Source organism: Tursiops truncatus, chromosome 6, assembly GCF_011762595.2.
Source record: "Tursiops truncatus isolate mTurTru1 chromosome 6, mTurTru1.mat.Y, whole genome shotgun sequence".
In the NCBI taxonomy this organism is placed as follows: domain Eukaryota; kingdom Metazoa; phylum Chordata; class Mammalia; order Artiodactyla; family Delphinidae; genus Tursiops; species Tursiops truncatus.
In genome coordinates this window covers 37,898,988-37,971,076 of record NC_047039.1, presented here as the reverse complement: position 1 = coordinate 37,971,076, position 72,089 = coordinate 37,898,988, and the positions used below count along the sequence as shown (strand labels likewise).

Here is a 72,089-nt window from a genome sequence, read left to right as displayed (position 1 = left end):
GCAGAGCGGCTGGGTCCATGAGCCATGGCCGCTCAGCCTGCGCGTCCGGAGCCTGTGCTCCACAATGGGAGAGGCCACAACAGTGAGAGGCCCACGTACCGCAGGAAAAAAAACAACAACAAAAAAACGACAATATGATACTGTCACAAAAACAGAAACATAGATCAATGGAACAATATAGAAAGCCCAGAGATAAACACACGCACCTATGGTCAACTAATCTATGACAAAGGAGGCAAGGATATACAATGGAAAAATGACAGTCTCTTCAATACGTGGTGCTGGGAAAACTGGACAGCTACATGGAAAAGAATGAAGTTAGAACACTCCCTAACACCATACACAAAAATAAACTCAAAGTGGATTAGAGACCTAAATGTAAGACCAGACAGGGTATAACTCTTAGAGGAAGACATAGGAAGAACACTCTTTGACATAAATCCCAGCAAGATCTTTTTTGATCCACCTCCTAGAGTAATGGAAATAAAAACAAAAATAAACAAATGGGACCTAATGAAACTTCAAAGCTTTTATACAGCAAAGGAAACCATAAACAAGACGAAAAGACAACTCTCAGAATGGGAGGAAATATTTGCAAACAAATCAAGGGACAAAGGATTAATCTCCAAAATTTATAAACAGCTCATGCAGCTCAATAAAAAAAAACAAACAACCCAATCCAAAAATGAGCAGAAGACCTAAATAGACATTTCTCCAAAGAAGACATACAGATGGCCAAGAAGCACATGAAAAGCTGCTCAACATCTCTAATTATTAGAGAAACGCAAATCAAAACTACAATGAGGTATCACTTCACACCAGTTAGAATGGGCATCATCAGAAAATCTACCAACAACAAATGCCAGAGAGGGTGTGGAGAAATGGGAACCCTCTCGCACTGTTGGTGGTAATGTAAATTGCTACAGCCACTATGGAGAACAGTATGGAGGTTCCTTAAAGAACTAAAAATAGAATTACCATATGATCCAGCAATTCCACTACTGGGCATATACCCAGAGAAAACCGTAATTCAAAAAGACACAGGCACCCCAATGTTCATTGCAGCACTGTTTAGAATAGCCAGGTCATAGAAGCAACCTAAATGCCCATCCACAGACGAATGGATAAAGATGTGGTACATATATACAATGGAATATTACTCAGCCATAAAATGAATGATATTAGGTCATTTGTTGAGACGTGGATGGATCTAGAGACTATCATACAGAGTGAAGTAAGTCAGAAAGAGAAAAACAAATACCATATATTAACGCATATATGTAGAACCTAGAAAAATGGTACAGATGAACCAGTTTGCAGGGCAGAAATTGAGACACAGATGTAGAGAACAAACGTACAGACACCAAGAGGGGAAAGTGGCAGGGGTGTGGGGGCTGTAGTGCGATAAATTGGGCTATTGGGATTGACATGTATACACTGATGTGTGTAAAATTGATGGCTAATAAGAATCTGCTGTATAAAAAAATAAATACAATTAAATTAAACAATTTTAAAAAAAGACTTTCAACTTTGGTGGACAGTGATGAATAGTAAGTGGAACAGTGAGTATTCATTATGTAAAAGTTCTGGCATTTATAGATTTAAGGCAAAAAATAATTGTAAGGAGTGTAGATTTCACTGGTTTTCGTTAACTTCTCCGGAAACTTTGAAGGAGAAGAATGACACATGTTAACTTTTTTCTCTTACATTACTGTCTATATTTCTCATATTTTTTTCTCTATTTGCTTGAACATGAATATTTTCCTCCAAAATATTTTTAAGAATAATTCTCTCTTTAGCTGTACCAAAAAAGCTATTAAATATATTTTACATAAAGTTATATTTTAGTTCTTAAATTTCCATTTGATTTATCTTTACAGTTTCCATTTTACTCCTGAAATTCTCCATCTATGTTTTGTTCCCTTGATCACATTATTTTAAAATCTGTATCCCAAAACATCATTAGTTTTATTTCCTTTGAGTCTCTAATTACTGTAATTTTCTGGATTTCTGTCCTCCTGTGTGTCTCATGATTTTTTGATTGATTTTTAAATAGTGTATGAAGAATCTTACATATCTTTTTAGGTCATAGAAGGATATCCTTTCCTATTTTGCTAAGAAGTTAGACTAGGTGACAATCATCTTAAGCCTATCAAAAATTGACAATCATTTTAAGCCTATCAAAAATTTATGGTAAGCTTGTTTTCAGTTCTTTTGAGAAATGGTCTATTTCACAGTTACTGGTAGAACATTCCTATTCTAGGTCCTTGTTAAAAATGTAGCATAATTTACCAGCTTCTTGACAGATCCTGCACTTCACTATTTGTTTCCCCATCTGTATGAGAGTTCAGAAATATGTGATCAACCTCTCAGCTTCTAAACAGGACTTTCAAAGTTGGAATTGTTTTATAGGGGAGACAGTGTGTCAAATGCTTTGCTTAGCTATATTATCTTCAGGCACACGCTCTTTCTTTTAAAATTTGATCTGCTGGCTTTCAGGTATCATGAAATAGATTTTTTTCTTAACTGTGTCCATCTGTTCTATTTATTCTTGTAAAAGAGTTAGTTTGATACAACCTAGTTCACCATTGTCAGGAACAGAGCTCCTGAAAAATTTGTTTCTCTGTAAGTATCTGAAATACTCATTTAAAAACTATTTTAGATCTTCTATTATGACGTATCTCACACTAAATATTTTTATATGTAATATACTTACGTATAAATAATACTTGCCTTGTTTTTATTGCAGGTATTTAAGGGCTGGTAGTTTTTCTTACTCATCTTCATGAATAATCCTGTATGTTAGGCTCTCAATACTAGTCGCTATATTGAATAAACTATTTTTTGTTGTTGTTTTCTGTGTTGTTTTTCTTTCTTTCTCCCCCCCCCCCCCGATGCTCTTCAATTAATGTTAATATTGGATCTATCCCAATTTAGCTAAAATTTTTCTTGGTAACAAAAAGAACTTGTTTATGTTTTATTCATCATTTTTCATTTCCATGATTTGCACAGCAGTAGAATCACCTGTTAGTTATTTTATCAAATTATAAAATAGTCTTAGATGGTTGTGGCATTTGCTAATAACATCCTACCTTGATATCTAGTAAATATAATATCCACCTCAATTTACTCACTTGAAAATTATTTTTCTTACATGAAATATTCCGTTCTCGATAGCCTAATGCACCCTAGGAAGTACAAGTTAAGGGTTATTGTTGTGTCTCCAGAGAGGTAAAATTACCACACATTAAGATTCCAGCCAGTGCCTGATGTAATCACCTGAAAATTTACTACCTACTGGGATTTATTATTGAAAAAAATGGATGCAATTCTTAAATATTTTGAAGAATATAAATGTAACAAAGTTAGAATTGATAACTGTACTGTTCTAAAGACAACCAGCTCTGCTTCCTTCCAACAAAGTAACATATCAGGATGACATTCTAAAACAGCATTAAAATAAGGTTAAAAATACCCCACAGAAGATGTGGTATTACATAAATTAAATATTTACAAATAACAATGTTAATTTTATAACTTTCTTTATAAGAAAGATATTTTTGATATAAAGATTCTTTTTATAACAATTTAAAAAATAGTTTTCATGTTTAATAAATTTAGATATTTTAGATATCAATCTAACACGTTTTCTGCCTTAAGACATAAACTATAAGTTTTATACTTATTTCATGTAATTTGAGGTTAGATATATAGGATGTTTTTCTCTTAAAAGATCTGCTTTAAGGGTAACTATTAATTATTTATTTCATTATAGCCACTCCTTGCCTTCAAAGCAAATTGCTTGGATATATTTTTAAATAAACTTTTTTCAACTATAACTTACATATAATATAATGTACCCATTTTACATACACAGAGCAATAAATGTTAAAAATGTATTCATCTGTTTATCACAACTCCAAACTCTCTGTAGACTATCCACTTAGCCCCTTCGTAATCAGTCAACTCTAGCCTACCACTGATCTGATTTATGCCATGATAACTTAGTTATGTCTTCTCTAGAATTTTATAAAAATTAAATCAGGTAATAGTCACACTTTTGTGTCTGCCTTCTTTTCTCAACTTCATGTTTTTGAGGTTAAAAATCTATTTTAAATGTAAAACTATTTTAAATATTACTATACTAAAATATTTTGATAAATATAGTAATTATTTCTTTCTATACTCAAGATATAAATAAATATTTTGATAAATATAGTAATTATTTCTTTCTATACTCAAGATATGAATTATGATATTTAGTTATCTAGAAACCATTTTTTCAAGAATACAATGAAATCAGTGTTCAACATGCTCTCTATTGTTCCAGAAGACACACTGGAACCAGTGGGCAGAAGTTATAGGAAAAAAGATTCTTGTTCAACAGACAAAAGTAATGCCTGTTAATTGAAATTGTCCATCATTTACTGAGATTTACCTACCATTGTGAACTCCCAATTACTACAAATATAAAGTCAAAGATGTCTGATCAGGGTAATCCATAGTTGTCATACTCTCAGAGAAGATGAACTTTAGTCAGTAAAAGAAAACAGAAACACAAACTGAGTATCAATACAGAAAGTAACAAGTATATAAAGAAGAGTAAAGATGGAAACTCTGGGATTTCAAAGGAAAGAGTCCTCTGATATAGAAAACAGGGCCTTGACATACTGGCAGGATTTCATCAAATTGAGACTAAAACTGAAGAAGTATTTTCAGACAGAGAAAACAATATGAACAAAGGTAGAGAGATGGACAAAGTGTTCAAGATGTTAAAATATCACTGTTTGGGGAAGGTGAAAGGAAGTAACTGAAAATTTGGCTAGAAATGTAAATAGATCAAAGGCAGGCCAAGGAAGTTTTCAGATGCTTAGTAACAATATACCTTTAAGCATTAGGGAGATATTGACGGTTTAAAGATACTGGATGGGATGTTTTCTGTTATCTAATAATATTGGTCAATTTCCACAAGGCAACGGTATGCAGATGGAGACAGTTGGAACTCTGGTTTATCTCTGACTTTAGTGGAAAACCTCTAATGGTTCCTCATTATGAAATATGCTGGCCCATAAGCTGCTATAACTGTGTGCACGTGTGTATGCCAGCATGCATGTATGATGCATATGTTAAGGAGATTCTATCAATTTCTTATTTCTTCAAAGTTTTTAACATTTATGTTGGACAATCTTAAATATCTGTAAGGTAACTGAAAAGTATCATATGATATTTTTCCTTAGCTTCAATAATGAAATAGATTATATTAATTTTTTTTATATTGAGCACATTTGCTTTCCTGGAATAAATCTCATTTAGTCATAGTGTGCTATTTTTTACTATGTTCTTGGTCTGTTTTCAAATATTTTATATGAGATTTTGCATCAATATTCATAAGTGAGTTTGCTTGCAGTTTTCTTTTATGGTATAATCTTCTTAAATTTAAGGATCAATATTTACTAGTTTCATAAAACAAATGTGAAAGTTTTCATTCCATTTCTATGTTCTGAAATAGTTTAAATAGCTTTATGATGATCTTATTCTTAAAAATTCTCCTGTGAAATTATCTGAGCCTGGTGCTTTCTGTTGGATATGCTTTTAAAAAACAAGCAAAGAAAAAATTTGATTTCTACAACAGTATTATGTTCATTTAGATTTTTTATCTACTTAGTAGACTCTCCTTTTAGTACAGTATTTGATCAGTGTAGATTTTTCTATCTCTACAGTGGTAAAGCTTGAAGAGTTTAATTTTTTTTTTAAAATGTGTTTTTCAAATAGAATTGTGCAGAGGAAACTTCTGTTATAAATTTCTCTGTTTGATTATGATTCATCCTTGTCATTTTCAATTACTGTTTTTGTAGTTCCTCTTTTTTATTATTTTTGGTTGGACTTGTTAGTGATTCACTTAGTTTGCAGATTTTTTAAATGACAAATTATTTTTTAGATTTATTTTAGTTTTTTCAGATAAATTGCAGGTTACCCAGTTAAATTTCAGGAAAACATTTTTTTTTAAAGTTTGTCCCAAATTTTGCATGAACCATACTCATATTAAAACTTATCTGTTTTTTATCTGAAATTCAAATTTAATTGTGCATTCTACATTTTAATTTGTTAAATCTGGCAATCTTATTTATTTGTCCTAATGGTTTATTTCTGTTTATGTTTTATACATTTTTATCTTTATTAACTCCTTGCTTCTCTTCTCTTTCGGTTTACTATAATGTTATTTTCCTATATTTTTGAGGTAGGTGTTTAATCCGTCTATTTTATTTATTTTTACTGATATGGGTATTTTATAGTAAAATGTTTCCTAAATAAATGCTTTAGCTCTTTTGATATGATGTATTAACATTATCATTACATTCAGGAAGTCTGTCATCTTATTTTTATGTCCCTTTTGACCCAAGATTTGTTTAATTTCTTTAAAAAAATTCCAGGTGGAAGGGACTTTTAATTTTGTTATAAATTTAAAATGTTAATGTATTATGATAAAAATGCTATTTAGATTATTTCTATTTTTAAAATGTATCAAGGATTTCTTTGTGGTCTAATGTATGGCCAACTTTTCTAAATACATTATATGCCCTTGACCAAAATTCTTATCGGAGTTCAGAATTTGATATTTATATTTCCTTATCAGTTATGGCATTTAGGTCAGCTTATGTTTATTGATTCATTTTGCCTATTTAATCTGTCTTTATGAGGAAGGTATATTAAAAATTTCTTATTTATACTATATGTCTATTTCTTTGAATCTGTTATACCTTGTATTATGAAACTTTTTGCTGTATTACTAGGTACATAAATATTAATAATTACTATCAGGGGGTGGTATTTTTGTTCTCCTTAAATCCTTTTATTGGTGTAAAATCTATTTAGTCAAATAGGAAGATTGTGACTTCTACTTATTTATTGTATTTATATTTACCTGTTACGCTTTTGTGTCTTTACCCATCCTTTCACTTTGAACATCTTTTCTGGTTCTGGACTGGTTAAGGACACATATTGATATGTTGGTCTCAATTCTGTATTTTTATGTTTTATTTTTAATATGTATAGTTTTTTACAACATACTTTATTTTCTTTTTTTGGCCTATCTTTTGTCATATAGAAATTTTTTTAAAGTTTGTGTATATTATGTATATTTGTCCAAACATACGAATTATATGTAGACATTATTCTTCTGAATTCTTTAAGTAAATTATAGATATAAGCCCATTTGTCACCTGATCATCTAGTGTATATTTCTACTTAAAAATGAATTTTTAATATAACGACAGTTAAAGTTCCACAATCAAAGAATTAACATTGAAACAATACTGTTACTAACATATAATTTATATTTAAATATTGACAATTGTCACTATAATAGTCTTAGCAAATAAAAGTCAAAGTATATTTATAGTTTTCTACTTTTTTCTAACTAAAAAAGCAAAAGAAAAATATGCAGTATTGCTCATTTGTGCAAGAAATACAGAAACAGTGAATAAAAACATAATGAAATTGGTTACATGCAAGAAGTGAAAAGACATGGCATTGAAAGGATAGCAGGAAAGGAACAGGATGGAAAGGCAATATTTGGAATATAACTTTCTGTATATTCCTAACTTTTAGAATCTTGGTAATTTCCATATAACCAAAAGAGAATGAAAATTACTAAGGTAAGATGGGTGAAACAAAACTGAATATAAGCAAAAAACAAATGAAACTAATTATAGGGAGGGAGAAATTAAGTAAATTTTAAACATAATGTTTGAACTATATATTAAATCCTATGGAACAATTTCAGAAATATTCTATGTGTACTCTGCAACTGAAATAATGAATGAATATATTTTGGATAATGAAAGCCAGGATTCTCACCACTGGAGTAGGGAATTATATATGTGGAAAGGGGGAAGGCAAGAAGAAGCCTCATCATGTTCAATTGGAATTGGATGTATAATTGTGAATTTATTAGTTCAACATAAATATATACATATATATATATAGGCAGAAATCTACACAGATGTGTTTATGTATACACTAAATTCACATATACCTATGTCTACATATCACTGTATAGGTATGTAAATATACACATGCATACATATATATATACACACACATATATTTGATTATGACTATACATGTATATATGAATACGAGTATAAAGAGTATCTGGAAATTATGTTTTAAATTTTCCAAGCCTGAAATTATTTTAAATGAAAAGGCTTAATATATCCTATTCAACTGACATTATTTAACAATATTTCCCAAATCCTTTTTTTTTTTTTCCTTTCTGATGCAGATCCTTAAGCTACACTGAAACATAAAATCCCCTTTTCCTTCCTTCAAAATATTTTGCCTTTTATGGTCTCTTCTGTGATGAATTATTTCCTGTATTTTCTCATATTTTTGTTATTCTTCTTTAAAATGGAACACATTTGATGAGTTCAAGTAAAATGAGTGAGGCTAGAAAAATCACCACTTCTGTCACAATAATTTCCATCTATTTATCACCTGAACTACTATTCGTGTCTCCAGCCACTTTTTGCTATAAAATTTACTCATTAAAGTTGTTCCATGTCATACTGTGACCATTAAAGTATACTTGATGTCATTCAGTGAAGACAATGACTTTAGAGTTCTAATATCTTTCCTTGTCAGTTACCACAAAAGTGACAAGACTAAAGATGCATCCCGAATATTGCATTTTTCTTCCCTATACAGTGCTCTACACTTAATAAATATTTACAATCTCAGTTGTTTGTCACTAACAATGACAAGACTTATCCAACAGTTTCACTTCTTCAAAATGTCAGTAACTGCTCAGTTCTGTACACAAAAGTGTGCAAAATTTTCCACTGCATTTATAGAAGTTTATTATAGATACAGGGGCATGAATGTAATGGTGTGTTGGAGCTGGCTCATACTGGCTCTCAAGAGCTGACTGGGTATAACTCTTCCTAACTCCACACTCAGTGACATCATACTGATAGCTTAAAATCACCATAGTGAGCAAATTGACAATATAGGAACTGGTAAATGGTATCAACCAGCTCCGCTTCCCTTCCCCCCGCCTGCCCAGGGAGCTGTCTGCTAAATAATTATTAGCACTCTATTGTTCTAAAATCTTGTAGGAATATGGAACATTCTACATTGATAAACTTTAAATGGAAACTTGGAAGTCTCCTCTTCCTTCATTCAGCTTCAGTTACACTATTCTTGCTGCTTTTCTTAGGAAAGTAGGTTCTCAAAGCAGGGTTTTTGCACTTGCTGTTTCCTCTGCCTGAAAGTATTTGTCCAGAGAGCTGCACAACGTGTTCCTTTGCTCCCTTCACTTATGCCTGAAAAGCCATCAGTGAAGCTTCTCCGGATCACACTATGTGAAATAATTTCCCTGTGTGCCCGCCTCCAACAATCCCCTCCCCAAACAATATACAGCTTTGTTTTACTCAATAGCAGATATCACAATCTGAAGTACTCCTTATTGATTGCCATTTGATTACTACCTATTTACCACCAAAGCAATGCAATCCCATGACAACAGACGTCCTGCCAACTTTGCTCAAATTTCTATCTCCAAGGTCTAAAAAGTGGCATGTAATTGACACTCAAAATATATGTTGCGTGAATAACAATAATGAAAATAAAACTGTGAATAATATTTTAAAAATATAAATTGTTTATTTTTTATAAGTACTTTAGAAGTATGTATATTCTTAAAAATTGGTGCTTTAATAATGTAAGTTCTGTTTCTTATTTATCTCTCAATCTCATCATACATATGTTTTCTTTAAATATTCCTTTATTATGCCTTTTTTATCCATATTACTAGATATAGGTATTATATAAATAAACTAGCTATTATAAATGTCACATTGAAGAACTGCTTTCTTCATAAACAACTTCAGGTTTTATGGATAAAAAACGTTTTTTGTGTAAAAAGCACATTTTTATGTGTAAAAGAAGTGTTTATACTTCTAACACATGCTGCTTTTACTGAGAAATCATTTAAACTTTTTTGCTAATTAGTGAAATTATATAACAATTTATAGTATAGTGTGTTCATTAATTAATGAATTAATGCTCATTAAGAACATTAATGTTCATTAATTCTTTCAACAAACTCTCATTGATTATATACCTTAAACATAGTTTCCCTGTGCTAGGAACTTGATATTTTTATTTGCATTTTTTATTAATAGCAAGGCTTACAGAACTGAAATTGTGTAAATTTATCATTTTATAATGATCCCTACAATGGTGCTTACTGTCCCAAATTTATAGGTGATAACACCAAACACCTTTTTGACATATGAATCTGTTTTCCTTGGAAACAAGAAACATGTCTAATTGACTTTTATCTTCCCAGAAAATGACATCATAGCTGTTCGATAATAAGTGAGAGTCACCATGAATGAATGAATGGATGAATAAATGAATGAATGAATTTTTAGGACACTTGTATTAGATCAGAAAGTAATTTTTATAAGATACAATGCCTGAACACAAATTAAGGACTTCTGACCACAATCCTATCATTCTTTCTTCACAGATAAATAGGAAACACCCTGATTTTTTTAATTGAAAACAAAATTATGATGACAATTTTTTAGGACAGTTTAAGATTCACAGCAAAATTGAGGTGAAGGTACAGATTTCCCATATACCTCTTGACCCCATGCATGCATACCCTTCCACATTATCAATGTCCCCCACTAGAACAATAAAGTAGTTAGTGTTGACAAACCTACATTGACATATCATAATCACCATGGTCCGTAGTTTACGTTACTGTTCACTTGTAATGTACATATTTTTGCTTTCGACAAATTTATAATGACATGTATACATCATTACAGTATCATACAGAGCATTTCCACTGCCCTAAAAATCATCTGTGTTCTGCCTATTTATCCCACCTCACCCTCCTCCCAACCCCTAGCAATCACTGGCACTGATTATTCTGATCATACAAGGAAGACAACCAAGGATGATCTCTTGATTTACTAAAAAATATTGATGAGGATTCAAAACTACCTTCCAAACAGAAGAAAAAATTGCTAGGTCGGTTCTATAAGTGTCACCCAAACGTCTATATTGAGTATTTTGCGGACTGAGTTTCTAATGTCTATATATAACCTGTGTATTTTAACAATAAATTATGTATTCTAAGGATCCAATCACACTGTAAGATTGGATGTTCTTCTACATGTGAAATGTAGTTAATAAAACATTTTTATATAAAAAAATAAAATCACATCAAAAAATAAAATATATAGGAATGAACCTAAACAAGGAGGTAAAAAACCTAAATGCTGAGAACTATAAAACACTGATAAAGGAAATTGAAGATGATTCAAAGAAATGGAAAGATATCCCACGCTCTTGGATTTGAAGAATTAATGTTGTTAAAATGGCCATACTACCAAAATCAGTCTCAAGATTTAATGAAGGGCTTCCCTGGTGGCGCAGTGGTTGAGAGTCCACCTGCCAATGCAGGGGACACGGGTTCATGCCCCGGTCCAGGAGGATCCCACATGCTGTGGAGCAGCTGGGCCCGTGAGCCATGGCTGCTGAGCCTGCGCGTCTGGAGCCTGTGTGCCGCAATGGGAGAGGCCACAACAGTGAGAGGCCCGCGTACCGCAAAAAAAAAAAAAAAAAAAAAAAAAAATTTAATGGAATCCCTCTCAAATTAACCATGACATTTTTCACAAAACTAGAATGAAATTCTAAAATTTATATGAAACTGCAAAAGACCCATAATTGCCAAAGCAATCCTGAGGTAAAAGAACAAAGCTGGAGGCCAGCCCAGACTTCAGACAATACTACAAACCTACAGTAATCAAACAGCATGGTATTGGCACAAAAATATAGGTCAATGAATAGAATAGAGAGCCCAGAAAAACCCACATGCCTATGGTTAATTAATCAGCAACAAAGGAGGCAAGAATATACAATGGAGAAAAGACAGTCTCTTCAGCAAGTAGTACTGGGAAAACTGGACAGCCTCATGTAAATCCCTCACACTATACAAAAATAAACTCAAAATGGTTTAAAGACTTAGATATAAGACATGACACCATAAAGTTCCTAGAAGAGAACACAGGCAAAACATTCTCCGACATAAATTGTAGCAATATTTTCTTAAATAAGGCAAAAGAAATAAAAGCAAAAATAAATAAATGGGACCTAATGAAACTTAAAAGCTTTTGCACAGCAAAGGAAACCATAAACAAAACAAAAAGATATCTGACAGATTGGGAGAAAATATTTCTAAACGATGTGACCAACGAGGGATTAATTTCCAAAATATACAAACAGCTCATACAACTCAGTATGAAAAAAAAATCATATCAAAAATTGGGCAGAAGACCTAAATAGACATTTCTCCAAAGGTGACATACAGATGGCCAACAAGAACATGAAAAGATGCTCAACACCCCTAATTATTAGAGAAATGCAAGTCAAAACTACAATAAGATACCACCTCACACCGGTGAGAATGGCCATCATAAAAAGGCTGCAAATAATAAACGTTAGAGAGGATGTGGAGAAAAGGGAACCCTCCTACACTGTTGGTGTGAATGTAAATTGTTGCAGCCACTGGAGAAAACAGTATGGAGGTTCCTTAAAAAACTAAAAATAGAATTACCATATGACCCAGCAATCCCACTCTTGGGCATATAGCCTGAAAAGATGAAAGCTCTAATTTGAAAGGATACATGCACCCTAATGTTCATATCAGCACTATTTACAACAGCCAAGACATGGAAGTAGCCTAAGTGTCCATCATCAGATATACGGAGAAAGAAGATGTGGTACATATATACAATAGAATATTACTTGACCATTAAAAAGAATGAAATATTGCCATTTGCAGCAACATGGATAGACCTAGAGAATATCATACTACGTGAAGTAATTCAGAGAAAGACAAATATTATATGATATCACTTATACATGGAATCTAAAAAATAACGCAAATGAACTTATTTACAAAACAGAAACAAACTCACAGACATAGGAAACAAACATGGTTACCAAAGGGGAAAGTTGGGGTGGGGGGATAAATTAGGAGTATATGATTAATAGATACAAGCTACTATATATAAAAATAAACAACAAGGATTTACTGTATAACACATGGAACTATGTTCAATATCTTTTAATAACACGATGGAAAAGAATCTGAAAAAAATATGTGTAACAATCATTTTGCTGTACCTATGAAACTAACACAATATTATAAATCAATTATACTTCAATTAAAAAATAGAAATTTGCCACTTCAAGCCTCAGTTTCTTCACCTGTAAAGTTATTATTTTGGACAGTCCTCTTTCTGAAGATTGTTTTGAGAAATAAATTGCCATAAAATTTGACTGAGTGTAAAACATGCTCCTTGACTTCTTATTAGGCACTTATTAAATTTGGGTTCAGATCCTACCTTCTTTAATACACTGATCACCCTCAGGATTCAAATTTCCAATTGATTTTAGTTTAGTTCTAGTTTTAAAAAAATGCACTACTACAAAAGGCAACATAGTTCAATGTTACTTGTTTATGAGCCTTAAGCAACCCTCCCAAACTGCAGGAGACATACAGAGACAGCCGCAGGAGACATCGCTTTCTATTTAATAATTTAGACTAATATAAATGAAAAGCTTTTAGAAGAACTATTTAAGACACAAATATCTGTATGGTTTTCATGAGAGAAGGCATTACTAATTTGCTCTGGGAAAAGCAGAACATTATTGGACATGATCCTTTTCCCTGTGCAGGTTTTCTCTTGCTTAGCAAAGGTACACAAAGAGAGTTCCAGTTTAATGCTCTGGAAAAGGCTGTCAGTCCCTCCTGAGCTAAGCTCATGCATCTTAATGCAGCATCAGGTTTCCTGTAGACGACCACATTTCAGGCCCTTTGACAAAACCCATATAAAAAAGATGTGATGTTCAAGAAGAGGAGGCGGCTTGAATAATTTAACAGCTACATATAGGCCTATGAAATATTAAAGGAACAATAGTGTACAATGGGGAATTTTATAGAGATTCTAGCTTGACATCAGTCTCCCCCTTACATAGTTGGCTATTTGGCTATACCAATAGTTAATGTGTTATGATAGTGAGACAGTAATTACAATGGAGTTAATAAGTACTTTAATTAAAGCTAAGCCAGCTTACTGGCAGGTATTTTTTAAAGTTTTTAAAAACTCAAATAATTTAAGCTTTCTTTGGAATATTGAGCTGATACTAAAAACCATTTTAAAGAACATTCTATCCCTGCTATTTTTAAATAAATTTGTTATGAACAAGAACTGTTCAGCCAGCTATGCATTTCCTTTAAAAATATGATAGGCTTTAATAATCCCTTTGTAAAATGAAAGGCAAGAAAGCAGGCACAGGGTCTCTGAGGCTGTGCTGACACAATGTGAAGAGTCAATGTTTTTCAATTCACATGGTACCTCCACATACTTCATCCCACTTTATAATCAGGAGCATTTCCATCAGAAACTCAGATTGTACTGCTGATACTCATATAAGGCAGATGGCCCAGACAGGGACTCTCATTTTTCTTAATTGCAAATCTTTGGCTTAGACATCTATAATATGCCTTAAAAGTTTATAATTGTTTCTAAAATATACTTGCCTTTAATTTTCTTCACTTTTTTGGCATAACAATGTGCTTACAAAAACCTGTAATTAGATAAAGGTGTATTTTACCCACGTTAAGTAAAGTAAATGTCTGAGATAGCTTACTTAAAAGAAAGTACCATGCTATTTTGCTATTGCTTCTAAGAGACCTCTGATTTGCGTTTCCTACTACGGTGCACTGAGTTTTTGCTTTGAAGAGACACCTAAAGATGAAGGCAGTGGAGGCCAAGGCACATGTTTCCCAAAGGGATATTTTCTTGCAATAGCTGTGATTGTGGCTTCATTGTTAGATGGATACTTTAAACCAATTTAGCAGAGACAATGTGATCCCACCGAATACTCAGGATGTGCTTTATTTTCTTTCAGCACTTAGGGAGATCCACGGTGTGGCCGGTGTGGCCAGGACTATATATGACTCATTCTGTAGAGGCAGTGGGTCCACAAAACAATGATTCCTATTCTCTGGACATTAATAGTCTCAGAATAGTCGTAAAGCAAACAGCTAACTGGTGAGGTAACTCTGCTATCAATATACTCCCTTCACAATGCTTTACAGTTTTTGAATTGCTTCCGCATATATACTTTCAAAGGAAATCTACTGATACTTAGCATAATCCCATGGGGAAGACTTGGAAAGAAGGGGTGCATTCCAAGCAGAAGCAATTCAGCAAATAGACTGCAAATTCAGAGATACATACGACATGGAACATGCCTTTGGGAGCAGAGCCACAGAGCTGCAAGGGCTAATTCCTCTGAAATTGTTGGTAATTCTATTTTCTTTTAAATAGTGCCCAATCTTTCCAGTTTAACTACCACTAGTCTTACCTCTTTTGTTCTAGACTAGTTAAATGGGACAACTGCTGGATCCTATCTATACATTCCCTGTTAATGGTATAGCAAGAAAATTATCATAACTCATTCCTTGATCTTGGTGAAATAATCAATAATAGAACTATTTCACCGATGCATGTCAGTAGAGTATTTCCACGAGATAAACAATACCAATCTGTCAGATTGGCATTTGAAGTGAAATCCAGGCCCACCTAATTCTCACTTTCATCCTTTGATGTACTAGTTTTCTTGGTCTTAGGTAGCACCCACATAGCTCCAGTATGTGCTTTATCCCTCATTAAATCATGTTCTTATAGCATTCCTTAATAAGATAAACAATTTTTTTAAAATTTCCCACATCCCACAGGGGTTGCTTTGATTTTGTTATATTTTAGTTGCTTACATTCTTCTTTTATTTCTACCCATTCTGTTCCTAGTTCATTGAGGTCAAGAATTTTGCCTTAATCACTGGTATACTATTAATGCTATCTCACATGCAATGAGTAGTACTTAGCCAAATTAACTAAATCCATACCATCTTTTCCATTCAAGTTTATTTTTTAAAATTTATTTGTGTTAATATTTAAAAGCTGTATTATTATACATACTACACATAGACATAACTGCATAATAGTGGACATCTAATATAAATAATAAAAATGATATAATAAATGTCTGCAAAATTTCAAAGCAGATTTATGTCAGTAAAAGCAGATAAAGATTTTCCCCCAAAATGACTAAAAACACATGATGAATACATTTTAACATTGAAAGTTAATCCAGTTAATGAAAATAAGCCAATACGTTTTACAGGAGACTTTATATCTATTTGAGGGGGCAAAAAGGTCTGTGTCTGTGTGCTTGTGTGTCTAAAACAAGCCATCGATTTTACTGTTTTGCTTTCGCCTAATAGATAAAATAAGCTATCATGGTAGAAATGAAGCACAATTATCAATGATCAACACACACTGGAACATCTACTGAGTTACTTACTGTTAATATCAAAGAGTAAGACATGTGGTACCTTATCTTCAGCACTAGGATTGCAATATTAAGAGATGAAAGACACTAGGCAATATTTTCCTCCCTTAGCAAGTGTTTGTTTACCTTTTCTTCAGCGTTCCTCTTTCTTAACCACCTTAAACCCTTTTATAAATAAAGCAGTATTCTACAGATTAAGCTTTTTATAGATTTAAGTGACAGTAGATCTGGATTCTAATCTCAGTTCTGATATCTACTAATATATTTTGACTGCTCCCAGAAGTTTGTTCTGAGAATCACATAAGATAATACAAGTGAAAATGCTTTGAAAATTATAAAGCTTTGAATGCATGTGCCTGATTTCATTATAATGTTGATGACTTACAGCTTATTTACTTCATTAACCTATATTTTTGAATGATCAATTTTATTGGATATCTACAGATTTTCTTGTCTGAAAATGTGGAAATCAGTATTTTTAACTTAAGCTCAGGAGTGTCATTTAAAATCTTTATGACTGGGGGCTTCCCTGGTGGCGCAGTGGTTAAGAATCCACCTGCCAACGCAGGGGACATGGGTTTGAGCCCTGGTCCGGGAAGATCCCACATGCTGCAGAACAACTAAGCCTGTGTGCCACAACTAGTGAGCCTGCACTCTAGAGCCCACAAGCCACAACTACTGAGCCCACGTGCCTAGAGCCTGTGCTCCACAACAAGAGAAGCCACTGCAATGATAAGCCCGCACACCACAAACAATAGTAGCCCCTGCTCGCTGCAACTAGAGAAAGCTCACATGCATCAATGAAGACCCAATGCAGCCATAAATAAATAAATAAATAAATTTAAAATCTTTACAATTGTCATGGCCTGAGCACTAAGCAGTCAGGATAAGGGATGTCTTTTGTAACTCTGGAGTAGATTTCCCTTCAGGTTTGAATCATGAAGGTACATGGAGTAGTGGGTGTTGCTAAGGTAGCTGGATTGGCAAGAGGGGTACGACTAGCAAGTTACATTAACAACAAATAACAACTAATACAACCATATTGCAGCAAACTAATGGTGTAATTCTAATTGTGTTTTCCCAATTTAAAACCCAATTTGATTCTCTATATTATTATTTTAATATTTCTAGTGGTTATGGCCTCACCTTTAAACAATGTACCTAAAGCTCTATTATTTATGAATTATAATTTAACTTATTGAACCTCTAGAAATAGAAGATGAGAAAATTCAGATCACATGTATTATCCAGCAATGTCTCATTAATCCAATTACATTCAATTATTTTAAATTATGTAACCAGATTAAAGCCATGATTCAAGTTGTCTAGTCTATTAGTACTTCTTCCACAATTAAAAACAACAAAAATGTGACTCAGTATATGGAAAATAATTTCAAAATTACAGAAATTCTTTATCTGCATCTTTCAAACACCATAAATTAAACATAACTGCACAGGAAATAGCAGAAGATCTATAAATTTCCTTTTATCTACCATTAATTTTTATCACACTCCACATCTGTTTTAGCACTGCACTCTATAAAACACCCTGGTACTCCTCTTTCATCCATAATTTAATTTTTTTGTTTTTGTTGTGTTTTGTTTTCCTTTTTAAAACACAATTTCTCCTCAAGGCCAAATATATGTACCAGTTTTTTACTTCCCCATAAATTTCTACTTTCTCCATTTTTTTTTTTTTTCCTGTTTGACTTTTGAAATTCATCATTTCCAACTATGAAGAACAGCTAGGCATGGGCCTCAAAGAAGACAAGGTAAGGAATTCAATCACTTTTCAGAAGAGAAAAGAAAACATTTAAAATACCCATTGAATGATGCTACTTATTGAATCACTGATACATTATTTCTACTATAATATAGATGTCTATATATAAATTATAATTTTGCTTACATTTTGTTCAGTGATTGAATATGCAGAGTTAACTTTTGATCTATACGTTAATAGTCAATTCTATCACTTTTTCTAGGAAACACTTCTTTCATAACTTAGTTGACTGAAGTTCATCTTCAAGAGCATTTTTCTCAAGAAATGTACCTGGATGCACACATTGTCATAGTTGTGCATGTTGGGAAATGTAATCTGCGTGGTCTTGATAACAGATTGGCAGCTCAACTGGATACAAATGTATCTGAGTCAAAATGTATTTTCTCTCTTGTTTTTCTTCTTTGATAACTTTCTGGAACTTGCTTTTAAACAGTAAGTTTTCTATTGAGGGGAAAAACCCAAGAGGTTTAGAAACTTAATCCTTCTTGAAAATATGTATGTTTCTTGGCTTTGATGACTATATGAGTCTTACATTAACTTCCAAAATCAAGTATTTGAATGGTTTGTAAGGTTAATATTTTTTTACAAAGTTTCTTTAAAGCTATATGCTTTATATCTGTAGACTCAGATCTTTTATTCAAGGGGAATAATTTTTTTTTAAATTTTGGTATAATGACGTCAGTTCATTCTATTCTCTGGGTATACCAGTTATGCATATAAGGATTGTTATCTTTTATACCTATTTTTTATCCTGAAACCTTTTTCTTCTAATTTAATTTGGCTTTATTTTCCTTGAGCCTGTACTCTATAGGATTTTTATGTTTCAAGATGCTGTTTGTTCCCATCTTGATACTTCTAATGTGTTTATTTTTGTATTTATTCTCTTTATATTTTTTTGAGCTCTGCAATTTAATTTTTCTCTGCTTTTTTGTCTTAACCTTCCTTGTTTGATCTTTTCTCCTTTTTAGAGAGGTTTTATTTAAATTTACTTTTTCATGGTAAAATATTTGTCCCAAACTAGCATCCAAACTCAGAATATTTTTCTTCAGTTTATAAATATTTCTTCCTTTAGAGTACATTGTAAATGGGAGCATTATTTTGGGACCAATTATATGTTGAACAAGGGTGTGGGGGAAAAGATGGAGGCGTTAACAACTTAGATTTCAGTAAGACATCTTAGATACTTTCTTACAAACTATTCACTCTTGTGTGTCAAGAATCCCTTACATAGTGACTTAGCACATTTTGTACCATATGCTCGAGCCAACTGTGCTAGTTACTGCTACATTTTCTCCCTTGCCTTTGTGTATCTAAGAATATGTATATAAAAGATAGTATATTGCTTTTTAATGTCTGGATGTTTTCTTATTTTCCCAAAGGTGCATTTTTCTTTTCTTTTATCCTAAGTGGTATCAGGGAGAATGAGGCAAGAATACCTTAACTCTGACTTCTTTAAAGGAAGTCCATACTAAGTGGTACAGATGTTAACTACCATCCTATTCTGAACATTTATAGTTTGGAAGTAAACATGATGGTTATTTTAAGATAAGAGATATTTCTTCAGATTTAGGCAAAAAATTAAATGAGCAGAGGAGGTATGTAATGATATCATCATTGATAGAGGGGTAGAACTTCGATAAACAGAGAGAATGAAGTGGAATATTCTGGTCCTGCGAGTTAGAAATAAAAAAAAAGTGCTTAGCAAATTCTGAAAAGCTCTACCCTGGGAAAACTGATGTGGTTTTAATATGCAGACTGGTTAATAAGGTACACAGTCTGAAGTCAGTTTGACATGTTAACGTAATTTGTCATAAGTGAACTTAAATATAATACCTTGCATTTTAATGCCATTTACTTTACATAGCTCTTTTGCACATATGTTACATAAATATCTTCTCTTTAGAACAGAAATTGAACCTGTGTATTTTGGTGTTATGCTCAATCAATGTAAATCATCAATGTCCAATTAATGGATCAATGTATCATTAATCATTTATGGTCAATTATTAGTCAATATATTATATTCATCAATGTAAAAGGTTTGCTAAGGTCTGGGCTGTCCAAATACAAACTGCACTGTACATTTGTAAGAGGTTTTGTACAAAGAGCATTATGACGACAGGGAATCTAGAGGGGATTCAACATCAAGCAGGTAATACTGATACATCTTTCCATCTGAAATGATATGGATTACATCTGTAGCCATATTAAAGAAAATCTCTCACTGGGGAAACTGAGGTTCAGGGAAATTAAGTGATTTGTTTAAATCTCAATTGATTAATTGAGATTGTAAACCAAATCAAGCATTGGAGCTATGGTACAAATGACAAGTAAAGCCAGAGTGTCAGGAGATGGACATATCATCAATTACTTTTAAAATTAAATTATAAATTAAAAATACAGAATCACTAACTGGAAAGAGGTTATAAGATAACATGCTAAGCCCATTACTTTGCTTAAAGTATTGCTTTAAAAGGAAGATTAAAGCAGAATAATTGTGATACTTCTGGTGGGAGAGCAAAAATTTAGGAAAAGTGAGAACATAGTATGGAATTGGAGAGGTTCCCAAGGACATCACTTTTTTTTTTTTGATGAATTTTGACATTTTTATACCATTCCACAGGCGTTCCTTTTATATATTTCAGAATTCATGGTTATGGTCAATTGCTACTGCAGGTTCAATTATCACCAGTTACATTTTCATCTATTTCTTTCACTGATCCCTGGAAAGTCTAGTTGTCAAACTGACCTGTTCTGATTCTGCTTGGCCAGCAGGAACTGGCTCATCAAAAGTATTAAACTTCTCTTCTATTTTAAATACCATTTCAAATATGAGTTTTAACCTAAAATACATTGTCTTTTTTAAGACATTGTCTTACAAAAATCCCTGCCCCTCATCCTTTAGTCAATAGTGATTTTCCTGTAACATAACCACATACATTTTCACTATGTAATTTTTAGTGCATGCCCACATCTCTTCATACTTTTATTCATTCTCTTTAAATCCAGTTCCTCTTGTTTCAGCCACCCACACAGATGACATGTCAGAGCTTTGTGTCTAAACTGTAAGCTAGGAAATAAATTTTAAACTTTGCAAATGATTTATGGGTTATAGGGTAGAATGATATATATTGTATGAAGGGTTCAGGGAGGGCCACTTATGCACAGTTAAGGACAAACAGGTGTAATTGCTTTCTCAAACCTTGACCTTTTTTCCTTTAACCTTCTGAAAGTCATTATGTAATATTTCAAAAATCTTATTTTGCTTGAGGGAAAAATTTAAGTCACATAACTAGGTCATAACATTCAAATGACCAAGCTTTTTTTTTCTGTGTGATTTATAATAGTGCATACATTCATAACGTGTAATTTATCAGATACGATGCAAGATTTTATGCCAATTATACAATTTATTCCTTAAATCTTTAATGGAAGAAGAGAAATTGATTGTTGAGAGTAGAACAAGCTGCCAATAATTTCTTCATGACATCTCTATAAGATATCACTCATTTCCATGTTTAAGCTGCCAACCTAATTACATTCTTCTTACCTTTACATAGAGATTAATGTAGAAGCCCAAGGGTAATGTTTCCAGTTTATTCTGCTCTCAATATACCATTTTCATTATTACCACTGTCGTCATTCTCACCAGCACAATACCTTACATAAATTATACTCCTTCACAGTTGGAAAAGTATCGTGACAGCTTTTTTTTCCCCATTTTTTTAATTGAAGTACAATTGATGTACAATATTATGTAAGTTACAGGTGTACACCATAGTGAATCAATTTTTAAAGCTTATATTCCATTTATAGGTACTACAAAATACTGGCAATATTCCCTATGTTGTACAATATATCCTTGTAGCTTATTTTATTTATAAGAATTTGTACCTCTTAATCTCCTAACTGTAACCTGCCCCTCCTCCTTCCCTCTCCCCACTAATAACCACTAATTTGTTCTGTGAGTCTGTTTCCTTTTTGTTATATTCAATAGTTTGTTGTATGCTTTATATTCTACATACAAGTGATATAATGCAGTATTTGTCTTTCTCTGACTTATTTCACATAGCGTAACACTCTCCAAGTCCATCCATGTTGTTGCAAATAGCAAATTTTCATTATTTTTTATGGCTGAGTAGTATTCCATTGTGAATATATACCACATCTTCTTTATCCATTCTTCTGCTGATGGACACCTTAAGTTGTTTCTGTATCTTGGCAATTGTAAATAATGCTGCTATGAACACTGGGATGCATGTGTCTTTTCGAATTAGTGTTTTTCTTTCTTTTGGATATATACTCAGGAGTGGAATTTCTGGGTCATATGGTAGCTCTTTTAGTTTTTTTAGAAGCCGCCATACTGTTTTCCATAATGGCTGCATCCATTTACATTCCTACCAACAGTATACGAGGATTCCCTTTTTCTCCACATCCTCACCAACACTTTTTTTTTTTAAGGACGGCCATTGTGACAGGTGTGAGGCAATAGCTCATTATGGTTTTAATTTGCATTTCTCTCATGATTAATAATACTGAGCATCTTTTCATGTGCCTGTTGGCTATCTGAATGTCTTCTTTGGAAAATGTCTATTCAGATCTTCTGCCCATTTTTAAATTAGGTTGTTTGTTTCTCTGATGTTGAGTTGTATGAGCTATTTGTATATTCTGGATATTAACCCCTTATTGGTCATATCATTGCAAGTATTTTCTCCCATTCAGTAGGTTTTCTTTTCATTTCATCAACAGTTTCCTTTGTTGTGCAAAAGCTTTTAAGTTGAATTAGGTTCTATTATTTTTGCTTTTATTTCCTTTGCTTTAGGAGCCAGATACAAAACAATGTTGCTACAGTTTATGTCAGGGAATGTTCTGCCTATGTTTTCCTCTAAGATTTTTATTCTTCCCTCTGGCTGGAAGCCATCACATCCTTTAAGGGGCCTTCATTGAACATCTGATCAGGAAGCAATACTATCTTTTGAGGTCCTATGGTTACTCATTCTCATATGAACTTTGCCATATACTGGGTTGAGAAGTACTTTAGCTGTAGGCTAAAGTTATGACACATTTTTACATTATATGAATGATTAGATGATGATACAAATGTAGAGGGCAAAGACCATGAGTGATAACTCAATCATCAAAGACTCCTTGAAACATTATAAATATTTGCCAATATCGACTACTATGTACACATAAATAGGTAGCTCAGCAACTTCTTTTAGCATATCTATTGAAGGGTAAATCACGTGTCATATAATTCACTTTTTTAAAGTATAAGGCTCAGTGGTTTCTAGTATGTTTTCTTTTGTAGGACCAAAAGGAACAAAATTCTGCCAACACTCTGAATGAACAAAGAAATGGAAACTTTCTTAGAGCAGTCATAATGAAACATGGCCTGCTAATCCCATGATTTTAGACAGTAAGGACCACTGAAAAATGGAGCTGTAAGGCAATATATTGGTGTTAAGACACAAACCTGTGGTAATTTGTTACAGAAGCACTCCCTTCTGGCCAGCAAGTTTCCACTGAAAAATCTGCTGATAGTTTCATCAGGGTTCCCTCAGATGTAACAAGTTGCATAACTAACCCCAATTATCATTTGATCAACAAACAGATAATTCTAACCAAGTTATTTAAAATGAAATCAAGCGCCCAAGATATTGCAAGTGTTCAGAGATTAGGACTGTGCCATCTTATACTTCAATGTTATAGGCAGCTAGACTGTGGAAATTAAACATGTATAAAGGGGAAGGTAATAGGCTCTGGATTAGTAAAATACCTGACTGTGAGTTGGGAAACACTCCGGTGTGGCATTTGAGTCCTTTGTGATATGAATCAGCCACATGTGGCTAACAGAGATTCTATTTTGATGCCTGACAATATTGCCCTGAGTATGTGGCAGTACTGCTATATTTAGTTGTTAATCTATTTTAATCCATCAATTTGAATATTCATTAACACATGTCAACAAGATAAAATGCAAATAAATAAGAAGACAGTTTGCAAGGGTGTTGATAAATGTATGACACTGGTAAAATAACATAAAATGTATGAAATCAAGCTTAGATCCAATTAAAATCTAAGAGTTTCAATGTTATTTCTCAAGGTATTTCTTTGTTTAGGAGTATGCAAGCCTATTTGTTTAGGTCTCCATTTCCTTCTTAGATTTTGTCTTAATATCTACAGTACATGATGCCTTTAGGAAGAATTTTTTCATTATGGGCTATCATTATGCCAAAAACACTCAGGTTTATGTCTATTTGATAATTTCAATTTGGCAGCAGATGATCTGATTCAGAGTCTGTTTACAGTGAATAACTGAATGTCAGAAATGTTTTAAATTAAATTCTGACAAAGATGAAATGCTTTGTGGAGGAATCTTAATGTTTGTTAAGTTCCTTGTCCTTTTTTTCATGGCCTCTTAATGGCTACAATCTTGTATCTGCTTTTCCAAAGAAAAGTCTGTGTGCTATTTAAGATTCTGTGGGGGGAGCCTTCAGTCACATTAAATCTGTTCCTCTGTGTTCTTTCACCAACTTAAGTATATTGTAAGTGTAAAATAAAAAGAATAGCAATGAAAGAGAGTTTCTGACAGGATGGCATAATTATTTAGTGTCAATATATATTTCATTTCCTGTTAATGGATATATTATAGATAAAAGAAATCAGGCTGGTTATTGATCTCAAATGGATAAATATAAAGAAGATTTTGGTAGAATTTAGGAGCAGTGGTCCTCTAATATACTGAATGGTCAACTGAATTACCAATTGATGATATTGCAGAACAGGTAGGAAATATTCAAGTTTTCTTGTATGCAACTTATGCATATATCCACTTCCTATTTGTAGACTCAATATAGATCCATAGGGAGTTGAAATACAGGTATATTCCAGGTTTGCAGGCACTAATCTTGGTTTAGGGGTAAAATATAAACTTTAGATAATATTGACTTGGATTCAATTTCCAGCTCCACTCTTTATTATTTGTGTGACACTGCAAAAGTTACTAAATAATCAACTTCAGTTTCCTCATTCATAAACTGGGAATTATATTGCCCTCATCTGTTAATTCAATCAACACATATTTACTGTATATACATGATGAGCTAGACATAACCAAGCAATGGAGGGTAGAGTAGAAAACAAACAAAATTTCTGCCTTCATGGACCTTAAATTCTAGTAGGAGACAATAAATGAGAAAATAAAATATATGTAAGATAATTATAAATATAACAAAAATAAGATATAGAGAAATGTTATGAAAGTATGGGGTGAGTATGTATATATATATTGTGTGTGACATGAAGAATTCTAAGATAGTGTATACATGCCTTCTCCTGGTTGTTTAATCAAGCAATATTTATACACATAGTTTGGAGATTTTATATATATATATAATATATAGTTTGCATATATATAGCATTTTATATATAACATCCGGAAACTAAACAGCTATGTTTTATTGGTAAAACAAACACTCAGTGTTGGAGGAATAACTCCAATTTCATATTTCTTGCAAAACTAGAACCAGGTGTTCCATGGCACCAGAAAGGAAGACATTAAAATATCTACATTCAAGTGTGTTCTGTTTAATTATTAAAATACATACAAAGGGATGCCAATCACACAAGAAATGCTACTGAAGGCAGAAGAAATTGTCAAATTCCTGTGATTAAAGATTCTAGGTCTAGTATGTGCTAGGTCTAGTATGTGCTATGATGCTTTTTGTAACCCAAGAGGATTTTCAAGAAGAAAGTTTGACCCTGCCTGCAATTCCTCATCTGCTTCAGTTTCTTTGCTGTTCCCAAGAAGTGTGACCCAGTAAGTATCAATATATCCTTGTTGTGTGGTATAGGTGAAATCTCGAAACATACCTGATGACTGCTTAACATGAAATTGGTATCTTTTCTTCTAAACATCCCCCCCCCCCCCATTTAGTGGCTGACCCAAGTTACTTGCATTGCTTTACAAAAACATCATTGCTGTAGAGAATAAAATAAAATTTCAACAGTTATTCTCGTTGTTATGGATTTTTGATGGGCTGGTCTTAAATTATATAAGTTTTTGGCTTTTTTATTGAATTAACGAAGACTAGTAAATCACCAGACACATATTTATCATCATTAGCAATATCTCCATATTTTCTTCTTACCAGCCCCTGAAAATGTATTTGTGTTGCATGTTCTTAAAAGTCACAACATATAGAAACATATCTAAAAATCCCTAAGTAATTGATATTGTGCATGATTTTTATTAATGCTGCCCCATATTTTTTATTTTTAAAGTAAACATTGGATATTTTTTAAAAGTCACAGGTTAGTAAAAACAATTTTATATATATCAAATGCTCCAAAATAAATAATAGATACTAAGATAAGAAACTATCTCAATCAAAATGAAAATTCTCTAGGACTAGGAGTGGTAATTGCTTTCATTATTGTTTCCTTATATTAGAACTTCTCTATAATAAGCATATACTGTCTTTATTTAAAAAAAAATAAGTTTCATTTTAATTGCAAATTTTACTTCATCATTATTTATCTGGATAGATGTCTTAAATGAGTTAGGTTCAATAATGTGTTATGAGTTTCCCTCCGTTAACTAAATGTCAAGTCTCAGAATCAATATTTCAAACTTTGGCATATAATTTTGTTACATTAAAAAATATATTTTATTAATTATATTGAGTATAGATTCCCAGAGGCAGAACCACCTAGTCAACCACCTGCTTCACCTCCAACAGTAGCTCTCTGCTGTTGATTTCAGCCAGCATCAGCAATGAGAAGGTTTTAAATCCCTGAGCCAGAGACTAAGATCAACACTAATGTCATTTCCACAGTCAACATTGACTACATCCAGGCCTTAGAAATAAACAGGGATACAGAGTGCCTGGGAGGGTCTTGTAGTTTGGAGTACTGATCTGAACATAGGGTCTGTGGGATCTTCCTCAGTGCCTTTTGGATCTAGGGTTTCATTAAGGAATATCCCATTTCAAACCAGACCAAGCCTGACACCCCAGAAGGAACCTTAGCAAGGAAACATTTAGGAGTAGAGGCAGCAACCGGCTAGAGGTGCGATTGGTGGGATTGAAACTCATCTGTCCTCAGGCTCCATGGGGTTAACCTGCCAAGTCATCTTGACTCAAGGGAGTTCTCACATTAGTGTTTCTAAGCCAGACCTGCCCAGGGTGTCTGAGCCTGGCATCCAGGGCCTAAGAGGAACCAGCATGCAAGTAGGAATAGAAGTCTCCTGTTATGGGAATAGGTGCATGGAATTTGATAACACTCTGTGGGGATAGCCTTTAGTATCTGTTGGATCCAAATGATTCTCCAGGAGTGGCCACAACTAAGCAGGATCTGTCCATGGTTCCAGGTCTATGAACTGGTTCTGAAAGATGCAAAGTTGGCTGCCCCAGTGAGGAGTTATGGTGCTTTGCAGCACTTAGCTGACCCCACGCTCATGTGGCTAGGGCTTTACTATTCTTGGGAAAAGCCTCAGAGATCCAAATATCTCCTAGAGATTCTATAGTCATGTCAGGGCTGTGCATCCACCTATCCACCCATTCTCCTGCCACATGTTTCCCAGCTCTAAGGGGTATGTTCCTTCAGAACCTGGACGGGTGAAGTGGGAAACTTAAACAAGGCTGATTAGGATACCCTTGAGTACAGCTTTGACTTAATGTAAAATAAAAGAAAGTACAAGGATTAGAAATGTGCCACTTCTTCTTACGTGTACACTTAACTTTGAATTTATACTTTAAATTTGTTTTTACTGGTTTGGCAGTAAAATTAAATGATGAACCCTCTTCTTCATTTCTCTTTACAGAAAGTCTTTTTTTACCCCCTGTTGTTCTATTTGTCAATTACTACATGAGTAACTTTTTATTTAGTGAATTTCTTTTCTGTTACATGTGTGTATTTGATAGGGAAGAATGAATTTTAGAATCAAGTTTCTAGGTGTCATTTTTTTAAGTTCTTGGAATTTTGATTTTCATTACAGACTAATTTAGAAAGAATGGGTATGTTTACCATGATGAGTGCTCTTTTCCAGACATTTGACATGTCATTCCATTTATTTAGGAAAGTCCACTTTTATGCTTTTTTCAAAAGCTTTTATAGATTTACAGATTTTTAACTATAGCTGTCCTTCAGATTTCTTGTTAAAATATTCAATGAGTATTTATATTTTGCTGCCATCAAACATATTGCTTTTTTTAAACCTCCAAAGCTCTTGTCTTTTTTTATTATTGATGCAATAATTGACATATGTTTTATTAATTTTCAGGGTACAACATAGTGATTAGACGTCTATGTACATTTACATCATCACAATAAGTCCAGTTACCATCTGTCACCATTTAAAGTTATTACAATATTATTGACTACACTCCTATTCTGAATATTATATCCGCATGAATTATTTACTTTATCACTGGAAGTTTATCCCTTTTAATCCCTTTCACCTAGTGACTTAAAAAAAGTGTTCAATTTTTAAATGGGTTATATGTGCCCACTGTAAACATTTTAAAAAGTGCTTCCATTGATATCATGTTACAAATGAGATCTATCCTTTCATTTCTTTCATCTAACTCATTTTGTACATTTGAAGGTAATTTTTGTATATAATTTTAAAATTGCTATATTGTTTCTTTCATTTCTCTAATTCCATTTATTAGACTTTTGAGTAGAATATTCAAGGAGTGTTAATAACACACAACCTAGTTAGTCTTCCTGAGTTTAGTGTTAATTCCTATGTTACTGTACTATGCACGATATTGGCTTATGAGTTAATGTTATGCTTATGTATTCATTATTTTTATTTAAGGTTTTTAAATAATTTTTGAACTTTATTAAATAAATTTTCAAGGAAATGACTGTATGAATTTTATGCTGACCTATTAATATGATGAACTGTATTAATATATTTCTTAATATTATACCATGTTTACATTCTTGAATTAAGCCTGTTTGCTGAACTTTTAGTAATGATTTTTACACCAATATTAACAGGGAGACTGGTTTTAGTATTCTCTCATTGCAATAGGTTTATGAATACATTATTAATGTTTTCTGATTTCAAAAAATAATTCAGAAAAATTTAATTATCATTTTTGTCTAGAAAACTTAAAAAGTACTGGAATTAAATATTACTTAGAAATTTTGTAGAATTTCTCCTACTTGAAAATACCTGTATCTGGTGAATGTTGAGATGTTATCCAGAGCATTTTAAACCAAAGTTTGAAATGGAGATTTATTAATGCTGTTAAAAAATGACTGATTTATTATATCAGCTTGGTTGCCTTTGTTATATTTTTAGTTTTTGAACATTATTTCTCTAAGTATCCTTCTAGTTAACGTGAAACCATTTTATATAATTTATAGTTTCTTAGAGAAACATCCATTTCATCTGGATTCCCAAAAAGTTTGCATATAATTGAGCAAATAATTGACTAACTCTATTTATAAACTAGAAGCTTTTTCCTATTTATTTCATATGTGCATTTTTGTAAATGAAATAACTTGGTCTATCAATTTTATTCCTCTATCTGGTCACCAAGTTTTCTAATTAATAAAAATTTCCATTTAATTGCAGTAATAATTTGATACTCCTGTTGTGTTTTCTTCATTTTCTGTTTTCAAAGGAATTTTGGTTGGAAATTTGAGGAATACTTTTTTAAGGGCTGTCATCCAGAGCATTTTAAATAAGTTTTGAAATGGAGATTTTTTTCATGCTGTTATTAAATGTGATGGATACAATCATATTAGCATTGGTTGCCTATGTTATACTTTAGTCATAAGTCCGAGTCTTTTTAAGCATGCTGTTTATAATAATTATTTTCATCTAAACTCTCAGTGTTAACTCTGATATCTATTTTTATGTGGATTTTAAAGTCGAAGTCACATAATTTTATGGACTTTTAATATGCATATTCTCTTCATATTCATTCTAAATAAATCCTTACTTGCATTCTACCTAGAGCATTTTAAAGTCATTTTCTTCAAAAGGAAGCAGCATTATTCAGTTGCTTGTATCTTAAGAAGGCAAATTTCAGGAAGAAATAAATTTCAGGGACTGATGTTTTTCTTGAAACTGTATATGAGAAATGCTCAGAAATTCATGGCTTGAATATAATAGTTCTGGGTTAGATGATCCAGTATACTATTTTCCTGAAGATACTAATTTTGCATAGATAAATCAGTCATTTTTTATCTATTTTGTTGCATCAATATTTTGGAATATCTATGCCAAAACAAGATGTAAAAATAGCAGCACTGTTATACACGTTTATGAAGGTTTCCATTATTTTAAACTACAATTTTTTACTTTGTTCCTTTGACAATTGAGCGATGTTTAATGTGACATTTTGGCTTATTGTTTTTAAATTCTTGGCCAAAGATAATAAATTGAATTGAGCCCATAGTTTAGATTATAAAACATAGGACAAGTAAGAACTGAACAGAGGAGGAATACACAGATAAATGTTGGCCCAGAATTGATGTGCCTTTCATTTGTATTACAACGTATAAACTGATATGTTAGTTGAGTCTAGAATGATACTCTCTGCATGGTACAATCTCAAACTTCTTCAAGTTGTCAGTAACTTTCTCTGAGAGAGGAATGCAGCAAACTTGTAAGATAGGTCATTTCAAGCAGAGCTGAACTGGTAGGCATTTACCACAGGTGGTTATAATCCCCTCTGTCCTGTCCTGATAGGAAACACAGATTAGCTAGCTTTTAACTTTCCTTTCCTTTTCAGAATCTGTTTTCTAACTTTAAAGAAAACAAAAGAGATACCTGACGATTTAAATGTTCAGTCCCTAAACTGCCCCACAAACAATCCTAGAATAGCTACTTAAGCATTTGCTGTATAAGTGTAAAAATAAGATTTTATTAATATGGATAACATGTATGAATTTTTGTTTCTCATTTCACTAGGATGTTGACTTCCAAGTAAATTTCCATTGCTATAGATTCCAGGTGCCTCACCTATCTATTCTCTGGGGAATGGGCTGTTTCTGCTACCTTAAATTATTCAAGAAGCCTCCTTAATATTAGTGATTGTGTTTGACTACAGAAATTTTGGAGGTTTACAGGTCTTTGAGATTTTCAAGACGAGGTTTATTTATAGGAACGTTTTTTAAACCTTAAATCTTAATCACACTTTCTTGTTTATGCTCTGTTCTTCAAGCAGTTTGTTAATACATGAAGGTTTTCTTGGCCAATACTGACTTTTTTGTTCATAATGGCATAGACATATGCCCATCCAGTAAGAATCCTAGACATGCTCAGAGTATTACTTTCCTGAAATTCTACCACATAGAGCGTGGTTAACTCAATTTCTGGTTAAAGGAGAAATAGTATGAGTTACTGGTGCCTGTCACCAGCACACACATGGCCCATGTGTTAGCTGCTACTAATAGTGACTAACCAGGTGAAACTGTTTTTTTAATCTTGAGGTCAGCAGTCACTAAAACAACCATGAAGTAAAGTGTTATCCCAGAGTATTAGCTTTAGCTTTCCAGTAAATTCGACAGTTTCCCACATTGCTTTACATTTTATTTATGTTTTGCATGAATAAAATGCTATACTCTATTTTACCAGTGTTCTTCTAATCACTAGTATATGACACTCATTAGAAGTTAAAATTTTTATTACAGATTCTAATAATACTCAGAGAAAGCTAGTTAAGTATACTGGTGAATGCTTCCTGATATTTACAGTAAGTATAAAATACATTTCTCTGGAATTCTATAGCATGTATCTAACACTCCAACACGAAACCCAAAACTCCATCTAGTGGTATGATATTTAGATTTCGGTTATGAAAGTTTATTCAAATTGTTTAATATAATTTAATGATGATGATAATACTTTTGGAAGCCCCTTCAACAAAGCATCACTATTTAATCCTACACCCTTAAATACTGACACTTTCTTGCAAATAGCATGGACTTTTAAAAACCGTGAATGTGACCAGCCTTTAAAAGAATATTGTCTATAATTTAAAAATGCTATTAGGGTAAACAGATTGAAGGACAAGAATAGGTGTATACACAACTATGCCTCACAAAATGTAAAAATTAACTTGAGAAAGGTTTTTCACTATGGCATTCCATTACCCTTATTTTTCTCTTAAGTCTGAGAGAAGGCAGTCAAACAGTAGCCTATCATTGGCCCAGATTAAGATTAGCTTTAAACATAATTATTTTCATTCAGAGACACACCTTCTTTACCCTTCCAGCCTCCTAATTTAAGAGTGTGATTAATTCAAATCCATCCAAGTATGTGGTTTTAAAAGGTGACAGTGTTGGAAATGCACACACCTCCAGATACTGCTGGCATAAGCAATATCATACACATGTTAATATACTAATTTACCCCATAAGCTTGAACACTGGATACTATTTTCACAGTGGCTGACAATTACTTTTTAACATCAAACTAAGGGGTAAAGAAAATGCTTTAAACTTGTATTGAGCTATTTGAATTGTTTACTATAATTCTAACATGATGTATAATATCATTATACTGCTTTACAATCAGATAATAAGTGAAAAGTGATCCTTTAAATTGATTTTCTAGAATGCATTCTCTGTATGTGCTGTCAATCCTCATTAAATGAGCAATTTTTATAGTACTGGTTACATGACAAAGATAATACTTCCCACTTGCTAATGACAACTTCCTTCCATCTTAAGTAAGAAAGAAAACATATAAACCAAAATTAGCACACTAAACGAAGCTGCAGGATAATAAAGGACAGCAAAAGAGAAGAAGAGACAAGAACAGTGTGGATGGGAAAACTGCAATTTAATAGTATGCTCTAATACCTGACACATCAAACTGCAAACATGAAAACAAATATTAAAATGTCTTCATTTTAATATGAAATGACAAAGTTAAAGATCCATCTGTACAGAAAACAGCAACTTTAATCATTAAATGGAACTCATAATAGTTCTTGTGAATTCCTGTTTTTTTCTAAATGTTCAATGAAAAAATTACTACTAACAGTAGAGTCATGCTGGGATAAAAGTATGCTAAACTGTTAGTTTCTACACATCAGGGGAAAAAAAAAAAATCAAGGATTTCTTTTTTAATTTTCCTGACAAAGATTTTAGTTCTAAACAAGTACTGGTATTTTATTATCCAACATATTATTTTAATCTGTTCATTTATTTTATGAATTGTTCATTTACTTTGCATATTTGTAGACTATTTTTACATCTAGATCCTTGTATTTCCTTTAGTTTTGGACATGTTTTACAATTGTTAGGATGGCAATTTTAATATTATTGAAAGTTCCTTATTTTTCACTATTTATTTTTTTTAGGTCATATAAAATATATTCTAACTTTGAATCAGTTAAGACTTGATCAATCCCTTCCCTTATGAATTTCATTTTTTATATGAAATTTTTATCTCAAAAATTTATTTATAATCATCAATTCTAGTCAAGTAGTAATTAATTACACTAAAAAATAGTCATTTCGGCAAAAATTAAATTGGGTCAGAACCTTGCTAGACCACTGAATAAACACAGAACATGAATAAACAGAGTCATGAAAATTGCCTAACGTTTTGTGAAACTGTGATATAAACTGCAACTTTCCTAATCAACATCCTAAAACCATCATAATGTGAATTTTGTTATCAGGAAGCTACACTTACCACTATTTTTTATTATTCTGTTTCTAACTCTTATTGGAAAATGTTCTCTCAAGGTCTGAAGGTATTAACAGTTTTGGAAATATATATGGACTATGGATTGAATTGTTCCCTCCAAGTTTATATACTGAAGCTCTAACCCCCAGTATAAAGGTATTTGGAGATGGTGCCTTTGGAAGATAATAAGCTTAGATGAGGTCATGGAGGTGGGGCCCTTATGATGAGATTAGTGCCCTTAGAAGAAGGGACACTAGAGAGCTTGCCTTGTCTCTCTCTATCTCCACCTGCACTGAGGAAAGACCATGTGAGGACATAGCCATCTTCAATCAAAGAAGAGAGTCCTCAGCAGACAATGAACATGATAGCACCTTGATCTTGGCAATCTTTCAGTCTCCAGAACTGTGAGAAATAAATTCCTGTTGTTTAAACCACCCAGTTTATAGTATTTTGTTATAGAAAATTAGCCTGAGCTAATACAAAACACTTTTTATAAAAATTGTGGAAGTACCATTTATACTCTAGCATCTTCTGTAATAAATTTATTCTGGGCCTCATAATTTCTTAAGTAGCAACTCTAGATCTCAAAAGACACTATATAATTTGAAAGATTCTACAGGAACAAATTTTAATTGCCAACTTGTATAGCAACTGGTGTGAGAAAAATTAAATATATATGTATAATAGCTGATCAAAGTTTCAACTCTTTATCTCCACTTGGAAGCCAAGTAGGCTAAAAAAAATCATGTGTGTGTGTGAAAATGTTGTGAGTGTGTAAATGCATGTGTTTAAGTGTGTGTATGTATGCATGTGTATACTTTATAAATTTCAGTTCCACACAACTCTTCAGTTCTTACAGACTTTAACTTGTTTGGGTTATTGATGCAATTATTCCACAGCTATTTTTTTTTAAGTTATTACTTTTTTACTGTTATTTTTTTGCTGCTTTTCTTGTCAAGCACTCCTGGTTGTTTTAACTGATGTTATAATCTCTGATTTATACAACTACTGCACAACTAAATAAATCAAATAAGAAAAAAATAGATCAATATTCTTATGTAACTAGTCAAACAAAATAACTGGGATTATGCTTACTTCTTAATCAAAACATATCTATTATGTATCCACCATTGCACTTGCTACTCTAAAAGATATTACACAATTATAAAGCATAACTGCTAAGTCAAAGGTCTTACAATTTATTTGAAAAAAACAAGGATACATAATAATTCAATTCTAAACTCCAGTCTAACAAAAATTACAGTAGCAACACAGGGAATTGAGAATTATTACATTCCTGGACTACAATCATTAGTAAATGGTTATATGAAAGATTTGAAAATTTGTTATTTGGGGAGAAGAAACATTAATATTTATGCTTTGAAACCTCTGATAACCTTTAGGGAAGGTGTGATAATTAAATATTTAACAATGAGACACAAACACAAAGAGCAGAGGAGGAACACCTTGCTGTGCTAGGCTTTATTTCTTTAGTTACTGCATCACTTAATAGTGTTTTTAATAACAAACTTTGCAATGCTTTGGTTAATCTCAAGCATTGCATTAATTTGAACATGTCCTGATCCAAAACCAATAAAAAATATTAATTTATTGTAACAATGGATATATTTTGATTTATTGTTCATGGTTCTATTTTTATGAAATATTTTTCCATAGTTCCATAGATTAGTTTTTTATGGAAGCATTAAGTCAAATTTTATACATAAGATTTTGCCATTTTATTATCTAAGAAAATTGTATTTTATGTAACAATGAAATATATTAAATAACATTAGAAATTATAGTTAATAAGTGATCAAACAATAGCCACTGTTTAGTGACCATGACAGAATGGTCACAAAATTATTCATCAATTTTATAAATCAGTCATTTTATTAGGCATCACACATATGATATCCTATTTTTCCCTCACACAAATATCAAATTTGAAATTACTATACCCAATGGGAAAATAGGAAAACTGTTTCAAAGTACTTAAGGAACTTGACCTATCCATACGGAAGCACAGTTTATATCCTGTTTTCTCTGACTCCAAAGCCTGCTACACAGCAGAGCAAAAGTACTGGGCTGGCCAAAAAGTTCATTCAGATTTTTCATGTTATGGAAAAACCTGAACGAACTTTTTGGCCAAACCAATAACATATTATAAGTTTAGTGTTTAAAAAAAATCGCTTAAATGTTAATGTTCCCAGGGTTATGTTCTAGATCCATATTTTCTTTGCTGTCTTTTTGGCAAAGTATACGAACAATTTCCTCACTGCTTCAATTACATTTTATATATTCAACCCTGAACACTTGGGTTTTTTTTGTTTTTGTCAAACTCATAAAGCCAACTGATCTCTCAACTGAGAGAAACCTATTACTTGATATATGTTACTGAACTTCTATTCTCCCAAATCTTCTCCTTCAGTGTTGATATATCATTCAACAATTCTACCACCCACCCATTACCCAGGGAGGAAACCATGATATCAACATTTTATTCTTTGTTCACCACTTTCACTGTTAATTCTAACTCCTTTGTATCTTATTAATCTTTTTCATCCTCTTTATGCTTAAAACTTCCAGGGCCTGCCTGCAGCCCTTAGTTGGTCACTCTTTCTAAACCCAAGCCAGAATGTCTGGTACAGTCTTTTTCACATCACTTCCTCCTGATACTGAAGCGCCTGCCTCCCTCTTTTACTTCTTAGAGCCTTTATAAATTACATAGGTCCACCCAGACAATCTAGGATAATCTTCTGATCTCAAATTGCTTAATCACATCTGCAAAGTCCCTTTTTTCCATGTAAGGTAACATGTCCATAGATTCCCAGGATTAAGATGGGACATCTTGAGGGGCCCATTATTTTGCCTACCACATTTATTCTTAAGTTTTCAGATTAAAGGTTAATCTTCCCCAAAACTCCTTATTATGGTTAACTGCCACTCCTATATATTAGCGTAACTTCTTAGTTATTCGTACCATGCAAGAGTAAGTAAGACAATCACTGACCTCATGTGGTTTATAATCTAGTGAATGATAAAGAAGATTAAACAAGCATGTACAAAAGGGTAGGCATTTGGCTCACTATTGTATTCCCAGTGACCATCAAAATTCATTCTATCTAGTAAATTTTAAATATTTTGAGTGAATGAGTGAATAAATAAGTAGAAACTACATTTTCTACTTAAATATATTTAATAATTTCACAAAGCGTCTTCTAATCATTAAATTCATATTTATCTGTAAAGATATTTTTTAACCAATATCTCATCCAGCCTTAAAGTCTTATTTTGTCTTCTCTGGTTTCATTCTTTTTCTCTAGAAAATGTATATATTACCCAAAACACTAATGAGGTTGTATATCTGCCTCATAGAAAACATTTAATTAGGCAGAAATAATCATCCTCTACTACAATCTTTCCATACACTTGTATAGTCTTTCTATATACTTGCAGTGAACAATCTTAAAATGAAATTAAGAAAAACATTCCTTTCACAGTAATATGAAAAGAAAAAAAAAAAACTAGACACACATTTAACAAAGTAAAAACTTTTATAATATAAAAGCCACAAAATATTCACAGAAATTAAACCATATCTAAATAAATGGAAAAACAATCCATGTTCATGACTGAAAGACTTACCTTGTTAAAATAGCAACACTTCCCAAACTTATCTACAAGTTCAACACATTCCCCATTACAATGCCAGCTGACTTCATTATAGAAATGGACATGCTTATTCTAAAATTCATATAAAATTATAAGGGACCCAGAAGAGCCAAAACAACTTTGAAAAATAAAACACAGTATATCAGGGGTCTCCAGCCCCTGCCTCCCATGGGCTGCAGAGCAAGAGATGAGCAGTGGGTGAGTGAGCAAAACTTCATCTGCCGCTTGCTCCCCACTGCTCCCCATCACTGGCGTTATAGACTGAACCATCCCCTGCCCCGCCCCCCAGTCCAAGGAAAAACTGTCTTCCATGAAACTGGTCCCTGGTGACAAAAAGGTTGCGGACCGCTGCAGTATCTGACCTCACACTTCCCAACCTCAAAGCTTACTACAATGCAATGGTAATCAAGACAGGGTACTGATAGAGGAACAGAGATGTAGTTCAATGGAAGAGAACTGAATATCCAAAATCCTCACACACATATGGTCAAATGATTTTCTACAAAGGTGCCCTGACCACCCAAAGAGAAAAGAAGAATCTTTTCAACAGATACGGGGACAACTAAATAGCCACGTGCAAAAAATTAAGGTGGGCCCTTACCTGACACCCTATTTAAAAATTAAATCAAAACTGATCGAAGACCTACGGGCCTCCCTGGTGGCGCAGTGGTTGAGAGTCCGCCTGCCGATGCAGGGGACGCGAGTTCGTGCCCCGGTCCGGGAAGATCCCACATGCCGCGGAGCGGCTGGGCCCGTGAGCCATGGCCGCTGAGCCTGTGCGTCCGGAGCCTGTGCTCCGCAACGGGAGAGGCCGCGGCAGTGAGAAGCCTGCGTACCGCATAAAAAAAAATTGATCGAAGACCTAAATATAAGAGGTAAGGCTAGAAAACTCTTGTAAGAAAACAAAAGGGTAAATCTCTTTTACCTTAGGTTTGGCAAAGGATTCTTAGAAGTGACACAAAAACATGGGCAACAAACAAAAAAACTGGATTAATCAATATTAAAAACATTGCTTCAAAGCACCATCAAGAAACTGAAAACACACAGCATAGGAAAAAAATACTTGCAAATCATTTATCTGATAAGGGACTTGTATCAAGAATATATAAAGAAATTTTACAACTTAATAATAAAACACAGACAACCCAATTAATAGATGAGCAAATGATATGAATAGTTATTTCTTCCAGGAAGATATACAAATAGCCAGTAAGCACATGAAAAGATGCTCAACATCATTAGTTATCATGGAAATGCAAATCCAGAACACAATGAGACACCACTTCTCACACTTCAATGAGATGGTTAGAGTATTATAGGAAGACAACAAGTGTTTGTGAAAAAATAGAGAAATCAGAACATTGGTACACTGCTGGTGGGAATGTAAAATAGTCTAGACACTTTGGAAAACACTCTGGTAGTTTCGCTGATTAAAAGTCAAGTTTTCCTATAACCCAAGAGGAATAAATGCATATGTCCACACAAAAACTTGTACGTGAATGTTTCAACAAAATTATTCATAAAAACAAAAGGTGGAAACAATCCATAAATCAACTGCAGAATGAATAAACAACATATGGTATACCCATACAAAAGAATATTCAGACATAAAAGCAATGAAGTACTGATACATACGAGATGAATGAATCTTGAGAACATATGGTAAATGAACGTAGTCAAAAAATATCACGTATTTTATGATTGCATTCACATACAATGACTAGAACACAAAAATATAGAGAGACTGAAAGAGTAGTAATTGCTTAGGGATCGGTGTAGAGATCAAAGGGTTAACGGGATGATAGTCACAAGGTATGGGCTTTCCTTTTGTGGTGATAAAAATGTTTTATAATTGACTGGGTGTCACTGCACCTATCTGAATACACTAAAAAAAGAAAATTGAATTGCAAGCTTTGAATGGGTCAATTGGAAGGTATGCTCATCACATCTCAATAAAATGTTTTAAAAATAGTCAAGTAGGGCTTCCCTGGTGGCACAGTGGTTGAGAATCTGCCTGCCAATGCAGGGGACACGGGTTCGAGCCCTGGTCTGGGAAGATCCCACATGCCGCGGAGCAACTAGGCCCTTGAGCCACAACTACTGAGCCTGCGTGTCTGGAGCCTGTGCTCGGCAACAAGAGAGGCCGCGATAGTAAGAGGCCCGTGCACCGCGATGAAGAGTGGCCCCTGCTCCCCGCAACTAGAGAAAGCCTTCGCACAGAAACGAAGACCCAACACAGCCAACAATTAATTAATTAAAAAGGGGTATATTTATAAAAACATAGTCAATACCAACTTCATTGCAAAAATAAACAGGTATTTAACATTTTATCTCTCAAATGCTAAACAGAAAAATACATGACAATCACACTATGACAGGTAAATATATTTTTCTAAAACACCTGTCTTGTTTAACTTGCTCAATACCTGTGACATCACTAGCATGTTAAAACAAACAAAAAATGGAGACCATTCTTGAAAATTCTCTGAGCAGATGAAACTAGTTTAGTCCTATAAGCAAAGCTTAATTTAGCTTATTTTGCAAGATTAACTTCACCTGGGTCACGTTTTGTTTATGCATCTGGAAATCTTAAGCAAAACTTTTAAAAATTTCCCCAAATTGATACAAGATAACCACTAACCAATTTCCTATCATTTAAGAAAATTCTAGTTTTATAACCAATCACAGTAAAAAAGTCACTTCCTTCTCACTGTATAAACTGCTTTATAAAAATATACCCCTGGGCTTCATTCCATGTTTGGTTTGAGTGCTCCCATGTACTTAAACTTTACTAATTACTACTTTGGTGATTCATTGGTTTTACTCTTATTTCTGAACTTTCCACAGTACAAATATAGCATCCCTTAGTGATAGTCAAAAGTTCCTTAAAGCTCTCATGCAGACACTTGGAAGTCAATCCCCTTTCCTCTTTTACCAAATGATATATAACTATATCAAACTGCTACACTTAGGTGAATAGAGGGATTCCAATCTGTAGCTCTTTTATCTTTCTTCCTCTGATACTCTTTCTTTTATTCCTATTTGATTTATATATCTCTTTGCTATAGACATCTTATTCTAGTTTCTATATAAATATCTAGTACAAAACATAAACAGGTTGAGAGAGTAAACAGCATGCAAAGTTATTTCAATTGAACCAAGAATAAAGGTCTGCCCCAAGAAGAGGGAAAAAATATGGAACCTACTTGTCACAAGTTGGTTTCTTTGAGAAGTAGACTCTGAAGCAGAAAGCAGAGAGCAGGCGGTTTATTAAGGAGTTCTCCCAGGGTTGTGAGCCTTGAATGAAGAAAGAAGGAAGCTGGATCAGAGGAAGAAGTCAAAGTGCAATGCAGTTTCAATGGAAGGGCCGAGCTACCTCTGCAGGGAGTACTGGGGATGGGGTGACCCATCTGAGTTGTTCCAAGACTGAATGAGAATGCAGGGTATTTTTACACATGTGTTGAGCAATCACTGGATGTGGACCAATCAGAGATGGGGTCATAACCTTTGTGATAATCTTTAGTTGAGGCAATCTTGAAGCAGGATGGTGGTAATCTCTATTAAGCGTTGACAGCTGAGTGCTGGATGCCGGCAACAGTTGCATCAGCTGGGCTAAAAACATCTTTAATTCTGAAGAGGGATAAATGGATTGCAACTCATGACCACCACACTGCTAAAAGAACTATTTATTACCTTAAATAATATGGTAATCTAACTTAATACTTAATAAACTATTTCTAAATGAAATACAATAAAGCATAAGGATACAATAACTCCACATACAGATATTTCTTTTGAAAATGCATCTGTCAATCTTATTATTGCTCATATGAAGGTAGTGCTATTTTTTTCTTTGGCTGCTTTTCAGATTTTATCTTTTGTTTTTTAGCAATTTTCAATTATTTTTCTAGGCATGGTCTTATGTTCATCATATTTGGGGGTGTGTAACTACTCTTAAATCCTTGATATCCTTCTTCCCTTTGCCCTGCTTCACTCCACTCTGCCCTATCTCTTAGTATGTTAATTAGGAAGATTGACACTTTGATCTTTGTCCCAAATGTTTCTTATGCTCTTTTCTCCATTTTTGATCCATTTTCTCTTCAGATTGTACTGAACTATATTATACTTTACTGATTCTCTCTTTTTGTTCATCCAATCTGCTGTTAAAACCACCTACTGAGATAGTAATTGCTCTATTGTATTTTCTTTCTCCCAGGTTATCCAATTTGTTATCTCCTGTTTGAATTCTCCTATGAAAGTCTCATCTTGTTAGGTACAGTTAACTACAGTTGTTTTAATGTTTTTAATAACTCCACAGTCTTGATCATACGTGGGTCTATTTTTGTTGAATTTTTTATGTTGGTTTTAAATAATTTAGTACTGTATTTAGATGTGTCTGGTAGTTTTAGATGTAATAGTAGTCACTGTACATGGAAAATTTTAGAGATGTAACTTTTATCTTCCCACAGAAAGGATTTAATTTTCATCTGACAATTATAATAGGTATAATGGGATTCAGACTTTATAGGGACTTGTCTATTTATGGTTTGTTTTTATTAGTTTTATGGGACTCAGCTGCAAACCTGAACTATTTACTGAGCTACTCATACTAGCCATGGCCTGTACTCCACCTTTTAAAACCCAAATACTGTAAGACAACCAAAGATTCTGCTTAGTTTTCAGGACTCTTAGCTTCACCTTTCTGTTGGCCTTCCTGATCTCTTAGTCCATGCACATAAATATGAAAATGCCTTGAGAGGATAAGTGGTATAGAATATTAAGCTAACCTCCTTGTTGTGTTTTTCTTCAGAACCTGGACCCCTCAGCTTTTTATCTTTGAAACCCTGAACTTCGGTGTCATGTTCTAACCCTATGATTCCATTTTTAAAAGCACTAGGCTTCTACTTTCTTCTTGGCCTGTTTGCTCTCTATTGCTTATAGATAAGCAAAGGGTGGAGGGTGATAGTCAGTGCTTGGTGCAACTTAATAAATCCCCCATTGAAGGAAATCAATATTCAAATTTGAGCTTTCCACGAGACTAGCATGAGGGTTTGTGATCTATGCTGGGCTTCGAAGCAGGAATAAGTGATGTAAAAAGGCAGAGAATAGGGCCTCCCTGGTGGCGCAGTGGTTGAGGGTCCACCTGCCGATGCAGGGAACACGGGTTCGTGCCCCGGGCCATGGCCGCTGGGCCTGTGCGTCCGGAGCCTGTGCGTCCGGAGCCTGTGCTCCGCAGCAGGAGAGGCCGCAGCGGTGAGAGGCCTGCATACCGCAAAACAAACAAACAAACAAACAAACAAAAAAAACAGCCACGATTTACTGATTGCTTGCTATATGCAAGTAAATTTGTGAAGTGTTTTACATTAATCTTCCCATTTAACACTCAACAGAATCCTTTGATGTAGATGCTAGCACCATCTCTATTGTATAACTGAGGAAACAAATGTTTAGAAATATAAAGTGACTTGCCCAATATACTATAGCAAATGAGTGTGGAGCTGGGATTTTAAGCCAAGTAGCCTGACTGCAGAGACCATGTGTTTAAGTACTATGCTTCAGCAGTTCCCCTTAATATATCTTTATTTGTTCATTTGATTGATTTACAATTGTAATATTTTTACAATAAGAAAACAAAATAAGGCTAATCTTATTTTATAATTATAATGAAGACAATAAAATAAATTATTATTATAGAACCTTAAATATATGACCAGTGCATAATGTCATATAATACAAAAAAAAGGTAAAATTCATTAGAAAACTAGAAGAAAATACATAGATAAGATTTGGTGTGATATTTGAGGTGTCCCAAACTGGTAAAATGTATAAATACCTAATTCCTAAAAACCTATGTTTTCTAAGTAAATTTTTCTTCGTATATATTTAGGAAATGCTGTATATTTGTGCATATATATATAGAGAGACACACACATATACTGGTATGTACGTATGTATATGTGTTTATGTGTGAGTGTTTTGGCAGATCTTTTGAATTACCAAAATAATAAAAAGTCCTCATACTATTCATACAAATAGTCAAGAATGTTTTAAAAAAACATTAAAGCAAAACAAAACAAACAAAAAACATAGCCTGAAAATATTTCTTGTGGACTGGTCTTGAAACGAATTATCTACTTTGCTAGAGGAACAAATTGTAATAGGAATTTGTTGGTCAATAAATCAAGACTATGTAATCTTCTATGTAAGAATCAAAAGTGATAATTAATAATATTTGATTAACTGGCCCTACATGATGAAATTAAATATCACTCTGTTCTTTAAAGGTAGCTCCACTCCTTAATGAATTGCTAATGGATGCTATACATGTTTACATTTTTGATCTGTGTTCTAAAGCCATTTTGAGATTATGCTGATGCAATATAATTCTTATTGTATTTCCCCAACATAATGTTTGCCCAGTGTTAAAATGGACATTGTTCTGAGTATAATGTCCAGAACAAGATCTCAATTTTATTATCCTTCTCACATTGTTTTCCTTTCTTTGAACATTTCTGGCATTCACACCCAAAGCTTTATATTATGACAAGCACCAAAGCTATGTCATGTTTGCAGATTGCTTTTTTTTTTTTAAATATGATCATTCTTATTGGCATGACCTATGTTTTTTCTTTGGACTGCTCCATTTATATCCCCATATTTGAAAAAGAAAAATAATCTGCTGCCCAGCAGCATACTAACTCCTCTTCTCAACTCATACGTTAAATGTACTTTTACTTTTGGCCAGAATTCTACCAGTTTTTTAGTTTGGAGTTTTAATAAAAAGAGAAAATGTAAGGAAACATGACTTGGGCACACTGCTGAGTGTGGAAGGAAACATGTATTTTCTATCTCTCTGGAGAATAAGTTCCCGTCTTTCTAGGAAAAGACTGTTTCTGGCCATAGCAGCAAGTAACTACCTGAGTTAGTTTTAAGGCCATCATATTTGATCAATGAAACTTCCTCCAGCAGCACACTTCTTAGAATCAGTCAAGCAGCAACAGCCTTTTTCCACTGCCCAGGCTTCTAAATGTCAGCCAATCAGAACAATCTCCACTTTGTAACATGCTTTCAAGCTGAAGTTCAACTGATCCCTAAACACGACCACTTTGCAAAGTCCATCAATCCTTGAGTCCCACTTTCTTAAACTCTACACAAGATTATCTCTCTGTTTTTCCTCTCTTCCTAGGAAAAGACTGATTGCTAAAACAAAATAATACAACTTTTCTTTCAGGCAATAAATGATCGTCTCTCCCCTTCTGTACTCTTCAATGAAAATATAGCTAAATACTCTCTACTTTTACTGTCAGACTCTGTAAGAAAAGGTTATAAGTTCTTTGAATAAAGAAATCTACTCTTACACCTATATTTCTTTGTATTTCATTTAGCATAATTTACTGTACACTGTGGTCTCTCAGTAAATCAAATCAAGGAGAAATATTTGCGTCACAAGATATTTTAGGTATTTAAAAATGCAGTGGTGCTCAAATTTTAGAATTTAGTGGTGGAAACCTCCTTAAAAGAAAATTTCACACCAAATCTGACTTGTATCCAAAAAGCATAATGTCTTTGGGTGAAGTTATGGAAGAATAAGCTAACCTTTTCCCATATGTTCTATTATGCACTTCACCTCTCTTGGGCTCTAAGGTGCTTCTAAGGTATCAGCTAAGACTTTGCTAAATAGCGTTTAAACCACTGATGTGTTTCTATCCCCTCAATTAACAGATGAGGAAAGTGAGGCCCCAATAACTTCTTCAGAACAAGATTACGTACAAATAAAACATGTTTTCTCTTATGACTCACCAAATTTCCATGTCAAGCAATTCTTTTGATTATGGATTTCTTCTAAAATATATTATTGTTTTCATTCATGTGGATTCACTAATGTATATGAAGTTAGTTATATTTTGCCTTTGTGTTATCATGCACTGTATTACAAAGCTGTAGTAATCAAAAAAGTATGGTAGTGGCATAAAGACATATATACAGATCAATGGAACAGAATAAAGGATACAAAAATATACCCATGTACATATGGTCAACTACTATTTGATGAGGGAGCCAAGAATACTCAATGAAGAAAATAGAGTGCCTTCCATAAATAGGGCTGAGAATATTGGATATTCACATAAAAAAGAATGAAAATAGACCCCTACCTTACAACACTCACAAAAATTACCTGGAAATGGATTACAGACTTAAATGTAAGACTTGAAACCATAAAACTCCTAGACAAAAACACAGGGAAAAGTTACTTGACATTGGTCTTGGTAATGACTTTTAGAATATGATACCTGAAGCATAAGCAACAAAATAAAAAAATAAATAGAACTACATCAAACTAAAAAGCTTCTGCACAGCAAAAGAAACAATCAACAAAATGAAAATGCAGCCTATGGAATGCGAGAAAATATTTACAAATATTTTCACAAATCCAATAAGGAGTTAATATCCAAAATAAAAAAGTAAGTCATACAACTCAATAGCAAACACACACACACACACACACACACACACACACACACACACGCAAATAATCCAATTAAAAATGGGCAAGGGACTGGGATAACCAGTTTTCCAAAGAAGACATACAGATGGCCAACAGGTACAAGAAAAGATGCTCAACATCATTAATCATCAAGGAAATGCAAATCAAAACCATAATGAGATATCACATCACACATGTCAGAATGGCTATCATCAAAAAGACAAGAAATAACAAGTGTTGGCGAGGATGTGGAGTAAAGGGAATAGTAAAGTTCACTATTGGGGGAATGTAAACTGGTACACCTACTATGGAAAACAGCATTGAGATTCCTCAAAAAATTAAAAATAGAACTACAGTATAATCCAGCAATTCCACTTCTAAGTATGGGAGGTGAGAGATGTTAATTTAACTTACTGAGGTCATCATCTCTCTCCCTCTCTCTCTCTTTCTCTCTCTCTCTCTCTATCTATATCTATTTATATATATATATCTCAACTCATTACATTGTATACTTTATACTTATAAAATGTTATATGTCAATTATATTTCACTAAAACTGGAAAAAATGAAATATATTCTAGAATATTTACTTACTCTATTTACTCACGTATTCTCCATAAGCATCTTGTAACTTTTTAAGTCTTCATTCATACTATCTAAAATTAAAATTTATAATAACTATTTATTGCAGTTCCCTGCTGTGTCTTACTCTATTAGGAAAGAGTATATCTCTGACTTTGTTATATATGTTTTCATTATTTTGTAAAAAGAGTGTTTATTTTTCTTACTTTCATTAAGTGATTAAATGAATGAATGATATTTAATTAATGTATTCAGCAAATATATATTGACCATCTCTCATGAACTAGGAAATTTTTTTAATTTTATTGAAGTACAGTTGATTTACAATGCCATGCTAATTTCTGCTGTAAAGTGACAGTTATACATATATATATATATTCTTTTTCATATTCTTTTCCATTAGGGTTGATCACAGCATATTGAATATAGTTCCCTGTACTATACAGTAGGATCTTATTGTTTATCCATCCTATATATAATAGTTTGCATCTGCTAAACCTAAACCCCAAATGTTATAAGCACTTGAAACATTATCAATGAGCCAGTTTTCTGCCCTTGTGAAACATAGATTCTGATGGGATTCAGAAAAAAAAAAGTGAATATGATAAATAAAGTACATGAACTATTACAAAATAAGTATTATAGAAACATTGAAAAATAAAAGCAGCATTTGGAATTGAAAGCACTTTTTGTAAAGGCACAGATTATAATTTAAACTAGAGTGGTGAAGGCAGAGCACCATGAGAGGGTGACATTTCAGCAAAGACCTGAGAGAGATGAAGGAATTAGCAGAAAGATATGGAGATGGGAGAACTTTTTTACGTAGAAAACTTGGCCTGTGCAAAGGCCCTAAGATAGAGTGTACATATATTGTTCAAAGAACAGTTAGGAACCCGTGTGGCTGGGTAGAGTATATAAAAGGGAGAAATATAAGACATGAATTCATAGAGCTGTAAAGAGGCCAGACCATACAGGCCAGTCTTATATGCAGGCCTGTAATCTGAATAAAATGGGGAACTACTGCAGGATGCAGGATTCTAAGCTAAAGAGCAAGCTGATATGCTTAGAACCATTAGGAAATTACGAAACTAGCCAAGAGATTAGATAATTAGGAGTTTTAGGTTAATGTTTACAGTTGTACACACTCCTATATATAAAATAGATAACTAACAAGGACGTACTGTATATCACAGGGAACTATACTCAATATTTTGTAATAACCTATAAGGGAAAAGAATCTGAATATATACATACGTGTATAACATATATATATATATATATACAAATATATATATATGTGTGTAAATCACTTTCTTGTACATCTGAAACTAACATAACATTGTAAATCAACTATACTGCAATTTACAAAAAAAGAGATAATGGTAGCTTGGACCAAGATGGTCAGTAGAATTTGCTTAAGAGTTGGGTGAAGAGGTGGGGGAAGAGACGGGGGGGGGGAGAGAGAGAGAGAGAAAGAGAGAGAGACAGACAGACAGACAGACAGAAAGAGACAGAGAGAGAAAACAAAGATAACCCTGAAGTTTAGGGTTTGATGGAGGTGCTAACAATTGAGATGAGGAAAATCACAGGTGGAGCAAGTTTGAGGGGACAAGATTTGGAGTTCAACTAGACACGCTGAGTTAGAGATATAACCAGACAAATGAGGAGATATGGTTCAACAAACCTGTCTTGATTTCAGGCTGGAGATTACAGAAAATCTATGAACAATCAATATATAAATGGAATTTTTAGTGATCATAAATAAATAAGAGATAGACAGTAGTTACTGAGCTCTAAGGCACTCCAATTTTAAGAGATCTGAGAAATCTGGAACCTTCAAAGGAGACTGAGAAGGAGCTACCAAGTAGGCAAGAAAACCAGGAGAGTGGGTTCCAAAAGCCAAGTGAAGGACTTTTCTTTTCCCATGGAGGAAGGAGTGAGTGTGTGTATCGAATACAGCCTAGATGTCATAGAAGAACATACTCCAGAAATATCCATTAAATTTAATAACTTGAAGGTCATTGATAATTTTGAAATTATCAATGAAAACAGATCTGATGGTAGAGAGAGTAGGAGTATAAAGTATAAAGTAGGAGTATGAAGGCTCTTTCAGGAAGTTAAAGGTGATATGAATGAAAAGTATTAATTTGTCAAGTGAGTTTGAGCAATGCTGTCTTAATATTGAACATGTCTCTTTTGAATAAACTTAAACAGACTTTCTAATATACAAATGTTGTGAATTTCCCTGGAGCTTATAGTAAGCAGTTCTGGCCAAACTTAATAACAGAGGCCTTTTATTTTACAAAACATTTGTAGAATTAGTGTCCTGTACATTTTGAAACTATAATCTTATAGTCACTCATGCCTCTGGATTTTAAGAAAATCACATTAAAAAGAAGGATTGATAATGTAAAACTAGCTTAAATACTCAGTGTTTTCTAATTATGTTTAATTGGCTATGTACTTACATGTTCATTTTTTTTTTAATTTATTTTTGGCTGTGTTGGGTCTTCGTTGCTGTGTGCGGGCTTTCTCTAGTTGCCGTGAGCAGGGGCTACTCTTCGTTGCGGCGCATGTTCGTAGCGGCGCGTGGGCTTCTCATTGCGGTGGCTTCCCTTGTTGCAGAGCACGGGCTCTAGGTGTGCGGGCTTCAGTAGTTGTGGCACGTGGGCTCTAGAGCGCAGGCTCAGTAGTTGTGGTGAATGGGCTTAGGTGCTCTGCGGCATGTGGGATCTTCCCGGACCAGGGCTCGAACCCATGTCCCTTGCATTGGCAGGCAGATTCTTAACCACTTCGCCACCAGGGAAGCCCCACTTACATGTTTTTAAATTGGCTTGCCAAGTCATATCTAGTTCATACCATGATTTAATGTCCCTAAATGAATTATATTTATGTCCCTAAATTCCTGAATTTAAATAATACCTCTAGGTATTCCTAAGCAAGAATATCTAAGCAAAATAGAAACAACCAGATTGAAAGCATCTCTTGGCTCCTCAACTAGGAAGACAGCTAATCAAATGCCTGATAAAATGACATTCTAATGATCTCACACTGTAACTCTAGCAATTCTTCACAAAACCCCTTAAGATTTAATACTATCAAGGTCATGGAATTTTTCTTTCTTCCCTAAAGTAAATACATACAATGTATGACTTGTTATTAGATGTACTAGTTTTAAAACAACAGTTCTATTATTCAAGGCAGGATATCATAATTGTGTTTCTTATAGCAACAGCAGTCACTTTTCTGATGTTGGCAGTGATCTCTGTTCAGTTCATGAACATGACGGAGCATTCACTGTGCATTCTTCTGGGTGTGCAGAAGTGTCAGACTACTTTCAAACCACCTGTCCTCATAGATAACAACAAAACTATGCTCAAGTGAACTTTTGCAGCAAGGCAGCAACCTGTGCTTTCACATCACAGTTGTTACAAAATGAAAGTAAAGGGTATGAATAGGATCTGGCATGTAGATAAAATTGCCCTTTAGGTATATTGAAGAACCCGAGGGATATTATGCTAATAATATGAAATGCAAATTGAGGAAATATAGTCACAAAATTACCATATAGTTTGTAATGCCCTAATATCTCCAATAGAGTCAATTTTTACCAATTAAGGACAACTGGAGGGAAATCAGTATTCATTAATATCATTAATGATATTATTAATCAGTATTCATTAATATCATTAATCAGTATTCATTAATATCATCAATAAAAAGTCCAAATTCATTTATTCATGCATATATACATGTGAATTCATTCTATGCATTTAGATCCTTCTGAGGCATATTAAAAAACATATTACACCATGTAATAATAATAGCCCTTTAATGCAGGCATTATTTAATTTAACATGTAAGGGAATTGAAGGAAAGAGAATATTTAAATTATGTAATACTCAATGTCACATCAATATTTCAGCATTGTTTGCTGATCTTATAGGTTCCTGTCACCTAATTTATTGCTTAAAAAATACAACTCTAATCTTGTCCAATTATTGGAAGATATATGTTTCATGGGTCCCTCCCAAGACAAAGGGGTTAAATGTTAATTTCTAAAAACCAATCTCGATAATTCTAATGACATAACCTAAACTACTAAGATAGAAGGGGGACTCTTGGGACTGTTTTTCTTGCTCTTATAAATAACACAGGATAAAGACCACCTTCTAGGCTTTGCACTTATTTTTGTTAGGACTTGATGCTGGGAGTTACTGTAGCCAAGTAGCAAATAAGATACATGTCAAGAGAATTACACAGAAGTTGATCAGACCCTTGCCTTATTGAGTCACTGTATTAACTTACTGTATAACAGCTTACCTCTGGACTTCTGGTTATTTGAGATAACAAGCATCATTAATATATCACCAGAATTCCTTTTACTTGCCAATGGACACATCTGATATAGCTAGTAAATGTTGGAACAGTAATTTAAAACTACAACTTGTGATTCAAATTAGTGGGTTCTTTCCATTGCAAAGTCTGAAATTATTTTAAAATTTAATATTTATGTTATTGAAATATTCATTGAAAATATTTTTTTCTGATTTTCAGTTCATATAGTACAATCAGAATTTTCATGCTTAAAAAGAGCATTCTTATCAACAATTCCAGCCACCTCTACGTAACTTAAAAAAAACTGATGCCCAAAGGTAATTATTTGAAAATCCACCTCTTCTGTCCCCTATGTCACTAAGTTGAATAAATCTTGGGTTTCTAACAAAATGGCATGAAAAATAACTATGGCTTATCAGGGGGACAATTCTTTTCCCTTTTAGCCTTATCACTCTTAAGTGCTAAATGGCGTAAATAATGCATTATAATATTTTGATGAGGATTTACACACAGAAAATTACTGGCACACATTGGCTACCAAAAATACTAGTTTTTATACATACACTTTTCTATTCATACACTTGTTCAGCAAAGTTATAATTCCAAGAAATGCACTTGAGGAATCAGTACTATGGTTAAATATACTTGCACTGCATGATGTATTATTAGGTTTTTCTTTTAGAGCTAAAGCACATCAACCTATTAAAGCTCTGAGAAGTTCTGGAGTAAAAGAATCTCTATTTATTATCTATTGCTGCACAGCAAATGACCTCAAAATTTAGCATAAAAGACCAGTAAACATGTAATATCTCTCACAGGTCCTCTGGATCAGGAGCTAAACTGCTCTGGGAGCAGTTTAGATGGTTGGTTCTGGCTGAGAGTCTTATGAGATTGTAGTTGGGATGCTGACTAGGGCTTGCAGTTTTCTGAAGGCTTGACTGAAGCTGGAGGATCTGATTCAAGGAAGCTCACTCACTTGCTGGCAATCAGTATGGAGAGGACTCAGTGACTATTCACGTGGACCTCTCCACAGAGATGCTTAACCGTCCTCATGACAGTAACTGCATTCCCCCAAAGCAAGTAATCTAAGAGAGTGAAGCAAGGAGGAAGCTTCAATGCCTTTTACAAACTGATCTAGGAATTTATACATTTTTTCCATATGCTATTCACCAGATGCCAGTCGCTAAGTCCATCCCATACTGATGAGAAGGGATTTAAGCCCTACCTCTCAAAGGGAAGAAGTCCAAAGGATCACGAACATACTGTTAAACCACCAAAGGATCTATCCAACTTTATTTAATCTAGGTTTTTTGAAAGTCATTTGATCTTAGAACTCTAAAGTAACATGGTTTTAAGAATTCTCCTTAGGTTCTCTTGACACAACAGAATTCTATGTGGTTTAATTTGAATAAATAAATGAGAAAAGTTTGTCATGTGAAAATAAACAGTTTGAGTACTTCTGAATATTTAAGCAGCTTGACACTTTGTTTTTAAAAACCTCCTTGAATTACATTTATGTTATTCACTTGCCTCAAATAATTTCTAACCACTGATCGTGATCAATTTGAATTGGCAATCATGATTTTTGAATGATACAAATGGACATAAAAATATTGATTTGGGAGAGACATTTTCTAAATGCAACTTGGCATATATTGTTTATTTTTAAATTTTTAAATGGTGTCGTTAAGGCCTCTATTCTGGATGTGATGCTGTTGTGAGGAAGAGTGAAATAATTTGTTTTCAAGTGAAAGGGTTTTGTTTCCTCATCAGCTACTAGATTGGCAAAAAGGGATATTTATTAATAAAATGCCCTCCTTACTGGAAGACCGAATAACACTCAGAGGAATGGAAGCCCAAAGGGTTTCTTAATCCTGACTGTAATACAGGATTTATAAGCAATGCTATAGAGTCCTCTTGAAGACTTAACATATCTAGCCTAGTTCCTTATAGTAGGCAAGTACATAGGAACTTAAACAAATGCCCTAGTCATGAATAATGAGCTTCAAGCAGCTTGAATACCTCATATATCGCCCCCTAAAATTTAAGTATCAACAAAGTCATAGAGTCACTTGAAGTCCAGGATCATTTAGGAGATACTTAATATCTGCCATCATCAGTAAAATAGAAGATAATAGCCAGAAAAACAGCAAGAGATAAGATACACAAACATAAGTACTTTCAAACACAGGATGCACTCATAGGAATACAGAGAAAATAACACATAGAGCTTCATGTTCTTTGTTTTGTTCAGAAAACAGAACATGAGAAAGCCAATTGTTAGAATTTAACTGTCCTTAGATTGCAGTTGCTTTCTTTATCTACTGTTTTGTTCCTTACTCAGGTTTCAGCTATTCTGTACCCCATGTAGCCCCATCATAAAGAATTGTACCTTTGGGAAATGACAATTTTCCACGAGAGCAATTTTTATATCTAAAAGACAATGAAAATATGAGAAGAATGGTTGTTGCTGTTAAAGTGTGTCCTCAGTATTATAAACTACATTATGCAGTCATGAACTTCTATATTAATGTCATTTAAACTTTGGCAATATTAGTCTAGAGAGGATCTTGTGAAGGATGGTACATTAACTTTTAGAAGTGATGGGCTGTGATATACCTGCTGTGCTGTTGAATGGCATAGGCTGAACTTCAGCACAGCCTTCTAAAGACACTCTTTCTACAGGGCAAGGCTTACATACATGAGGGCAGAGCTGTGAATTCAGATAGTTCAACCTGTCCTTTGAACAGGAAGACATAATGGTGCCATTTAAAAAAGTATTCTAGGGGCTTCCCTGGTGGCGCAGTGGTTGAGAATCTGCCTGCCAATGCAGGGGACACGGGTTCGAGCCCTGGTCTGGGAGGATCCTACATGCCGTGGAACAACTGGGCCCGTGAGCCACAACTACTGAGCCTGCGCGTCTGGAGCCTGTGCTCCGCAACAAGAGAGGCCGCGACAGTGAAAGGCCCGTGCACCACGATGAAGAGTGGCCCCCGCTCGCCGCAACTAGAAAGCCCTCGCACAGAAATGAAGACCCAGCACAGCCAAAAATAAATAAATAAAATAAAAAAGTACTCTATAAAATAGGCCATTTTCCTGGTTTCTGGCCACTATATTTTTATCTTTTTCATTAATCACTTTATTCTAGAAATAGATACTGGGAGCCTGCATTGTATATATTAAAGTAAATATTATTGCCCCCAAATTCTAGACATTTACAAATATTTAGGGAAAAAACACTAAACAAATAGTTGAAACATAATGATATTAAGGCTTTAGTAGCAGCTTGTGTAAATTACTGAGAAAATAGAAAAAGTAACTATCTGGCTGGATCAGCTGGTGAAGGAAGCGCTCCTCCTAGGGAGAATAATGGCTACGCTGATGGGTGGGGGAAAGAACAGGCAATGAATATGGACTTGGAGTCAGATCAAAATAAAATCCTTGGTCTTCTATTTTTCTGAATGACTTTTGACCTATTAATTAATCACACGGAGTTTCAGTCATCTCATACTTCTAACAAATGAACCATTTTTTCATTTTTATGTCCCAGTAGTAACTCAAATGAATATGTCTAAAATTTGACCTACCACATTTTCTGTGAGAATGTGCATCTCCTGAGGTACTCCAAACCTGATGAAATGTATCTCCATTCACCAGTTCCATTAGCTCCCAATTAGACAGAAGGACTCATGTTTAGTGGAAATTGCATGGGCTCTGAAACCTGACAAATCTTGCTTCAAACTCAGGTTCTAGCACTTACCAGTTGTGTGTATTCATGTACAGTTATTATCCCCATTGAGCCCTATTCCCTCAACTATAACATGGTAGTAAGACTTGCCTTAAAAGATCATTATGAGAATTGGCTACTGTGTATGTAAAGAAGCTGCCACATAGTCATTTCTGGAAAAGAAAATGGATAAATATTATATTGATAAATACTATTTTCCTAGGCTCCTCACATATTCTAGAAATTCAGAGAAACTCCAAGCACTGTAAAGTATGTTTCCTAAATATTTCTCTGCATACCCTATTTTTGTCTCCACCCCCTGTGACTTGGTGCAGACTTTCAGTATTTCCCACTTGAGTTAGAACAAATTTCCAACTGAGTAGTTTGATAAAAGTTGTCCTGCCATGTAATTCATTCCCCACCATGTGATTCACGTGATTTCTCTGAGAAACCTGTTTGATTACATAAGTTTTGCATAGAAACTGTGACTGGCTGCCAGTTGTTTTCATGACGAAGTCAATACTTATTAATATAGCAAAATAACCATTCCTACTGTGATGCTTCCTAGTTTTTTGTTTCTTCTTTTAAAGATTTAATTTTTCATTATTATGGTTTACAATTTGCTATATATTTATATTATCAACCTTATTTATTATATTTTAAGCTTTTTTGTAGCTTTACCTAGATATAATTGATATACACCAAATTGTACCTATTTACTGTACACAATTTGATGAATTTGGACATATGCATATTCTTATAATACCATCGCTATAGAAAAATATCCATCACCTTCAAAAGTTTTCTTGTGTCACTTTTGGTCACCTCCACTTCTTTAAACCCTTCTGCTGAAGACACTCCTCATTTCACCAAACATAATAATAAATTATAATACCTACCATTTATTGATTACCTTCTCTCTGTCAGGCACTCTAACAAGTATTTTACCAACATTTCATCCTCAAAAGGATTTTATAGGTTAGTGAGTATACTTACTCTAATTTCACAGATGAAAACAACGTGCATCAATTTAGTGAGTGACCAGAGACTACACAGCAAGTAACTGGAGGACTCAGAATTGAATGTAGGTAATTTACCTCTAGAGCCCTTAGTTGTACATCACTGTGTATACACTGATTTATGGTCCTCTGAATGTACTTTTTTTTATAATTATGTGATTTTTCATGTGCTCTTCCTGATACAGCCACTATGGAGAACAGTATGGAGTTTCCTTAAAAAACTAAAAATAGAACTACCATGTGACCCATCAATCCCATTACTGGGCATATACCCAGAGAAAACCGTAATTCAAAAAGACACAGGCACCCCAATGTTCATTGCAGCACTATTTACAATAGCCAGGACATGGAAACAACCTAAATGCCCATCAGCAGAGTAATGGATAAAGAAGATGTGGTACATATATACAATGGACTATTATTCAGCCATAAAAAGGAACGAAATTGGGTTATTTGTACAGATGTGGATGGACCTAGAGACTGTCATAGTGAAGTCATAAAGAGAAAAACGAATATCACATATTAACGCATATATGTGGAACCTGAAAAAATCAGTATAGATGATCTTATTTACAAAGCAGAAATAGAGACACAGAGACATAGAGAACAAACATATGGACAACAAGGGGGAAGGGGGGCGGGATGAATTGGGAGATTGGAATTGACATATATACACTATTGGTACTATGTATAAAATAGATAACTAATGAGAACCTACCGTATAACACAGGGAGCTCTCCTCAGTGCTCTGTGGTGACCTAAATGGAAAGAAAATCCGAAAAACAGGGGTTATATGTATAAGTATAGCTGATTCGCTTTGCTGTACAATAGAAACTAACATAACATTGTAAAGCAACTATACTCCAATAAAAATTTTAAAAAAAGAAACAGATGAAATAAATTTTACTAATATTTTATTTAACCAAAATGTATCCAACACATTTGGAATGGTCATTTTAACATGCAATCAATTTTTAAATTATTAAATATTTTACATTCCTCCTCTTTTTAAAAAAAAGTCTTTGTAGCTCTACTTTTGCAAAAAGTTCACAATTGAGCTCAAACATCTTCTCCTCCAAAAATGTGTTTCTTCATTGTCTGACTCATTCACACTGAGACCTATGCAGATCTCTACTGCACAGTCTCTAGTTATCCTGAGAGAAGGAGTGCCAAACTTTCATCTCTTATTATATGGTAAATATTCTCTAAAAAATTGCTGAGTTAATTTAGTAAATGACTATAAAACTTTTACAGAATCATGTTAATTTATTTATACCACATATTTATTAACCATCCTCCTATATGTTCTCCAACAACCCATTCAGTCCTTTTCCACACATCTAGATAATTCTTACAAAGCATAAGTCAAATCATATATTTCCTTAGCTTAAAATATATAATACAGAAGTTTACTGCTACATTTATAATAAAATCTGAACTACTGTGGTAGCCAAAAAGTTCCTTCAGTTTCTAAAGTAAAAATAAGGACACATTTTTCATTTTCACCAAGAACTGTATTGAACAACGTATTTACCATTTTGTTCCACCACCTTCTGCCATTTTTCAGGCAACTTCATAATTCCATCTTCCCAAAACTTTTTATCTTTTTGAGCAAAGCACTGGTCCATGTGCTTTTTATAGTCTTCCAGGGAATTGAAATTTTTCCATTAAGAGAATTTTATAAACACCAAAATAAATGGAAATCCAAAGGTGCAATGTCTGGTGAATACAGTGGATGAATCAGAACTTCCTAGCCAAGCTATAACAGTTTTTGCCTGGTCATCTAAGAAACATGAGGTCTTGCATTATCCTAATGGAAGATTATGCATTTTCTGTTGACTAATTCTGGATGCGTTTCATTATCAAATGCTGCTTTCAGTTGGTCTAACTGGAAGAAGTACTTGTTGGAATTAATCGTTTCACTTTCCAGAAGGAGTTCATAATAGAAGACTCCCTTCCAATCCCACCATATACACATCACCTTCTTTGGATGAAGATGTGGCCGGTGGTGGTTCACTTTGCTTGCCCTATGATCTCTTCAGTTCCACATTATTGTACAGTATCCACTTTTCATTGCCTGTCACAATTTGTTTCAAAAACATAATGTTTTCTTTATGTTTAAGTAGAGAATCGCATACGGAAATACGGTCAAGAAGGTTTTTCTCACTTAACTTATGTGGAACCCAAACACCAAAGTGATTAACGTAAACAAGCTGGTAAAAATGATCGTCAATGCTTGATTTGGATATTTTGAGTATGTCAGCTATCTCCCACTTGGTATAACATTGATTGTTCTAAATCAATGTCTCGATTTGATTACTATCAACTTCAACCAGTCTACCTGACCGTGGAGCATCGTTCAGTGAGAAATCTCTATCAAAAAACTTCGCAAACCACTTTTGACATGTTCAATCAGTCACAGCACCTTCTCCATTACACTGTAGAAATCTTTTTTTTTTTTTTTGTGCTTCAGTTGCGTTTTTACCTGTCTTGAAATAATAAAGCATAATATGCTGAAAATGTTGCTTTTTTTGGTCCATCTTCAATATGAAAATGCCTATACAAAAATTCAACAATTTTGATGTTTTATTTTTTTAAATGCACACTGATATGACAGCTGCCACAATAAAATCTAACAAAACAGTTTTGAATGAAGTTAAAGACAACTAAGCGCTACTGGAGCCATCTTACGGAAAAAAAAACACACGGATTTTTTGGCCAACCCAATACTTACTTGGTCTTTCAAGAGTGAAAGCATACAGTCTCTGCCACTCTCTGACCTCCTCACTCTTCACACCTTTCACTATCCTTTGGACACTTCACTCTCTCTCTCTGCTCTTTGAATATGCCAAGTTTATCCAGCCCTGGGTCTTTTTAGTATGTGAACTTCTATTAAAACATTCTTCACGGGCTTCCCTGGTGGCGCAGTTGTTGAGAGTCCGCCTGCCGATGCAGGGGACACGGGTTCGTGCCCCGGTCCGGGAAGATCCCACATGCCGTGGAGCGGCTGGGCCCATGAGCCATGGCCTCTGAGCCTGCGTGTCCAGAGCCTGTGCTCCGCAACGGGAGAGGCCACAACAGTGAGAGGCCCACGTACCGCAAAAAAAAAAAACATTCTTCACCCATACGTTTGCATGATTTCCTCTTCATCATTTAGGTTTCAGGTCAAAAATCCCCTTACTGTAGAAGCCTTCTTTGACCTTCTAATAACAACTCTGTACTTACCACATCTGTCAAAATCTTTATCCCATCACCCAGGTTTAATTTGGTCATTGGCATTTGTCACTATCACTATCATTGTCTGAAATCCTCTTACTTTAAGTGAATAGTTGTTCTTGGTGTCCCCACCAAAATATAAGATCAATAAAGATAGTTAATTTATTTTCACTGTTCTACCTGTTAGGCATAGAATAGTGTTAAAGCCAATTAATTTTTTAACATGAATGGTGGAAAACATACAATTATGCATGCTGAAAATGATGCAGGAGGGAAATATACATAAAACACTTAGCAGGAATAAAGAAAAACAATTGTAAAGTAAGTTGCAACATGAATATGACAATTATTCATAAAGAGTAATTGGAATAGTACAAGCGAGGATAACAGAGATGGAATATATTAAAGATTTTTAAAGGTATAATGGCTAGAATTCAGTCATCTTTTGATGTGGAGAAGAGAGTATCAATATCAATGACTTATTTGCCTTATGTGCCTAAGTCAAGTGTTAAAATTGTCTTAGAGAATTTCAAGGAAAAAAACCCCACATATTTAAGGGCTGGAGTTTGGCGATAATAATATTACTTTACAACTTAGTGCCGATGAAGCATCCTATTAGAGACAGACAATCTGGACCTGGCTATATTTTTCTGGAGCTAAGAAGCATCTGAAATAGATAAGATTATCCAAAAGAAATATTTAATGAAAGAGGGAAGTTAGCAGTAGGACTGGGACAAGCAATAGGAACAAGAGGCAAGTATAGTGTTGAGAATGGGGAAGAGACAGAGATCAGGACCCACGCCACCTGACTATGCACGCACACTACTGCTCTCCTTTGTGCCTCACTCCATAATTTTAAGTCTCAAAGAAAAAGAATCCTGAAATACAGGCGGGGTATGGGAGGGCACTTTGCCCCTAAATGCCACGCAGAAGTCCTCTCTCCTTTCTCAATGCAATTCAACGAATACTTGAAAGTCTCAATGTGCCAACCAGAGAACTATGTAGCCACAAGCAGGATTTTTGTGTAGGAGTATCTCCTCTAGTCCCAATATTCTTTCTGTGTGATAGTTTGATTTTTAGTATGTCTTTTCCAGATGTTAGTGAACTCAGTGATATTTTGACTCTTGAAAAAGCCACCGTTGTAAAATATTACAAATAAATTTTACTCTGTTATTGTGCAATTAGGGATGAGAATGATAGGACATATAAAGTCTTGGAAAAAATGCTGCTTGCTCTTTTTTAGGCAAAGAATAAATTTAAAAGAGAGGTGAACAATTACTGATATGATAAAATGTACAGGGAGCTCCAGCTCTCAAAGGCTTAAACAAATATTCAAAATAAAGATCATCTGGAGAGGAAATATATTCTTCTATTTCTGAGTGTTAACATGCAATGCTTAAAGCCTATGAAGGAATTTACCAAAAAAGTAAACAAATAATAAAATAAAAAAGAAAATTATGATCCATTATTATCCTTAGGCAATTCTGTTACAAAGATGGTTTTTGTTTTTTTGCGGTACGCAGGCCTCTCACTGTTGTGGCCTCTCCCGTTGCGGAGCACAGGCTCCGGACGCGCAGGCTCAGTGGCCATGGCTCATGGGCCCAGCCTCTCCGCGGCATGTGGGATCCTCCCAGACCGGGGCATGAACCCGCGTCCCCTGCATCAGCAGGCGGACTCTCAACCACTGTGCCACCAGGGAAGCCCACAAAGATGGTTTTAAGGTCTCTGAATTCGAGTTGAAAAGAAAAACAAAAAAATTCTCTTAATAAGAATGATAAAACTACTTTCATTTGAAATCATTTATTTGAAATAAAAGCAGAAATCTGTATTATCTGGAGATAGTGTCCAGATTCAAGTACAGGACTGGGATTCCCAATTCCTAGACTAGGCTGAATTAGAGAGGTTAGTCATAGTAACTAATTAATATTTAGGTAATCACTGTGACCAAAACTGATGTGTAAATAGACTAACTTGTGAATAATTGCCTCTATATCTTGGGATTAGGTGAACACTTAAAAGGACTGACAAAAGCTTTCATTGGTTAGCATTTGTAAAATGCTCCCTAGGAGTGAGTGCTCAGACTTTGGTTAGATAGAGTAAAACTCTACCTAGAGATGAACTCTGAAGTAAATTTAAAAAATGAATGTATATAACAAAACAGAAACAGACTCACAGATATAGAGAACAAACTAGTGATTACCAGTGGGGCGAGAGAAGAGAGGAGGGGCGAGATAGGTGTAGGGGATTAAGAAGTACAACTACTATATATAAAGTAGATAATCAACCAGTACATATTATACAGCACAGGGAAATATAGCCTTTATTTTGTAATCATTTTAAATGGAGTATAATCTATAAAAATATTGAATTACTAGGTTGTACAACTGAAACTAATATAACACCATAAATCAACTATATTCAGTACAAATAATAATTACTGTATTAATATCTTAGACATTATAGTAATCACTGAATTAGGAAATCAGTTTTATATTTTAAACCGTCAACTTTTTGAACTTAGTGACCATATACCTGTATTTGTTCATATAACATTATTATCTCCCTATAATCGTATTTCACAAACATTTGAGAAACTTTAGGCAATCAAATTAAAAAATCATCAAAATTTTTAGGAAATCTATTACCGATTCCACTTAGAAGTTTATTTGTAGCTTTCTGGACTCATTTCATTAACTCTTCCTGTGGCTTCATTTTATTACCTCCTATATCTATGCTTTCCCTTATGTTCTCAACATTATCATCTAAGCCTAGATTATTTTACCATAGGTATAGAATTTTAATATGAGCCTAAAGGGTCCTAGGTTCCCAAATTATTTCCCTCTCCATCTGTCATTTACGTAAATGAACAGTATGTAAATATAATTCTTATAGCAAACCCTTGCTCAAACCTCAATAGATAACTATTAATAAGGTCAAAGCAGACCAAAGTTTCCATTCAACCTCATCTCCCCATTCTGCTACACAGATATTTAGGAATCCATAGCAGCCTGTTCCGTATGCTATGAAGATGTTAGAGTTATTCAGTTCTGTAGGTCCTGATATATGCCGTCTCCTGCCTTGCAGTAGTCTTCTCTCTATTTCATATCTCCAGGTCCCACTTGCAGAACTTTATTCAAATCTAACTGTGACTCCTAAAAGTGCCTTCTTTCTCTGAATTTATAATACTTTTTTCTATGCCAATTGTGTGGCATTTAAATAGGCTTTGCCTTGCTCTATCTAGGTGATTATTTCCTTATAGTGTTCCTTGAATTTTAAAGCACCTATCTTTAACTAAATCTATTTCCTGGAGTTTATCAATCCAGAGTTTACTTATTTGTATTCATTCATTAAACAAACATTACTGAGGATGTAATATACTTTGCCAAAATGTTTTATCTTTGAACTTTCAAGGGACAGTCTCTTTCCAAGTTTCTGAAAGCTCACAGTCTAAGAGTGGAGATAAGAAAAAGGAGATAATCATACTGTGTTATACTTCCTCATCACAGAGCCATGCATATATGAGGTAATTTAAGATTTTATATAAAGAGTAAAAAAATTATTACAGTCCTTATATCCAGGCACTGTTTAAATCATTCATAGATAAATAAATACGTCTAATTAATAAACAGAGTGCCAGAAACATAACAAACATTCCAAGAAGGTCTGTTTACAAAATTTGAATTTTAATTATCATTAATGTTATTTTAGTTATTCCATCTAATATTCCTATAAGATAGAGGGCCTTTCTGTCTTTTGAGATAAGGAAAATTGGGCATAGGTATAATTATACAAAATTATTTAACCCTGTGGTCATCTAGCTAGTATTTAATAGGTGTAGAATTTAAATTCATAACCTTCATTCTAGAATTTGCATTTTTTCCAGTAAATAACCTTCACAAATGACGTTTCTCTCATTGCCATTCTTAAAGTAAGAATGGGTTTGGATAAGGACCATCTTATGCTCAAACAAAGTAACATAAATTTCTTGGTCTGTCATTTCTTTTTCAACCAAGCAACAGAGAATGAAAATATTAGTGTTAGAGTATGGCTTTTTTTTCCCTTAGAGTTTAACCTGACTATAGGGTTCAATCATACAGAAGTCCATTCAGTTTGCTCTGAAAATAGTAGGTGTTATTTGAAGAAATTTAACTGCGAGGTAAAGAGCAAGATTGATTTGAAAATGACCATTGTCCACTTACAGCATTTTAACTCAAAACCTTGTATTTGAAGCTAGTACTTAGGCTTTTTAAATGCTGACATTATCAGTTAATTTTCCACACATTTTGGAATGTGTGGGTCACCATGACAACTAGGGAGAATCCTTGTCCAATGTCCAATGTCCTTCTTTTCAATAGTGCACCATTCGGAGTCTTTCTGAATGAGACTCAAAATGGTAAAAATCCTTAGTACTGCATGCCCTAGACAATCAGTAGTGTCTGAGTGATTCATTATAATCCCTCATAAACCTGAATCTAAGTAGAATGTATTTGTTAGTGCCACCCAATAATGAGACCATAATAGATGTTGTGTCTTTTTAATAATTAATATGATCATATGTATAATGTATATAATTATTATTATTAATAACATTTACCAGTACTGTACTCCAGGCCACTCCACCCATTAGACTGTATTAAGTACTGTACAATCATAGTCTCAATTTTACTAACTCTGCGAGGTAGCCATCATGGGTTTTTTTTACCCTTTGGCACATACACAAATGGAGCCTTAGTTTACGATATCTAACCTAATTGTTGGCAGAGCCTAGTTATGGCCCATATTTGTTGACACTAGAACCTCAACTCTTAACCAGTTCTATGTACTATTTATAAATACAGCTGGTTGATATTGTAGGTAGATAAAACAGGATGTTGAAGAAGAAAATATCTTTTAAAAATGTAGTCTCAGCTAGTTTTCTTTCTTTCATATTACGATATTTATCTAAGTTATTCAACTGAAGTAACCAGGGTAAGCTCTGCTGCTCCCACACATCCTTTTCCTCAGAGCACTGATATACCAGTTGAGTCTGCCAGAGAGCTTTTCCCTAGTTGTCTGATCTTTGGGATTTCTGAATCTCTGCTGCAGAGGCAGCTGTATTTTTAATAGAAATATGGGAAACTGAAGATTTGTTCTTTATCAAATGGGATCAAAGGTATTGAGAAGCATGTCATGTTATTATGTCCTGTCTTATGAGATTCAAGTCATAGCATCCGGCATGAAAAAAGTACATTCATTCTATATTAAGAATCTTTTGGGCTATATACCATACAAATCCAAAACAAATAAGAAAGTAGAGTTTTGAGGCTTTATTCTATCCATCATTAGCAGACTGAAAACTCTGTCTTTGGAGAAAAGCACCGATATATATTTTTCACTCCTGATTATTACTCAAGATATAGGTGTGTGTCTAGGCTTTCCTCACAATCAATCTCTGGCTTTAAAGGGCTCAAAAGCAAAATTGCTTACACGGCACACTTCAAGAGCTGTGGTTTTATTATTATTGGAAGTTTAAAATAAGCAAGAACATTGCTAATTTTTAGGTATAAATATGAATGTCTATTTTTTCTCAACCACTCAGTCAGGAAAAACATCTGATTTCTATCAGCCCTATCCCCAACTAAAATATTACACAGCAGAGCATGCTGCTTCCAATGCTCTTATCTTAATAAGAACTTAAAAAGCACTACACTTAAATGAAATATAAATCTGGGAAACTCAGTTTCCTGAATATGGTTACATAAATTTTCATAGTTTTATGTTTATAAATTGATTTCGTATCTTTTATCTCATTTACTTTTCACGACAGCTTGTCAGCCAAACAAGGCATGGGTCAGAATTATTTAATAGCTATTACAAATGCTCAAAGGAGCTAACAGACCTCCCTACTACACAGGAAAACAAATACTAGAATCAGGACTCCAGTTTTCCCACCTCTTCATGACTCCAGTGCATTTATTCATCTATTATCCAATACCAGCCTTCTAAAGAGTATGTTCCTTGCATAAGGAATCTGCAATACTCATCTAATTTGGAATATCAAAATGTATGTTTTAAGTCTAAACCATCTCTTAAGGTTCCGTGTAGTTCAGAGTCAGAGCAATATTTTTTAATTCCCTTCTTTGAAAAGAATGTCCATTTAATATCAGAGTGAGAGATATCATTGGCTAATTTGTTCTACAATATGGCCACAAATCCTGCTTTATTTATAAAAACTTAATCTATTTATGCTGTACCCAGCAGAAATAAATATTTTAAAACCTCAGAGATATAATAAATGTATGAATCCTTTGCTTACCTTCTAGAACTTAGTACTTAATAAATGCTTGTCTTAATTTCTATATGCTAAGGAGAAACATTATTTTTTCAAATATGCTATAAACTGAATAAATATAAAGTCTCAAAGTTTACATAAGAATTTCAATATGAAGGCAACACAAGATACACATAGATGACCCAGTAGCACTATTTTGTATGTTGCTTAAAACTACAGTTATAACAAAATAATTATAAAGATATAAATATAATCAAAATGGCATTATGGAGATATATATGTATATATATTATGTATGTTTATTTGTATATATTTGAATATACATGTATATGTGTATATATTTGAATGCATATGTATATATTTAAATATATGTGTATATGTATATACATATGTATATTTGTATATATACATGTATGTATATATCTGAATATCAGAAAACCATAATTTAAAAAGTAACAGTTGACTTCTACTTTTGGGTAAATGGAGTAGCCTTGTGGCAGAAGAATACAAGTTTGTATTTTAAAAGTATTATAAATATTTTTGAAAACTGATGGGACAGCAAAGACAAAAGGAGCTATAATTAGAGGACAAAACTTCAGAGAGGTGATTTACAATGAGCAGGCATTTTTTCAGTGGGGCCATGTGCTGATTAAGGGAAAAGACAAGATACTGAAATGTTCTACAAAGAAAGAGGGCAACTGTCACTGGATAGGGAAACCAGCTGTGAATTTGATGATTTCATGGAGAAGATACTGACACTAGAGATTTCAGCAACAACCAGTTTCACCATAACTTCCCCCAAGAAAGGTAAATTCTGCAGCAGTGCAAGGTGAGAGGCAAAAATACAAAACTGTGAAAAGAAGAGCAGTTTTTTCTCAAGTTTTACTGGGCTATGGAGACAAAGTTTCAAGTTCAGGACCCATCAATAGGAGGGGACAGGATGAATAAAATATTCTCTTGCCTAAAAAAAATCTCTGGAAGATTATGCCCTCCAGAAAGGGTGAATCAGAATAATATTAAATCTAACAGAGAATACTTCTTTCAGCCAAGCTGGAAAAATAAAAACTGGATCTCCCCTTCTCCTCAAAATCAACTTTAAAATGGTGACAAAATATATGAAACAAACATTTTCAGACACTGGATATCAGCCAACCAAGTCAATGTTTCTGGCAGAGGGACAGAAAATGAGGTAAACCCTACAACCACCACCACTTACTGAACAGAGTGTTTCCAGGACACAGAACAGGAAGGGGGAAAGCCAGGAAGACTCTGATTGAGTTGCAAAGACTGAGTGAGGATTTCAGGGAACCCAAGGAGCTAAAATTCTCAGGATAGACTACTGGAGAGGACAGAACTGCAGAGAAAAAGAGAGGGTGGGGAGAGGAGCTCCAGATATCTGCAGAGGGTGCTGAGTAGTAAGCAGTACATGTGTGTGAGGAAACTACTCAAACTCATCTGAAAGGAAGAGAGAGACCTGGAGCTCTATAGGTTTAAGAATAATTTGTGTTCCTATCACCAGAGTAGAAAAACATGGAATTCATGGCACATTGGGAAGAGTACTCAGAAAGAAATTACTTCAGTAGTAAAACAAAATTAGACTTGACTTAAGGCTGTTCTGGAAATTCTAACAGCATTTCAGAATTGCCTTTCTAGTGTGCTTCTTGTTTCAGGGAGGTTCCAAGGGTAATTCTCTGGTGGGAGTTGGAGGACTCAAGCAAGGGAGCAGCCATTCTGATGCAGACACATGTATTGTTGTTAATCTGCTGACGCACTTCCTTGACCCAGAGTAGCCGCTGGGCCTGTGGCTGCTAACTGTTCTCTCTGGATCTTCATTCAGTTTCTGACTCCTGGGCCATGTATGTTTAGTTACAAGAAGGGCAATGACTTATGCAGCATATGTTTCTCAACTAGTTCAGAGGCAAGAAAAAAAGGACATGAATTTTAGTTAATCCTTATGAGGTTCCAGTTCATGGGGTTCCAGGCTATTTCCAAGTTTTTCATCAGACTGCCTACCCTGTGGACATTGAGCTCTAGCTTTAGATACAGAAATAGCCTTGTAGAAACCACTTAACCAGCCCCACACTGAATAAGCCAATTCACTCATTTCCTATGTATATATTCATCCTTCATCCTAATGGTTCTGCTACTTCTCTTGCTGGACCCTGAATGACACATACCCTTAAAAAGTCAAGCTGTTACCAAGAAACTTAACTGCACCAGAGAACAAACCTCAAGTATATTTACAGGAATACAGAAATATCTAATACGCAGAAAAATCAAATTCAGAATGTTTTTCATTCAATTAAAAAAAAAAATTACCAGACATAAGATGCAGGAAAAATCAATCAATAGAAACAGAGAAAGAAATAACAGATGACAGAATTAGTTGATAAAGACATTAAAATAGTTATTATTATAAGATACCATATAGACAAGAAGATAGGAAAATATTGAGAATATTAAGCAGGGATAAGGAAGATATTTTTTAAAGACCCAAATCAATCATCCAGAGATGAAAAATATGTCTAAAATGAAAAATACACTGGATGGGATTAATAGATCGCATACTGTAGGAGAAAAGATTAGTGAGCTTGAAAAAAAAACAGTAGAAACTATACACAATGAAACACTGACTCGAGCATTTATGATACAGAAATGAAAACCTATGTGCAAGAGAAAGGCTGTACACAAATGTTCAGAGAACTTCATTTGTAAAAGGCCCAAACTGGAAATAACCCAAATATCCTTCAGTGGGCGAACGTCTGCAAACTGTTACATCCATACCATGAAACACTACTCAGCACTAAAAATGAAGAAACTACTGCTACGTGTAATAACTTAGATAGACATCAAGGGAATTATCTGAGTGAGGAAAAAAAAATCTAATCTTAAAAATTTACATACTGTGTGATAGCATTTACAGAATATTTAGGAAATGAAAAACAGTTACAGAGATGGAGAATAACAGATTAGTGGTTGTCAGGGGTGAGAGATTTAGACCAGGGTGAGGAATGAGGTAAAGGAGTAGCCAGTTCTCTATCTTCATTGTAGCTTCATCTTCATGAAGCTATGCACTGATAAATGGAGTATAAATACATACAGACACACACAACACACAAACGAGTAAATGCATAATTTAAAATCTGAATAACCTCTCTGAATTACACAATGTCAATTTTTTGGTTTGCATATTAGACTGTCAATAGCAAAGTTATGTACGATGTCAACACGGGAGGAAGCAGAACGGAGGGCTCATTAAACCTCCCTGTATATTTGATATTTCCTGTGACTCTACAATTATTTCAAATCAAAAAGTTAAAAAAATATGAAACAAAGAAAAAAGAAGTAAACTACAATTGGTCTAATACTCCTATAACTGGAGAAACTGAAGGAATAGGGCTGGGGATATGGGGGTGTATTTGCAAAAATAATCACTGAAAAATTTCTGAACTTTATGAAAAGTATAAACCACAGGTCAAGTAACTTCAACAAACCCTAAGGACAAGAAATATAAAGAAAATACTGTGAACCTATAATTCTAAACCCAGTCAATAGATATTTCAAAAACAGGAGAAATAAAGACTTCCTCTGACATATGAAAGTTGATGAATGATTACTATAAGAAATGGTAAAGTTAGTCCTTTAGGCAAAAGGAAAATGATGTCAGTGAGAAAAATGTATCTACACAAGATTTTCTTTACTCTGTAAATATCTTTAAAAGATGACTCACTGTTTAAAAGAAAGTAATAAACATGTGGAGTTAGTTTCTTTGAGAGTAGATGTTCACATAAGGTTTTCTGCATCTAAACTTTACTTCCATATTGAAGATGAAAGATAATTTGCCTTTTACACTGATAACTTCATTTCTGTGAGAAACCAGCTTCCTTTCTCTTTTGCTTTTGGTCTTTCCTCTTCTGTTTTTCCCATTCTTTTGAGAAGCCTGGAGAGTAATTAGTCATAAAAGAAAATACACTGTGTGATTATATGTACACTCTTAAATATCGAATATAAATAATTATCAAAATGAATATATAAATATTAAACTGTTTGTTTTTTATTATATATGTTTACTTTCTAAACCTTTATTTTTCTAGACAACCCTGAAATTTACGAAAAAGAAAAAGAAAAGCAAGCCACTTGAGTTTTTCTTTTTTTTTTAACATCTTTATTGGAGTATAATTGCTTTACAATGGTTAGTTTCTGCTTCATAAGAAAGTGAATCAGCCATACATATACATATATCCCCATAACCCCCATCCCACCCCTCTAGGTGGTCATAAAGCACCGAAATGATCTCCCGGGGCTATGCAGCTGCTTCCCACTAGCTATCTATTTTACATTTGGTAGTGTATATATGCCCATGCCACTCTCCCACTCTGTCCCAGCTTACCCTTCCCCGTCCCCGTGTCCTAGAGTCCATTCTCTACATGTGCGTCTTTATTCATGTCCTGCCCCTAGGTTCTTCAGCACCATTTTTTTTTTTTTTTTAGATTCCCTATATACATGTTAGCATACGGTATTTGTTTTTCTCTTTCTGACTTACTTCACTCTGTATGACAGATTCTAGGTCCATCCACCTCACTACAAATAACTCAATTTCATTTCTTCTTATGGCTGAGTAATATTCCATTGTATATATGTGCCACATCTCCTTTATCCATTCATCTGTCAATGGACACTTAGGTTGTTTCCATGTCCGGGCTATTGTAAACAGAGCTGCAGTGAACATTGTGGTATATGAATCTTTTATTTATTTATTTATTTTTCTTTTTTTTTTTTTTTAACATCTTTATTGGAGTATAATTGCTTTACAATGGTATGTTAGTTTCAGCTTCACAACAAAATGAATCAGTTATATATATACATATATTCCCATATCTCTTCCCGCTTGCGTCGCCCTCCCTCCCACCCTCCTTATCCCACCCCTCCAGGCGGTCACAAAGCACCGAGCTGATCTCCCTGTGCTATGTGGCTGCTTCCCACTAGCTATCTACCTTACGTTTGGTAGTGTATATATGTCCATGCCTCTTTATCGCTTTGTCACCGTTTACCCTTCCCCCTCCCCATAGCCTCAAGTCCATTCTCTAGTAAGTCTGTGTCTTTATTCCTGTTTCACCCCTAGGTTTTTCATGACATTTTTTTTCTTAAATTCCATATATATGTGTTAGCATACGGTATTTGTCTCTCTCTTTCTGACTTACTTCACTCTGTATGACAGACTCTAGGTCTATCCACCTCATTACAAATAGCTCAATTTCGTCTCTTTTTATGGCTGAGTAATATTCCATTGTATATATGTGCCACATCTTCTTTATCCATTCATCCGATGATGGACACTTAGGTTGTTTCCATCTCTGGGCTATTGTAAATAGAGCTGCAAAGAACATTTTGGTACATGACTCTTTTTGAATTTTGGTTTTCTCAGGGTATTTGCCCAGTAGTGGGATTGCTGGGTCATATGCTAGTTCTAGTTTTAGTTTTTTAAGGAACCTCCACACTATTCTCCATAGTGGCTGTATCAATTTACATTCCCACCAACAGTGCAAGAGGGTTCCCTTTTCTCCACACCCTCTTCAGCATTTATTGTTTGTGGATTTTTTGATGATGGCCATTCTGACCTGTGAGAGATGATATCCCATTGTAGTCTTAATTTGCATTTCTCTAATGATTAATGATGTTGAGCATTCTTTCATGTGTTTGCTGGCAATCTGTATATCTTCTTTGGAGAAATGTCTACTAAGGTCTTCTGCCTATTTTTGGATTGGGTTGTTTGTGTTTTTGACATTGAGCTGCATGAGCTGCTTGTAAATTTTGGAGATTTACTCTTTGTCAATTGCTTCATTTGCAAATATTTTCTCCCATTCTGAGGGTTGTCTTTTCATCTTGTTTATGGTTTCCTCTGCTGTCCAAAAGCTTTTAAGTTTCATTAGGTCCCATTTGTTTATTTTTGTTTTTATTTCCATTTCTCTAGGAGGTGGCTCAAAAAGGATCTTGCTGTGATTTATGTCATAGAGTGTTCTACCTATGTTTTCCTCTAAGAGATTGATAGTGTCTGGCCTTATATTCAGGTCTTTAAACCATTTTGAGTTGATTTTTGTGTATGGTGTTAGGGAGTGTTCTAATATAATTCTTTAACATGTAGCTGTCCAGTTTTCCCAGCAGTACTTATTGAAGAGGCTGTCTTTTCTCCACTGTACATTCCTGCCTCCTTTATCAAAGATAAGGTGACCATAGGTGCATGGGTTTATCTCTGTGCTTCCTATCCTGTTCCATTGATCTATATTTCTGTTTTTGTGCCAGTATATACTGTCTTGATTACTGTAGCTGTGTAGTATAGTCTGAAGCCAGGGAGCCTGATTCCTCCAGATCCATTTTTCTTTCTCAAGATTGCTTTGGCTATTTGGGGTCTTTTGTGTTTCCATACAAATTGTGAAATTTTTTATTCTACTTCTGTGAATAAATGCCAGTGGTACTTTGATAGGGATTGCATTGAATCTGCAGATTGCTTTGGGTACTGCAGTCATTTTCACAATGTTGATTCTTCCAATCCAAGAACATGGTATACCTCTCCATCTATTTGTATCATCTTTAATTTCTTTCACCAGTGTCTTATAGTTTTCTACACACAGGTCTTCTGTCTCCTTAGGTAGGTTTATTCTTAGGTATTTTATTCTTTTAGTTGCAATGGTAAATGGGAGTGTTTTCTTGATTTCACTTTCAGATTTTTCATCATTAGTATATAGGAATGCCAGAGATTTCTGTGCATTAATTTTGTATCCTGCTATTGTACCAAATTCATTGATTAGCTCTAGTAGTTTTCTGGTACCATCTTTAGGATTCTCTGTGTATAGTATCATGTCATCTGCAAACAGTGACAGGTTTA

At 33.9% G+C, this 72,089-nt stretch overlaps 1 long non-coding RNA gene across 1 annotated transcript; it reads right to left on the bottom strand.

Annotated features, from left to right (window-relative positions):
- Window positions 1-14,659: 14,659 nt before the first annotated feature.
- LOC141278872 (uncharacterized) lies at window positions 14,660-46,671 on the bottom strand. Its single transcript, XR_012332267.1, has 5 exons — window positions 46,648-46,671; window positions 45,722-45,793; window positions 41,074-41,198; window positions 40,775-40,865; window positions 14,660-14,673 (listed from the first exon to the last, which is right to left on the bottom strand). It is a non-coding gene; the product is annotated as an uncharacterized lncRNA (long non-coding RNA).
- Between the last annotated feature and the right edge of the window lie 25,418 nt (window positions 46,672-72,089).